The sequence below is a fragment of the Protobothrops mucrosquamatus genome, unplaced genomic scaffold (genome assembly GCF_001527695.2).
Source record: "Protobothrops mucrosquamatus isolate PMUCROS unplaced genomic scaffold, P.Mucros_1.0 scaffold212, whole genome shotgun sequence".
NCBI classification, from domain to species: Eukaryota; Metazoa; Chordata; class Lepidosauria; order Squamata; family Viperidae; genus Protobothrops; species Protobothrops mucrosquamatus.
In genome coordinates, this window is record NW_015386566.1 from 1,253,868 (window position 1) to 1,325,956 (window position 72,089).

Consider the following 72,089-nt stretch of genomic DNA (forward strand, 5'->3'; position numbering starts at 1 on the left):
ATGCAATTATGAACAAACTCCTCACGCTTCAGTCTAGAAACAAGCTGAGACTTTTTCAATGTATGGTTAAATGAAAGCATATTTCAAAGCGTGCGACGTCCTGCCCGAGCTTCGGCTAGGTCGCCCTCCGCCGCTGACGACGGCAGCTCTCCTTTTCACCTAAGGAGGGCGCGCGAGAGCGAGAGAACCCACCGCCGAGTTCTACATTGTAACTCCACAGACGTGGGCGTGAGCGACAAAGCATCTTCCGTTTTCCGGTCGCGCGCAGCCGCAAAGGCGGGTTGACTCTCGCGCAGGATGCCAGAGCGAGTCGTCGCCCGGCCGAGGATTTAGCCGCGGTGTGGAAGAGCGTGTCTGTCGCCGCTGCCTGGCCGGAGGGAGGAGGCTCCGGCGCCAGTGCCGAATTCGGTCCCGCTAGTCCCCGCCGCGCTTACTGGTTCCCCTCCCCCGGGCCCGCGTCCTGCTCGGTAGAAGGGAATGAGACCGAAGAGGTTCCCGGACCAGGCATGCGGTGGCGGTGATTGAATGAGTCTCTTGCCTCCCAACCGCCACCTCTGGGCCTCTCTGAAGGCCGGTTCCCAGCCAGTGTCTTCATCCGCTGCCTCCCGCGCCGCCTCTGCTGGCTCCGGATGAGCGCGGCCGGGCCGGATCGATCCCGGGCCTCTGGGATTTGGGGGTCTGCCGGCCTGGCGGAAGCCGCTGTGATGCCGGCTTCCCCGCGCGGGGCCAGGCTGCCTTGGTGAGGGCCGGTAGCCGTTCCCGGGTGTGAGCCAGCACTGTCATCTTCTCTGCCGCCGCCGCCGCCCCTCCCGCCTTCCCGGCGCGATGACAACCCCGGCTCTGCTGCCTCTTTCTGGGCGCCGGATCCCGCCTCGCAACTTGGGTCCGTCGTCCTCCTTCCCTCATCACAGGGCTACCTTGAGACTGTCCGAGAAGTTCATCCTGCTGCTGATTCTCAGTGCCTTCATCACGTTGTGTTTCGGGGCGTTCTTCTTTTTGCCGGACTCCTCGAAACACAAACGGTTCGACTTGGGCTTGGAAGATGTCTTGATTCCTCACGTGGATACCAGCGACGGTGGGAAAAACGCGGGTGGCTTCTTGATCCATGGGCAGGGCCACGACCAGCACAGACACAGGTAACTCTGTCGCCTTCAATTTGTGTGGGATGCGATACATTTCTGGGAAATACAATGCCTGTATGTGTTGAAATGCAGTGTTTTCCTGAAGAATTACGGTATGCTGATGGGTTTCTGTCTTGGCCGGAAGGTTGCCTAGGGTTGTCCAGAAGAAGCATCCCTCTGTTGTCATAGGCTTGATCTTTGAAATATCGCAGTTTTATCCCATTTTCTCTACTGTAGCAGCAATTCTTCTCTTTCAAGGTAAGTCACAAATGTGGTATTCTACAAACTCAACACTACCATTCAAGGACTGCAATACAGGAAAAATCCACAAAAGAGAAGACAAATGCCTCTTTTCTGGAACATGTCTGAGAGTCCAGGAATATAAAAGCTTTGGATAGTGGTACAGTGCCCTCTTATCTTCGCTAATTTGACATGTGATATAATATTAGCAAAATCTTTTTATATCTGGAATGTAGTCAGTTTTTTGAACAAAGAGCCGAGTCAGTTCTAAAATAATAATACTTAAAGATGTCAACAGATGTGGCAGTATGCATATATTTATCCTGCCTTTCATATACATTCAAAACCAGTTATAAGCAGGCTTGTAACATAATCTTAGCAAATGGAATTGGGAAGTTTTTAAATGCCCACGTTTTTAAATGCAATAGGATGAAAGACTGACAAAAATCAACGAGCAATATTATCAGTGAGATAATAAACTCTGAACTTAGTTTGTTTATAAATATATCAGTTTCTCTTTTTAAAAATGTATCAAATAGTGATTAAAACAATTCAGCTTATTTCAAGAGAAAAATGTAAGATACCAGACCTAATTGGGATATTACTGAATTTATGTAGTTCAGTTATTTCTTTAATACAAATGATAACAAAATTTGAAAAGGATCACACTCAGTTTTATTCAACATTAGAGACCGGATGACTTTACATTAGAGACTGACTTTATAAATCTAACTTTAATTATTATTATGTATTGTGTTATGTGTAAAGCACCTGAACTCTCCCAAAATGAATATATTTTTGTTTGTAGTTGCTTCCTCCTCTTGTCCAAGAACTCAAGGAGGCATATATACCATTCCTGCCTCAGTTTTTCTAACAACAAGCCCCCCTATGGAGGAATTTGAGCTGACAGAAAATGATTGGCCCAAAGTGACCTTCCAAAGCTGCGGATGAATTTGAATCTGGTCCAAGTCCAACACTTTTATAATAACATTACATTAACTCTATTGGAACCTTAATACTAAAAGAACTGGTTGAGACTGTCTCTCAGCAAGAGAGATGATGGGCAGTACTCTTTCTCTGTCTATTCTGTTCTGAAAAGATGAGGAATAGTTTGGAAATGTAGGAATAGAAATAATTTGGAAATGTAAATGACCATCAAATCCTTTCTCCCAATTTCACTGTCAGAGATCTGGAGGACAACAGTTGGATGCAGCCCTAGTTTCTAAAGACTTTAATCTATAAGCATGCTATTTTTTAATCTAATAGTTATGCTTGTAGGAAAAAATGTTGGAAAAAATGTTATCTTGTGTTCATAGAGTTTTCTTGTCTGCAATACTTTCCTGGTTCATTTCATTTAACAAAAAATGTGGAAGTATGTGTGTTTGTATATTTAAGTATTTTGATTATAAAAGTAAAATCTAATATAAAATAAATGAAGAAAATAGAGAGAAATAAAAAATGCAAGGAAAAAGTAAGAGAAAAGTAAGAATATAAGAATATAATTAAGAAAAATATAAAGAAGGTACTTCCAACCTTCATCACAACAAGTATAAACAAATTTAGTATCTTTTGTTCTCTAAAGTTATAAAGATTTATTTCTTCATCTCATATCTCTTATCTATAAAACAAATCCAGGTGTCAGCCTTCCCAGGCAGACCAGACAGGAAACACAACCAAATGAGCTAATCATATTTTATTGTAATACATTAACATACAAACTTTAACAGAATCTTGCAAATTTCCAAGTACAAATATCCTGCTGTCTCGTTTACATTCTGAGAGGATTCCTTGGCACTCTCTTTCTCTGCCCATTATGCAGTTGTGAACTATGCCTTTTCCTTTTTGATTGTTCCCTTAGGCGGCATTTCTTCCAAGGCTTTCCTATATGCCATTACATCAGGTCACTCTCTTGGTTTGTCATTTGTGTTGTTGGTTCCTTTTGTAGATCTAGTGAAACATCCTTTTCTAAGTCAGTCTCTTGGCCTGCCAGGTGTAAATCCACTTTTGGTACAATCTCTACCTTGTCAGATATACTATAGATATAGATATAATCTGTCCATAGAAACAAACTTCATTACTGACATTGTTGATATTGTATCGGTAGTTCCTATGTTCGGATTCTGTTCTTCAAAAGACTCCTTCAGTGTTTTTATTGTCAAAATGTTTTGTTCCATTTTGCAGGCCTGTATATTCTTTCTCACTTTTTGAAATCATGAAATTATTTCTGTTTCTTGTAAAAACCAAAACAGGATCTATTTCCCATGACAAGTTGTTAGCATTTTATAATTAATTTCAAAATTAATTCCAAAATCTGGACCTTTGTTCCATTTATAATTTTTTAAGATCAAAATCTTATGTAGCTTTTTGTTGTTTATTTCAGATTCTTTAAATTCTTAAGCTTATGATTAAAATTTTCTTTCATTAAACTCTGAAGACAGACTCACTTCTATTTTAAAATAATTGTTCCAAAGATGGCTAGTGGCTTACAAGTAGTTAATGGTGATTTCCAAAAGTGATTAGAAAATGAGGTTTGCGCTTTTAAGTCTCTGTGATGATTGTGAGCAAGATGGCTAATTCCTATTTTCATGGAAAACCATTGTCCTACAGTCTCCAGCTGTCTGGGGCACATGTGGGCAATCTCCCATCCCTCCTTTATCTAGAAAGGTTCCAGGGCACTAGTTTACTGATCGATTCCTTGATCTTTGCCAAGGTTGTCAGATCAACTTTTGCTGACCTCAGTCTAATATTCAAACAAACATTTTGTATGCACAATTCAGTTCTCATGCTTTTTATTTACTCTTTTTGTATATGTCTCTGATTACCTTCCAAGGGGATAATATTGATTGGAATTGGTTGCCAGATATTGGCTTATGTTAGCTATATTTTTTAAAGAAGAGGTGGGCATTCTTTTTGTACTGCAGAGTCTTACTTTCAAAACTCTTTTCCTGACCACTGAGTGCTATTGGGAGGGAGGGGCTTGACAGTAATCAGTAGCCTTTTCTCTAAAACTGTATAATTTATGATTTAGACAAAATAAACTTACAAAAATATAACTGGAGGTGAATTCTGAATATTAATTTTCACATTATTTTCTTTGCTGTATCCATAAAAGGTTAACTGTATAATTTAATAATTATTATTTTAATTTTTCTCTAAGAAATGTTATTAAATGTATTTTAAATAGGCATCTTTAAATATTTTGTGAGCTTTCATAAAATCTTTTTCAATCTGGATTATGAAAATTTTCCTCAACGTATCTGGAAAACTACACTGAAATTTTAAGTAAAATTTTACAGGCAGCCAGGATAAACTATGAAGTCCTTGGTGGACCCCACAGTTCAACCCTAGGCTACAAATATTCTCTTCTATTGGTGCCAGGATTAAGTTAGGATCCTAAGAATGGTAACTTCTGGCTGGTCTGTGACTGCAGTAAAATGAATTAAATTGAATGATAGCTTCTTATAAGTGATTTGAGAAATCCCAGTGTAATTTTATTAAGTAATTTTCTGCTTAGTCTGAGTACAAATGTATAACGAATATTTTAAAAAAGGCTCTGGGATCGTGTGAATTGTAGGTATACATAGGAAAGGCAGCAGGAGCCCAACTTATTTCACAGTTGTTTTTTTATGGAGGTAGCCTCATGTACACCTCCTTGAGCTCCTAAAGTGAAAAGTGAGTTACAAATCAAGTATTACAAAGATGTCATGTCATTACTCATACCATAATTTATATACTTGGATTGCATGGAATGCTAATATGTAATGGCAAGTTAGATGATGTCACGATATGCTATAACTTTGGGTTCTTTGTGCTTTACTGCTGATGCCACTTTCTCAGACACAATATTTAGTTTTAATTAAAATAAAATGTAATCTTGTAAAAATGCTAAAACTGCTATCTGAAATAGGAACTTCTTCAGCTGAAAAGGAGACTTACCTAGCACATATAAGATTTCTCACTACACCTTTTGCCTTCATGTTTAAGCTGGTCGTTTGGAATATATGAAGGTCACTTTTCTCTAGTTAAGTTGAACCAATATCAAGCTCTTTTCTCCACTCTTAATTTTAAAGATGCTCCAGTTAATGGCATAGATAAGATAGGGAGTATTACATTAAAATTTAAAAGCCTCTCTGGGCTTAGGCAATATATTTTTATTACTTGCCAGAGCAGAACAAATATGTTGCTTTAATTACCTTTGCAGTCTGATTTGTTGAAACCTGAAACTGTGAAGTTGTTTTCTCATCCTGTTTTTCCTTGAATCTGATAACCATGTTCAGATATATTATGAAATTATGGTTAATCAATTCAAAATATCTTTGATTGCTGAACCTAAGAAAGTTGCAAAAGGTTCTCTTGAGTCCAGAGTACTGGCACAAGATGTATGTATATTTCAGCTTAATAAACCTAGATACATTATGTCTAAGTTGATTCCTTTAGAACATCAATAGTTACAGTACTTTTTGATGAATGGGTAAGTTATAATGATAGCATCTGCCACCCACTGAAGATAGATGAGTATGAACCTGCATTTTTAGTTAATGAAGATTGTATACTTCCATGCTTAACTTGATCGCCCTCTGAGGATAAAAGTAATATTTGGCTTGCAGAAAACATTCTTTCCTATTCATAATATTAAATTGATGTACCTAAGTTCTAGACATTTGTATTATTTTACAAGAAAATTACATGAAGTAATGTAAAGAGCAGTATATTCTGTACTAAAGCTATGCACACTTTGAAAACTATTGAGAAATCCCATGCAAATTCAAGCACCATTCTGCTATTCATTAAAGGAGATTATTTTTTTCTGGCTTCTTGTCAGAATATGAAAAAAAGGCAATAAGAATAGCATTATCTGTAATGACTGAATTACTTAACTTACTTATACTCTTTCAAATTTATTTGGAAGCCTGAAAAAGTGGGTTTACAGTGTTTTAATGTAGATAGATATTATAGTCATTGACAAACTAACATAAAAACAGCAAAGCACATGGAATAAATGGTAGAACAATAAGGTAATACATACTTTGGCGTCAGCTGATTAATCTTTGCCAAATTTTACAAAGTATAAGATAAAATTTTGCAACATTGAGGGAAGGATGTATTTCTTTTGGAAAATAAGTAATTAATCTGAATGCCCTGAGAATTTTGTTATTACAGAGGTTACATCTAGGGCAGCAAATGTACTAAAAGTGGAATGATATTTTAATGAATAGCAGAGAGCTTGTGCTCATTTAAATTTTGAAGCACTTCTGCATCATATTTTAAATGAATGCAGCCCTACTATACTTTATAGTAATTGATAGCACCAAAGATACTTTATAAAAATAGCCTTGAACTAGATTCTAGAAGTAAAGGAAAACACATCCTTCCTCAGCTTACAGTATTTCTAGATCAGGGGTGTCAAACTCACAATGTCACGTGATGTGTCGCGACGTATGGGGTTGGCAGTTTGACACCTCTGTTCCAGATAGACTGCCTTGGTTGTCCTTAGTTATTTGGTTTGTACTAAAATTGCTTTTGATTGGTGCACTAACTGCTAAGAACACAGATGTCCTGCTTCATCATTTTCATTCTTACGGAAAAGATTTTATAGAGGTGTTTTTTTACACCAAAGATTGCAGTGGTTATAGTGTTACAATTTTCAGAATAATAAATGGAATCTAAACTATAGTACTGACAGGTTGGCAATAAGGACAGAATAATAAAAGTTGCAAAGGGTATAGCTTAATCCAGTTAAGTGTTAACTGCCAATTTGTTGAAAAGAATTATCTACTATTAAGCTAATCTTTTCACATTAAAATGGCTTTTCACAATAATGGCTTTTCACATTAAAAATAAGGCAGGTAGCCTTCAACTTATGATTGGAATTGGGAGCGGAATTTCTGTTGCTAAGCAATGAGGTCATAAAGTGAGACATTCCATGACTCTATCACTGGGCAATGGCATTCCTGGTTGTTGTCGTTAAGCAAATTCTACTGTCATTAACCAAGATCCATTCTCCAATCCAAGTCATTCCAGGCTTGGTGCCTCCCAACTCTGAGCCTCAGTAAGGTAAGGGGCTGCCTTCAATCCCCCATCCCCCCCCCTCATTTCTGCCCTTTTGGCTGCCCTGTACCCTGCTTTGCAGGGCAGCAAGCAGCCCCAGAACTGTATGGCTCTGGGGGGCACCTTGCCATGTCCCAGGAAGTTGCAGCTGCCCCAGCCGAGTCCCAGTGCAGTTGCCCGCGCCACCCTTTGCTCTGCCCTCCCCCTGCTTACCTTGTTGTCTTCCTGCTCTTGCTCCTGACAAGATGTGCGTGGTCTAGCTAGCCTAGCCCTTTGCTGCAAGAAGCCCTTTGCGTGAAGCCAGCAAAAGTAAGTCTCTAGGCTTTGTAGCTGGTCCTATGTCTGCTATGTGGCGCACTGGTAGTTTCACTCCATCAGTCTTAACTACCTCCCTTCTCTTTACTATTATCTGGCTACAGTTCTCTAGTCTGAATGATCTCCCAGTATCCTTACTGTAAATGTGGCTGAGCATGTCAATGATTCATTCACTCTTAGCATACAGCTTGATGCCATCCATGTAGAGGAGGTGGTTGATGGTAGTTACATTCTTGAACTTGTATCTGTATCCAGTCCTCGTGATTATCTGACTGAGAGGGAGTCACGCCTATGCAGAACAGTAGCAAGGACAATACATCACCTTGGTATATGCCACACATGATGGGCACTTATGTGAATTGTCTTGAGTTGATTTCCAGTGTTATCTTCCACAGTCCCAATGAGTACTCGATAAAGTTCTTTAGTGCTCTGTTGACTTTGTATAGTGCTAGACTTTCACAGGTCCATGAATTGTAGGCTTTCCTATAGTTAGTCCAGGCTATGCTCACATTAGTCTGTCTAGACTTAGTTTTGGGCAACTGCTCTGTCTATGAGCAACTGGTGTTTTGAACTTCTGGTATTGTTTCCAATATCTTTCTGAGCTGTGCTCATGTACTGGTGTACATGTAAAGGAGCACAGGTGGCCTAAGTGATCCCTAGTTTGGTGGCTATGATTCCTGATAGGACTTTTCATATTTGTTAGAAGAAAAGTTATTGGCTGGTAATTGGCTGATCTGCTCCCTTGCCTTTAATGATCAGCACTGTCCTTCCTTGTGATAGCCGGTCTGGATGGGAGCCTGCTGTTAACTGCTAGTTCATCTGTGCTACTAGGCATTCATGTAATGTTGTGAGTTTCTTAGCCAGTATATATGGATCATCTCCAGGTCAGATGCTATCCAGCTCTTTATGTTCTTGATCCACTGTTAGATGTCTGCTACTACTGTATGATGATGATTGGTTCCTGTTCTGAGAAATTACTATGGTCTGTTCTTAGATTCTGCAGTCACTTTGCATTGATGTTATATGTTTTTTCTTTCACCCATATATTCTTTCAATACTATTCAATTTTCTGATGTTGGTGAGTCTGTTGTTATTGTGTTGTTACACTGCAGTTGGGAATATATCTTGGTGGCTCTTTGGAGAACAAGGCTTCTCTAATGTATCTCCTTAGCCAGTGTGGTAAGCCTTTGTTTAGCAGTCTCTAGGGCAAGGGTGTCAAACTGCTGGCTGTGTCACTTGGAAACCGCCCCCACCCCATTGCCGGCAATGGGGGAAAAATCTGATATGTCGCGTGACATCACATGACGTCGTGAGTTTGACATGTCTGTGAGCTTCAGATAGAGTCAGGCCCTTGTATTTTTTTAATAGCCAAGTCTCATCCTTAATCTCTATACCCTTCTGTAATTCCACCAGTTGATTAACTTCTCTCTGAATAGCTTTGATCTTAGCCTTCAACTGATTTTCCATTTGGGGTATGTACTGCTGTTCTGATCATGTAGCAAACATCTCCAGGATTATAGTGGCTGTATTGTATACCACCAGTTTATTGGTTTGAGCTGTAGTAGGGATTGTTGTGAGGGCTCTATTAGCATCTTCTAGTTTACTGTCTGATGGTGTGTCTCCACTAAACTTTGGTAATTGGTCTCAAGAGTGTAGCTAGTTTATTTATGATTTTATGTCTCATAGCAGTTGCTATGCTTTGTAAATGGAGGGGGTGGCAATGATGTTCCAGCTTCAGATGTTGGCTGCATATCCAGTTTTTCTTCCGAGTCCAAGATGTAATGTCTGGTTGATCTATCTCAGTGATGGCGAACCTTTTAGAGATTGAGTGCCCAAACTGCAACCCAAACCCCACTTATACATCGTCGAGTGCCGGGTGGGTGTGGCCCATTGGGTGGGTGTGGCCCATTGGGTGGGCATGGCTGCAGTGGTAACGGCAGACTGGGTGGGACTAAAAAGTTCAATCAATCAATTCCAACTTTGCAAGATCTTTTTTTTTCCCGTGAGAAGTTGAAATTGACTGATTGAACCTTTTTTTTTTTTTTGCACACGGCGGCGGAGGCCTAAAGCGAAAAGGGTTTATAAAACCCAGCTGAAGGCCTAGGACTGGGGCGATGGCACACGTGCCCACAGAGAGGGCTCTGAGTGCCGCCTCTGGCACCCGTGCCATAGGTTCGCCACCACTGATCTATCTCAAGTGTAATAGCAGCTTCCTCTTCACTATGTGGATGCAGGTCTTCTGTTTGTCCACAGCTCCCTCATAAGTTTCACCTCTCATTATCTCTGCCGTTGTAGTAGCATTCTATCAAATCCAGGTTTTCTTGTCCTATCCATGTGTGGTTTGTTCCAGTAGCCACTTACTGTTAGATTGTCCTGCTTCCCCAACTTCCAGCACATATCCTGTTTTAATCCAAGTGATGTCTAAGCCAGCATGGCTCTTTTAGTTCATGTCACTCTCATATCTGAGGCAGACAGATGAAGCATTAGATGGTCTTTGCCCAAAAAACTTTTACCTACAGGTAAGGTAGGTACCAGCTGGGATTTAAAACCCAGTCTCCTATGTCAAAGGGCAATGCTCAGATCACATGAAGTATTAATACCGCTTTATAAAGCCCTTAGTAAGACCACACTTGTAGAGATGTAGAGACCCTGGAAAGAGTGCAGAAAAGAGCAACAAAGATGATTAGGGGCTGGAGGCTAAAACATGAAGAACAGTTGCAGGAATTGGGTTTGTCTAGTTTAGTGAAAAGAAGGAGTATGGGTGACATGATAGCAGTGTTCCAATATTTAAGGGGCTGCCACAAAGAAGAGGTTAATCTATTTTCCAAAACAGAATGCAAAACAAGAAACAATGGATGGAAACTAATCAAGGAGAACTAAGGAGAAATTTTCTGACAGTGAGAAAAATAAACCAATGGAGGCCTTTAGAAGTTGTGGGTGTTCCATCACTGGACGCTTTTAAGAAGAGACTGGACAACCACTTGTCTGGAATGATATAAGGTCTCCTGTTTGAGCAGAGAGTTGGACTAGAAGACCTCCAAGGTCCCTTTCAACTCTGTTCTGTTATCTGTTCTGTATCTCTGTCCCAGTTAGAGATAGAAGGATGAACAGCAAAAGCTGCTGCTCTGAATGTTTGCACAATATTTCCTGATTACTTTTCCGATAGTAACTACCTATGTTTGAATCTTGATCCTTCCCATATTTGAAGCAATGCCTGGGCAACACTTTGCTGTATTATTTAGGATTCCTTCTGGCCTGCAAACTTCAATGAAGTGAATAAAAAGCTCACTGATCTCAGTCATGGGTTAAATATTTTACTTTCCTGTCTCCTTTGGGTGGCTGGAATAAATGTGATATGCTTGGTCAGTGAGGTAATCGGTGCTTCTTAGAGGAAGGGGATGATGTCCGTGTCTTGAAGATAATCATGGTTTATTCCCCTCCTCAAAGTGGACATTTGTGTTGTGTCCATCTTCTTTCTCAGGGAAGGTTGTTGAAAATAGTAATTGCCAGTAACAAAGGGCTGAAAAGAAAGCAGATTATTTAGATCCCTTTCATTTTGAAGTCATGTTTATGACTGGTCCCTGGACCAGTACCGGGCCACGGTATGCCAGCAACCGGTCCACACAAACAAGTGAAGCCCATCCGCGAGATGTAGGCAGCACACAAAACTCTGGTTGTGTGGCTCTGGTTGTAACTCTGAATGGAATTACATGTCCTTGAAAGGAACTGGTCCATAACTTGAAGATTCTCCTGTACACATAACTACTGCTGGTTGCCAGGTAGAGGCTGTGGCAGGTTGCAGTTCTATTTGAAACAGAAAGTTTTGGCAACTTTCAGCAATTATTACCTAATTGCTGTAATACTACATGCATGCTTCATGGGGCTTCCTTTGAAGACCACTCAGAAATTATGGTTGGTACAAAATATTGCAACTTGTTAGTGCAAGTCGATATAGAAATATGACCCCTGTGTTGCACATGCTTTGTGGGTTATCAATACATTTCAAGAGTAGCTCAAAATGCTGGGTTTAATGTATAAGCTTGACTTATAGATATTTCGTTGCCTTTATATAGAATTAACCTATCTAGTACATGCTCTCCAATAAGACATGTTGCTGCTAGTCTTGCAATTCTGAGACAATTAAAAAACAGGGGGTTTTGTAGGGACTAGTTTTCAGCTGATTTCTATTTATTTAATTAAAAGTCACTTAATTGAAGTTAGATTAGTAAAAGTGAGGTGAAAATTGAGCATTCCCGAACAGTATTTGTAGGACAAAGAATTGGCCCTGTCTGGCATTATCATTATTGAATGGGTTTTATGTACTACTTTTATTGAAGTTAACTGCCAGAGGTCAGTGTAGATTGCAATGATACACTGAATACATAAATAAACATTGGGATTTTGCAGTGAAAAAAATTTCATCTTATAATGAGGGACACTAAAATATAGCTGTAGCCCTGGATACAGGAGTATATGGTATTGATATGTTTCAGAAAAATGTTGACAAAGGCCATTGCTTTGTACTAGTGAAAATGTTGTAAAAATAAGTTTAATATTACTTCAAGATAAAAAAAACTGAAGCTGATCACTTGGATCACTTGGTTAAGTGCCAATTTTGGTGGCTGTCACTAAAGAAAGACATAGCTACATAGCTAGCTGCTCTACCTGTGCCTCTCCCAAAAGGCGGCAAGGGAAGACACCAGGGCTCTTCAACCAGTGGCTGAGCCCAAAGCCACATGGAAAGATTTCAATGGACTTCATAGTGGAGCTACCTGAGAGTTCAGGAAATACTGTGATATGGGTGATAACTGATTTATTTTCTGAACAAGTACATCCCATCCGCTTGCACCTTAGCCAAGTTGTTCATACAGCATGTCTATAGACTGCACGGAGCCCCAGAGAGAATAATCTCAGATCAGGGAGTCCAGTTCACTTCACAGTTTTGGCAAGAGTTCTTAAAACCTTTGGGGACCACTTACCTCCTCACATCATCTGGAAACGAATGGAGGCTCTGAACATACGAATGAGATCCTGGAGCAGTACCTCAGGGGTTATATTTATTATCAACAGGACAATGGGCAGACATTCTTTCTTTCACTAAGATTGCCTACAACAACTCAGTGCACAATAGCACTGGATTCACCCTTTTTAAAGTGGTTACAGGGCAGGATTTTGTGTCTATCCCCGATTTGCTCCAGGTCATCCCATTGACGGCCTCTTTAAAGGAGTGGATAACCCAATTACAAAATACCTGACCAGTAGTAAGGAAAGCACGGGAGGAGGCAAGGGAAGCATATAAAAAAACAAGCAGACAAAAGGCGTGCAAAACCAAAAGACTTTAAAGTTGGGGATAAAGTCTATTTATCTACCAAGTACTTACAATCTAGACAACCTTCCAAGAAACTGGGTCCAAAGTATGTTGGCCCTTTCCCCATAAGAAGGATTATCAACCCAGTGACTGTTGAACTCAAATTATCAAAAACTCTTAGACGTGTGCATCCGTTATTCCACTGCAGCCTCCTAAAACCAGAAATCATGTCTTCCCTTTGCTCAAAATCACAGCTACCTCCCAATCCCATCATGATTGAAAGGGAGCAACAGTTTGACGTTAAGGACTCTAGCATGTATTGAGGAAAAACTCCGTATTTAGTGGCGTGGAAGGACTTTCCTCCCTCTGAAATTGAATGGGTGGATTCCAAACACATTAAAGCATCCAAACTGCTAAAAAAGTTTCATGAACAATACCCAGATAAGCCTTAATGACCAGCTAATTAACTCTGCATTTTCCTGTGTGTCTCCCCCTCATTTTTTGGAGTTGAGGGTCTTTCTTTCCTAAGGGACCGGACTCAGGCAGGTCTGACAGTTTGGGGATAAAACAGTTCATATAATCTGATAGTTAAAAGACTATTTCATAATAAACTACATATTTTATATTCAGTTGCTAGAATCATTTTCTAAATGATAGATGCTAAACAACATAGCCTGTTGTATATGGCACAATTAGAGTACTGATATCTCCTTACACACCCAACGCACACACTTTACATCAACATAATATGCAAGATTTCACAATCAAAATAAACAATAAAATATTTCTCAATCCCAAGGTTGAAAAGTTATATTAAAGACATCATGAAGGAGTTCAGGGTCCATTTTGTTTAAAATAGGACATGTTAGCATATAGTGCCTCAATATCCATGGTGACTGAAATTGTGGTGTTAGGGAGATTGCCAATAGAGTTCAGTATTCTTAGGAAGTCTGTGGCGTCTTGTATGCAGCTGGGAGTGCTGGTGGAATAGGGCAGGGGTATCCAGCCCTGGCAACCTTAAGATGTGGACTTCAACTCCCAGAATTTCTCAGGCAGCATGGCTGGCTGAGGAATTCTGGGAGTTGGAGTCCACAAGTCTTAAAGTTAAGTCCACAAGTCTTAACATATAGGAGTTGGAGTCTACAAGTCTAAGTACAGGACCTATGAAACTTGATAATACATGGAAAAAATGTACCAGTGTCCCCCACAACATATACTTCAAGCCATCATGAACATAATCACTCTGTACCAACACAGCATACCTTGCCACCAGACTATATGACTTTGTATTTACCCATAACTAATTCACCATTGGTTTGCATATACTTGCAAATCTGTGGTGCAGTCATGGGAATGGCTTATGCATGACTTCATAATATGCCAACATTTTCATTGGTGATTTTGAACATTTTCTCATATTTTTTTTAGTTGAAACTCTTCCTTTATTTGAGGTTCATTGATGACATCAATGTTGATACAATTTTACAGAGGAATTATTGAGTCTGTTATTTGTACTTTCATAACTGGTACAGGACAGGTACAGACTCCAATGGATAATTAAAACTGCAGAAAGAACAACTGCAACTATCTGCCTTCCATAAAAGACCTGTATATTGTGCAGGTCAGAAGGAGGGTCTGACAAGATATCTGTAGAGCTTTCACATCCTGGACATAAATTGTTTCAACTCCTTCCCTCAGGACAGTGCTTTAAAACATTCTATGCTGAAACATACACAGGGATAAGTAATGTGGCTATAGTATCATTATCTTCTTTACTTCCCCTTTTATTGGTATTATTATTACTATTATTATTACTATTATTATTATTATTATTATTATTACTGTATTATTATTGTATCATCACATAGTCAGATGTTCAGACTGAGTTTGGCATTTTTGTCTACCTATCGAGTCCTTACCAAGGACCTGGGATAGGCAGATATGGATGTTCGATGGTGTTACAGATATCATCGCAGGATGGAAGCTGTTCTGAGTAAAGCTGCCTTTTGCAATTGACTGATGGTGAATTTGTCAATGCCAGTGGTGTTCAAGTGGTGCTCCAATTGTTTTGGGATTGCACCCAAGGCGCCTATTACGATTGGTACTACCCTTGCTTGCTTTTGCCACAGTCGTTCTATTGCTATTTGTAGGTCTCTGTATTTTGTTATCTTCTCCAGTTCTTTCTCTTCAATTCTGCTGTCTCCAGGGACTGCCACATCCATTATCCAGACTTTTTTTTGTCTTTCTTATCGACAATATTATTATTATTAATAAATTATTATTAATAATAATTAATAATTATTATTATTAATAATAATATTTAAGATTTAATCTTCAATTCAATTCACAGTCTGGGACTGGTAAAAACTTAACAGTTCAAGCCCTAACCAAGGACCTAAGAGCTGTTAAAGTAGCGTCTGAGTATACGTAGTTCCGAGTAAGGTGGTTTTTTTTTTGCAAAGTCAGAATATTCAGGTCTAATAAGTTCAAATTTTCCATGTATCTAGGCAACCCTTTGAGTATTGCTCCAAGGGCTCCGATTAATAGTGGTATAACCATCGATTTCTTCCTCCACAATCCCTCAATTTTAATTTGCAGATTGTGTTATTTTGTTATTTTTTCTAGCTGTTTTTCTTCAATTCATGCATCACCTGGTATTGCAATATCAATGAACCAGACTATTCTTTTTCACAATAGTGATGTCAGGCGTGTTGTGGGCAGATGTCTCTCTTTTTGGATTTGAAAGTCCCACCTTGACCTGTTCATTTTCAAGACCTTTGTCAATTTGATGTTCCCAGTAATTTTTCTGCATTCGAACCCAAGCTTCTGGCAAAGATTTCAGTGTATGATTTTGGTAACTCGATCATGACGTTGTAGATAATCAGTTTGTGAGATTTTTTTTTTATTTTATTATTATTATTATTATTATTATTATTATTATTATTATTATTATTATTATTATAGTTGTTGTTGTTTTGCTTTGCATGTACACTGTGCTTCTGTACCAGAGACAAATTCCTTGTGTGTCTAATCACACTTGGCCAAATAAAGTATTCAGTTCAATTCAGTATCTCTTCAAATTCCATAATTACATCAACGACTTGCACCTCACCATCAATTTCAACCTTAATCTATCTACAAGTCTATTTCCTTGATGTCACAGTAAACTTACACAATGCACACATAAGTACATGATACAGAAAACCTATAAGTCATCATTAATAAGCTACAGTATGTACCGCACAATGGAACTGTACTTAGTCAGGTAGTAAGTAGCAGACCTGCATTTGTATACAGATAAACTGCCCAACTGAACTGATTACTGACAAAGAGCAAAAACAATAGAACAATGATGTTAACATAGGAACCAGATCCTACATCAGACTCATATTTTTTACTTTGCCTTCCTATGTATAACAAATCATAGGCACCAAACACAAGATTGGAAGTTCTTTCAAGTGTTTTTATCTAATGTGATGTATGCCTTCATATAGGGTAGTTTACACAATCTATTGCTAGTTATGAAAATGAAATGAAATTCTTGGATTATATAAAAAAAAGATTTAATTTTTTTTTTACTGGCAACTTTTTCATATAATTTTTTTGATGTAATTTCTTTAAATCCTCTAATACCAATAGATTAATAATTACCTAGCAAGTTCTCTTCATTTATGTTTGGGATATTTAGTAGATTCTTGGATAATAAAAGACAAAATTTGAATTATCTTTAAAAATTAGCGTTATTATTGTTTTTATATTTAGGGAAGAAGAAGAACGTTTGAGAAATAAAATTCGTGCAGATCATGAAAAAGCACTAGAGGAAGCGAAAGAGAAACTGAAGAAGTCAAGAGATGAGATCCAAGCAGAAATTCAGACTGAGAAAAACAACATTGTAAAAAATTTGAAAAGAAAAAGTAGCAATCCTCTGCCACCAGTCCCTGTGCCAAATCTTGTAGGAATAAACAGTGGAGATCCAGTGGATCCAGATATACGAGAAAAAAGGGATAAAATTAAAGAGGTAATGAGTTATGCCAATGGTTGTTACCTCCTTATCTTTATTGATGTGAGAAGCATTTCTATAAAGCTCTTGGAGACCTTACTGTAAGTGAGGCTAAATGATGTGGCTTTTGGATTTTTTGCTGTCTAAATGCTATCGGTTTTGCAATTTATTTATTTAATTAATTTATATAGCCTCCTACTTAGTACATGACTCAGCAGTGAGCACGCAACTCAGGATGCGAATGATTTGAAATAAATATAATGTTTGTGTAGGGCTTTTGTGGTGGGGTAGTTTCAAATTAGCCATGCTTTCCGGTGACTGCCTGAACAGGTTCTCTGCAGTTTATTGACAGCATTGTTTGGCTGTAGTTTGTATAGATTATCTTCTGTTATGTAAGTTAAATGTAATCATGCCTGTACTTAAGATACATTTTAATAAGATAGCTGCCAAAGTTTCTTACAATCATCAGAGAGAATATTGCCCAATCATTGTGCACTTTGAAGTGCACAATATTCAGAAGAATATTCTGAAGAAATGTAGGGAGGAGATTGTGAATACAGATAGTCCTCAAGATACAACTGGTCACTTAATGGCAGTTCGAACCCTCTGTACATACTACCCCGTTTCAAAGTTATGGTTGTTGCAGTACCCCTATAGTTATTCACCCTTACGACCTCTCCTGCCTCTCTCACACTGCCTCTCTCTCCCCATTCCACCCCACCAGGACCTCACAGTTCTTGGCCCTGATCCCCACACCCATCACACATTCCACACTCTGTGAAGATCTCTGGACCGAATGTTGCAGAAGAAAGGACAGACCACACGTCCCTAGGCCACATGGTGGTGCCCTGGAAATGGCCACCATTTCCCCCCATCTACTTGTGGGCAGGAATAAAATGGTGAGCACAAGACAAACCATTCCATTTTGTTGGCTTAATAAGGTTGCACAGTGCTGCAGAAAGTTCTGCAGCACTGTGCAAACCATGTTAAGTCACCAAAATGGAATGGTTTGTCCTGCAGCCACATAGTGCGATTCCAGAAGAGCGGCAATACTGGAAGACAAATTGGCTACTGGAAACACTGGAAACATTTGCGACCGCTTCTGGAATCATGCCATGCAACCGAGAGACAAAACAACTCATACAGCTTTATGAATATGGGTGACATTACGAATAAATACCTATGTGTACACACACACACACACACACACACACACACACACACACACACACACACACACGTGTGTGTGTGTTACATATACACCATATACATTATAATCATTATGAATATATTGATAGTGTTGATTATTGCCATGTTCCTGTTCAGTAGAGAGCATCTGCATTTTATTAGCTAGGAGTCCTTCCAGGCAGAAAACCTGGATTAGATCTAAACTATTACAATTTGAAATACATTACCATTTCCCGTTTTCAGATTTTTAAGTGCTATTTTGGGTTTATTTCATTGAATTAATTTATTAGCCACCACAATCACCAATGCAACTCTAGTAACCATGCAAAGATAAGACACAGACATAAACATAGGCAACAACGAGAAAAATATAAAGTGAAAGGAATCAGTGGATTTCAAGGATTAATAGAAGATCGATGCATATAAGATGGATGTGTAAAAATGTTTTTTGTTAAAACATTGACAGGTAATAGCGACATGCTACATGCTAACATTTGTATTTTATTTCTTTTCTTTTTTTTGTAGATGATGAAACATGCCTGGGATAATTATCGGCAGTATGGATGGGGGCATAATGAACTGAAACCTATTGCTAGGAAAGGACATTCCACAAACATATTTGGTAGGTAATTTATATTGAAAATTCTACATTACATTTTCTTCTTTATATTAGTGTATCATCAATAATGTATTTTGCTATGTGATTGACCAGCAGAAATTAAGGTAGAACTGTAGAATCTATAGAAAGGGACAAAATAGAATAGAAATAATATTAAGAACTGGTTTGGTCTAGTAGTTAAGGCACCAGGCTAGAAAGCAGGAGACCATGAGTTCAAGTTCCACCTTAGCCATGAAAGCCAGCTGGGTGATCTTGGGCCAGTCACTCTCTCTCAGCCCAATTCACATCACAGGGTTGTTGTGGGGAATATAGGAGGAGAAAAATGTGTTGGATATGTTTGCCACCTTGAGTTATTTGTAAAAATAATAAAGGCAGGATACAAATCAATACAAATTAAGACTTCATGCAAGATAATATGATTATTGGTTAATACACAAGAATGTTTAAATATTAGATTAATTGGCTTAATACAGGTAATCCTCGACTTACAACAGTTCATTTAGTGACATTCAAAGTTACAATGGGACTGAAAAAGTGACTTATGACTGTTTTTCACACTTACGACCATTGCAGCATGCCCATGGTCACGTGATCAAAATTCAGATGCTTGGCAACTGACTCATATTTATGATGGTTGCAGTGTCCCGGGGCCATGGGAATCACCTTTTGTGACCTTCTGACAAAGCAAAGTCAATGAGAAAGCCAGATTTGCTTAACAACTGGGTCACTAATTTAACAGGTGCAGTGATTCACTTAACCACTGTGACAAGATAGGATAAAATGGGCACAATTCACTTAACAAATGTCTCACTTAGCAACAGAAATGTTGGGTTCAATTGTGGTTGTAAGTCAAGGACTACCTGTAAAAGATATTAAGATGTCCTTTTATTATAAAATTTATATTAATACAGCAGAAAATTAGTGATTTTCTAGCACTAGTACTGATGATGTTATCTAGTTACCGGTAGGGTAATGAAATGTCTGCAAGAAAACAAGCAAGCTCAGAGAGCACCAAGGACCCCTCAATTGGTGATTTTCTATAACCATTTATATAAATGTGTGGATATGACTTTAATTAATCGAATTCTATTTATGGTCACAGACTAAAACAAATGGTAGCATGAGGATGAGGACCTTAACACAAGATGAGTTACAGTGCAGAAGTAAATCTACTCTTAAACTGTCTACAGCTTAACTAATTCCTCATGAATTGGGTATGCAATAATGCAAATTTAGCTACAGTGTTATTTTAGAATATCCAAGAAGAGTTATTGAATATAAAATTAATCAGAAGCCCTAAGAACATCTTAAGTAGCAGTTCTAAGAGAGAGTTTTATGACATCTATATCACTTATTGAAGTCATTAAAATAAATTTTAGATATAAGAAGGTTGACCCAAGATAAAAGCAGAGGTACAACTGAGAAGTTAAATATTTCTTTCTAAGTTTAAATGATAGCAGAACAAAGGTTGCAATCTGATGCTAATAGTTGGAAACACATCTGCAAAAAGGTAGTTTGCTTTGTGTCTTGATTTACTCATTATATGGGCTTTTTGTGATCTCTCATATGGCTGATGGGTCCTAGAAAAGCCTGGAAGGTTGGGAGAGGTGGAACCATTTTTAAAACAATAACAACACTTTTTTTTCTACAATTTATCACAAAATGCCTGAAAAAAGGAGAGTTTCCAGAGCTATCTTGCTTACCAGAGTAATAGAAAAAGCAGAAATGTTATCTCCAGCAAGTTGACTCAATGATATTTGCAGGGAAAGGTACACCTTGTAACTTAATTTCTGCGAACTATTTATCTTGGCATAGCTAGTAGAATCATCAGACAGCTCTCTATAGTGAGTCCTATCTTAATTTTCAGGATTTGACCCATATGTTTAGATCAGGTTTCCATTCAAGTGAAGAAAAATATCTTGTAAGAACCATTGTGGATATTTTAGCACTTTGGTGGCTGAGATGAAAAGATGAGCTTTGGTTAGAATCTGCACATGATTACTTATCTTATGCTCAACCATCAATCTAGATCTGGGGTAGGCAACGTTGGCTCTTTTATGACTGGCTCAGGAATTCTGGGAGTTGAAGTCTACGAGTCATAAAAGAGCCAAGGTTGCCTACCCCTGATCTAGATAATTGCAACTTAGTGTAGAGCCGCTCTTGGAAAATATTTGAAAAGTGTTGCTAGTACTAAATGCAGTAGTTAGATTGGGTTTTGATGCAGGCAGGTTTTGTGAATTTTACAGCTTTGTGAACAACTACTCTTGAATTTTAAAAAAATGCTTTGGGTTTGCTTTTAGGCCCAGTTTATATGTGTTTAAACAAGCTAACTGGTTAAAGGTCAAGATATGTGAAACTTGTTATTAACCTCGCTATCTCTTAAAATCTGCTTTAGAAGAAGTGCTTTTTTTCTAAAAAAAAAAAAAAAAAAAAAGGTGCCAGAACTCACATACGTTATACAACCCGCCTTGCCTACCCTACAAGGTTCCATCCAAAAAAGGTGCCGGAACTCCGTTCTGGGCGTTCTATGAGAAAAAAAGCCCTGTTTAGAAGGATTGAATGCTAAAAGGTTAAATTGATAGAGATATAAGCAAAATTTTATTTATGCTAGCATCTTGCCTTTGGAATCCCCTTTCTAAAGAAATAAGATTTAAGTCATCTTTGGTATTTTTAGATTGGCAGTAAAATCTGTTTTACATACGTTTTTGTAAATTTTGATTTTGATGGATTTTAAATGACTTTGCCCTTGTTGCTTTAAAGTTTATTTGTTCTGTTTAAATTGTGTTATGAGTTTGTTCATTGCTTTCAGCTGTTTTGGGTGAAGAGATAATTTATAAATATTTGAATAAATAGCAGAACAAGCTGTCAAGTTGATTAATAATCAGGATGCTGAAGGAAAAATAAAATTTTATTTTCTCAGACGGCTGGTGTAAAGACAGGAATTTTAACTTGTGGCACCGAAAAGCTAGGCTATGCCAAAAGGATTATAGGATTAAACAACAACTATTTGGGTTGAAGTCTGAATTATTATAAAGTGTCACCAAAGTTGTCAAGAGAAAGGAGAACCAAGTTCTCCATTTATAAACAGTTGTCAATAGTATGAGATTTTGTAACATGTTAGTTAGCACTGTGTAAAGTTTTGCAAGTATTTCTGCAGCAATGTGGGTTGAGCAAAATAAATTATTTGATAACATTTTTGGTTTTCAGTTTTCATTAAAAATACCTAGTGTTCTACAAATTATTGACAGAATTAAATTTAGAATAAAGAGAAAGAGTACTGTATATATTTACAAGCAAGTCCAAATATGCAGTATATTCGAGAATAAGATGAGGGATCTTCATTATGTTGAAAATGTTTTTTTAAAAAAACAACACTAGAAAGGCAGTTATAGGTACACAGGCACTGCATGTTACAGCCAGCATGCAGACTGATGATTCCTCATCACTATTCTAGCTTATGTATGGTACAAAAACGTTTCTGTTTTATTTTTCATTGAGAAATTTTTAAATTTCATTTAATTCTACAAAATGTATTCGTCCATAAAATAACTAGTAGTGTATTGAATTACACTGCAGTTCAAATACAGGGAGGTTTAAAAGCTGTAATTAAATCTTGTCAGATGACTGTGACAGTCTTTGAGTAACTAAATTTAACAAAATTTTCGTTGTCCTTTCCCCTCTGTTAATATTAACAATAACTTAGCATGTTTCAGTGTCAAACTGATAGGTACTCTGCTGCCTGTATGTACAGATGGAGTAAAACTTGATCATAGTATTATATGTGGGTTAGGGTTAGGGTTAGGGTTATACGTGGAAATAGACTTAATAGGAGTCTTTTAGCTGAAGATAAGATACAACTTGCATTTCTTTGTGTAGTTCCTACTCACGCAGAGTATAGCGATCACCACATCATGAATAGAGAACAGATTTTGCAGTAGTATCTGATTGAAAGCTCAGATGCACAGGCAATCTTGACTTCCAGAGACAAGACAAAAATTATTAAATATATGACTGGATAATAATATTAGCTACAATCAATTTTAAATGTAAACATAAGTTAAATGCAGTTTACATTTTGTCTTGGAGTTTGGCCCTGGCATGTCACTCAGAAGCCAACTATAATTGTTGCTTTTGGGGGGGGGGGGAAATCAAGCATTGTTTTTGTTCCTGATAACTCCAAATAATAACAGTCAACCCTGTTATTATCCCAGCTATCTGTGTAGCTGGGCCCTCTAGCCATGGAATTCTCTCAAGCTCTGTTTCTTGGTCATGTTAGTGACACTGGTAGTGGCTTCAGTAGATGTGTAGTGATTCAGAATTGCTGATTTTCACAATAAAAATGACAATGTAGTTATTTCTGCCCCAAAGGAAGTTTAATGGACTTGCATTTGATTAATCTGAATCATCCAGATTGTTGCAAATTTGTATAGGTGAGAGGTTGTTTTTTCCAATCAGACATTGCTGCTCAGCATCTCCAATCAGCTCTTGGTACTCCAGATGTTGATTGAGAAGTGATGCATGGCTTAATGTGCAGTACATCTTCTCTGTGCGTTTCTTTTGGTCAAATAATTGCTTTGTGAATATATTGGCACTATTAAGCTCTTCTAGGTGGAATGTGACGGTAATAATATCTTTTTCCTCTTCTAGTCCATGGGGCTGTTCCTCTGACTTTTTCAGTGTAATTGAATGTTTGATGATTTTTTGTGAAGAAGATTGAATAATCTCATTTTCAGAGCCTATACCTGTCCAAAACAGTACTATTTCTTTGCGAAAAGCAGCAACAGTCAGTGTAGTGATGAGTATACAAGGCACTAAATATAGAAGAGTTGACTGACTTGCCTGTAGGAATGTTGTTACCACAAAAGTCACCAACAGACCATAGCTGTATGCCAGAATAGAAGCTAGGAAATAGATCCCTGGAGACTCAACTTGAACATCAAATCTGTGGCAATAGGCTACCAAGAAACCAGGAAGTACAACATCCCCAAGGCCTATAGCAGTAAATGAAGCATTATCCAGAAAGGATGTTGATGGTAATATTGGTACTTTCAACAGAAAAGGGATCTCTTCTGAGTTAGATGACCCAAAAATCGTCATATCTGTAATGTCTCTACCTGTTTTAGTTAGAAATGGTGTGATTAACAGGCAAAGTATATCATAAAACAAATGAGTGAACAGAAACAAGCTGCAGTTCTTTAAGGTAGGCATGTGAACTGTTCTCAGAAGGTAAATGCCAATTGAAATTCCTAAAACATCTTGCAAAACCCAGCTCCACCAATTTTCATTTCGGAAAATAATCCAGGTTGCATTGACAGACAAACACAGCATTGCTAGAAGCAATGCTCTGATTTCTAGATCTTTATGGAAATATGGAAAATGGACTAAATGTTCTCCAAACGGGAGTTTGTTCACAAATGGAGTCAAACACCAGTATAGGCTAAAAGATGCATAGATACAGAAAATGCCAATCATTGCATGCATCATATAATCATAGAAGCAGTAGAGAGAAAGAAGCATGAAGGTGCCCATTACCATACAGGTACATGTGAAGCAGATATTGGTATCAATTGTTATCTCATCAAAATCTTGTGTTTGGCCCTGATTTTTTATATTGTCTTGTTTTTTCTTCTCCGTGCTTCCTGCCCAGTAGCTTCCTATGGTCACTATGCCCATTGCCATCAAGTAGATGATCCCAGTTTTGTATAACAAATTTCTAATCAGATTTTTGAATAGTAAATAAAGAATATCCACATCACTGAGCATAAATCCTGGGAGAGTAATCTCTTCACAGTGGCCCCAATTGTATCCAGATCTCAAGCTTTTCATTGGATATGGAGCGTCTCCACCAAGAATCAGAAACCCCTCCGTGCTATTAATCCGATGGACTCTTGCATTCTGAAAGAGATTGCAATTTCCCTGTCTGATAGAAGCAATTCTTGTACTAAATCCACCACCATCATTGTCGTCTTCCCCAAAGAATGAAGGCAAGCAACACATGGCTGAATAGGTGAAGTTCTGAGTAAATGACTCAAGGTCAAACCAGTGTTTCTTGTTGTCTCCCTGATACGATTTTATCCATTGAGAAGGGAAAAGGAAACAGTAATCACCTCCTTTTTCTGGCCTGATGTGGAAGACTCCAGGGTTCTGAGCTAGCACAGATGGAATCAAAGTAAGGAATAGTCTGATGAACAGCAGCATCATTCTCTTTGATGTTCTATCATTTATCTTCATCTTTGGTACAAACAGTAACTGGGTGTTGTTCCCCTCTTTTAGAAGAGGTTGGGCTCTTTTTGGTCTTCAGTAGAAAGCCCAGGTCCCTATGCTTGCTACATGATAAGCTCTTTCCTGATAACATTATCTTCTCACCATGGCTATAACCCCCAACCTTGTTTGTTACATAATAAGCCCACTTTTCTTACCATGGATACAGTTATCCACCTTTGTCTGCTGCATTGCAGTCTTCATCCTTTCTCATAGATATTTGGCCCTGCCTTTTGTAAAGACAAGCTCAATGAGATTATTACATATCAAATATGGAAGCAGAATTACAAAGCGGCAGTGGGATTTGGCTGCTGCTTAATTTGGTTATCTTTGTGAAGCAACTGTAATGTGAATATTTCAGTTTAGAGAGTGTCCTCAAAGGCTATCAAATGTGATGTTAAATGTTTCTTATATGGTGTCTCAGTGCTGTTTAAAGAAGCGTGAAGGATTATATTAGAGCACATGTCTTTCACGTCTTCAAAGCCATGCAGTAGATAATAAGATTGATGAGTTTCACAAGGAATTTTCTCCATAACTGGTAAATAGTGAAATGTTTTTTACTTTGCAGCTTTTGGGGAAGAACTAGTAACATGTTAGCAAACAGCTTGTTTATGAATAATCAGAATTCTTTTGAAGCCTGGCTTATGAGCTTCACACGATGGTGGCCACTGTTGATAATGCATTTATCAAAATAGACTGGAAAATATGACAAACTGTAGTTCAGAAGGGCAACATTAAAGAAATTGCATTACTTAATATTGAAATGAAAAATATTTACTATACTTATATTCCATCAAATAAGAAATGAAAATGTGAAGGCATGGACTAATTCCTTAAATGAAACAGTGAAAAGCCCCAAACAATAATTTTCTAGAAAATAGTTTAATACATAATAAGCAAAAAATAGAAAAAAACAAAGGAATAACTAAAGGGTTTAGGAAGATGAACAGAAAAAACAGCTGTGATTGTAAATAAAAAAGACAAATATTTAAATTTTGAATATCTTAATACAAATTAAATAAGGAAATATTTATGGTAGGGGTTTGTTTTTTTTACAGCCTGAGGTCCAGGCTCAAATTTGGTAAATTCTCAGAATTATATTCCAGTGCTGGGTTGGAGCAAATCCTGAATAGGCCTGAGAGTTATGGTATTTCTTTCTATGAGTTCTGTACAACTTTCAATTCTCTCTCCAGGTTTCCCATTCTCTAGTTCTGATGAATCTTCTAGAATGTTGATTATGTATGTAGTTAATATTACTTCCTGTTACTTCTTCAAATTGTTTTCAGTTAACCTGGCCTAAAGAAAGCTTTTGGTTCCACAAAGGTTTGAGAACTGTTTCAGCTGGTAAGCAATTGAAACAGAGATGTTTATTTTTGATATTCTAAAAATTCTTCATGGTTTACACATAACCATTTTTATCATTATACAAACCACGATGCTCATAACTGAGTCCTTCAATTTAAATCTCTCTGTCAACGACATTGCCCAAATGACATTAAACTTCAATTGACAGTTGCATTTTCAGCCTGTAATAGAAACAGTTCTACACATATTGAATATGAACTAAGATCCTGTACAGAAGTACTGGAGGAATAACAGGAGAGGCAGTTTGGTGTAGTCATTGAGGCATCAAATTAGAAACTGGGAGACTGAGTTCTAGTCTTAGATACAAAACCAGCTGAGTGCCTTGGGCCATTCCCTGTTTCTCAGCTCAGGGAAGAAGGCAACAGCAAAACACACTTTCGACAAACATTTCTAGGAAAACTGCTGGGACTAATCCAGACAGTCACCAGAAGTCAACACTAATTTGAAGGCAAACAAATACATACATACTTACTTACTTATTTTTTATTTTTTAACAGGCTATGGGGCTATGAAAGTAGTTTTCCATGTCACTATTCATTTTGCTAGTTTTTGGCCATAATAATTTTTTAAACAATTTGAATTGAATTTGAAGACAGCTCAAGCATTTCTGATCAGCATTGGGCAACCCATTACACTCATTAACTTTTCTATCAGGAAATGCTATAGAAATCATAGAAGGTGCAGGTAATCTTCGCTTAATGAACCTAACTGGGATTGGAATTTCTATCATTAAGTCAAGCGATTGCTAGGCAGAACTTCATATAATCGCATTGCTTAGCAAGGGCAGTTCCATTAGTCCCAGTTGCACTCATTAGGCCAGGACTGTGCCATCATTAGGCAAGCATCTCACATTTTTCTCACCTTGCCTGCCTCCACTTATCCTCCCCTATCTCTGCCTTTTTGGCTACCTCTCACTTTGCTGTCCCAGTTGAGCTTCGCCATCTTCTTCCTTACACTGTTGATGCACACATGGCTCATGTAGCTAGCAACTACCATATGGAGGACCAGCCAAGTTTCCCTGTCGGCAGCAGAAGGAAGAAGATGGCTAAGGTCAGCTCGGGGGCAAGGCAGTACATATTTTAGATGGCAGGGTGGCAGGGCAGCGGAGTACAGGACAAAAGAGCAGAGATGGGGGCAAGATAGATGAGTGGGGGGAGTTGAAGCACACTTTGCAGGCAGACTGCCAAACACCCAAATTTTGATCATGTAATGGTTGTAACTACAAGGACAAGTTTGAGAGCTAATTTGGTCTAATGGTTAAGGCACCAGGCTAGAAAGCAGGAGATCATGAATTCAAGTGCCACCGTAGCTATGAAAGCCAGTTAGATGACCTTGGGTCAGTCATACATTCTCAGCCGAACTCACCTCACAGGGTTGTTGTGGGAAAAATAGGAGAAAGGTGGTGTTGGATATGTTCACTACCTTGTAATATTTGTAAAAGTAATAAAAGCAGGATACAAATATTTTTTTCTTTTTATGACCCTGTAATCCCTTGATTCGGGATACAAATAAATAATGTTGTAAATTCCATTTGTTCAATGCTGTGGCAACACTGAATCGTTGCTGAGTGAATGGTTGTTAAGTGAGGAATACCTTTGGTAATTATTTGGTAATATCAGACCATAACTGCCCTAAAAAGAATCTGGACTCAACTGGTTGCAGCAGATAATTATCAGAAACAACTCTTTGCTCTGAGGTAAACATCCAGACTTTTGTAATCCAGAACTGGCAACCTTGAGACCAGCCCTGTATTGTAAATGTTGGTGAATGTTTATTTTCATAAAAGTGCTCTTTTAATTATTTCTGTATTCTTATTCTAATCTTTATTTGATTTCTAAATAAGGGCATTAAATGTTTATGAAGTATTGTTTCAATTGATAACTGGGTAATAGCTCTGGAAAGGGTATTTATAAATGATATATTTATCATGGAAATACTGGATTTTAATTGTAGGCAATTCCCAGCTGGGAGCAAGCATAGTAGATGCTTTGGATACCCTCTATATAATGGGCCTTCATGATGAATTCAGAGAAGGACAGGAATGGATTGAGAATCATCTTGATTTTAGTGTGGTAAGAAAATGTATCTTAGAACATTATTGTTTAGAGAAACTTAAAATTTCATTCTACCAGTGTTTAAAAATGATTTGTGATAATGGACATGAAAGCTTTGTAAAACTTCAAGAACACTTTTTATTGCAATTTTTTAAGAGTGAATTGGTGTTCCTGTTGATTTGCAAGCACTTACTGTATTTATGTTGTGCTAGTACTTTTTTCTTTTGCACTCATTTTTATGAGACTTCTTTTGAAATGTCCAGTGATATTTTGCATAATTAAGTATCATTGTTTTAGTCACATCAAGTATTAAAATGTAAATTTAGTTAGCTTGTACTGGTTTTGTTTCAGCTATGCTCATGTTTTTCAGAAATCATATTTTTTAAAAAACCAGAAATCACATAAGAGTTTTCTTAATCCCCAGTCTTTATATTTGATCCATTTAAAAGTTGTATTAAAAGTTTTCACATCCAATTTTAATTAATCCCAATTTAGCATTGCGTCCAAACTCAAGATAATTAATTTTCACTGTTACTAGTAGCAACAGTGGCTTACTATCCCAAAGAACTGCTATAAAGAGTAATTACTGTACAATTTGTCGAAGGTAGAAGCAGAAATCCTCCGTTTATTTGCTGTAAGGATGCACATGAAATGTAAATGCAGTGTATTAGTATTTAGTTTATACCTAAAGAATCTATCTTCTTATCTGTTTCAAGAACTCAGAGGTATCTGTCTTTGAAGTCAACATTCGTTTCATTGGTGGCTTGCTTGCAGCTTATTACCTCTCAGGACAGGAGGTAAGGGAGCCACTGTACATTTGTGTAAAAGTTTGAGGGTTGTTCTTAATTTTTTAAGGAAGCAAATGCTTGTTTTCTTCCCATTTCACAAGCTGTTTGGTAGGTAACCAGAACTGGTGAAGGCTGAGCCTCAATTTATGTCTAAATGGAAAAAAAACACTTCATATTGGTCTCAAAAAATAGTATACTGAAAAAATCTTAAATTGTATTTATTTTCCATAGTTAAAGGAAAGTCCTTTGGGTTCCCTAATGAACTTATTGATTTTTCCCTTTGGATAAAGTACTAGGGAAAATAATTATGAACTAGCTTATCTATTATGATGGTTGCAGAATTTAATTTTTTTTTTACATAAAATTTGAGTTACATGTTTGTGGTTGGAGAAAGTGGATCAGATTCAGGTATATACAGAGAATCAGTACTGATATGATATAGCCATATATAAATCCTAATTATTCATTTTATTCCTAATATGAGAAGAACTGCTGAGATGAAAAATTAATCACAGTCAGTGTCTAATAATAATTCTTTTTATTTTTAAGTTGCAAATATCAGTTTATTTTTATTGTGTAATACATTTTATATTGCACTTTAGCTTAAAGTAACTCTTAAAGCAGCTCCCAAATAGAACTACACGGCAGCCTTTGCCTCTTTATAAACTTCAAGACTTTTAAGAAAGGGGAAGGGAGGAGTAAAGAGCATTTTTTTAAAATTATACAATTGACTGATCACAAAATAATTTGATAAAAAAAGCTGAGAATGAGCTTTGTTAAAAGAATGCGTTTTTGAGTTTCTGGAAGACTGATTAAGGCAAATCTTTTAGAGACGACAATGGCTGTATCAAAAAATGCTTGCCTAATGAATGCAGAACAGAGGATAATTACATCATAGTAAAATTGGAGGGGGTAATATAGAACATTCAGGGTTGTTTGGGGTAAATTTTCCACTTTTACACACAACTATTCATATTCATTTTATTTTTGAAAATTAAGAATCATTCTATACCTTTTAGATCAGTGGTTCTCAACCTGTGGGTCGGGACCCCATTTGGGGTCGATCGACCATTTCACGGGGGTCGCCAAGCAAGGCTGTCCGCCATTTTTTTGTCCGCCATTTTTTCCCCTTTTCCGGCAGGTGCCTTACCTCCCTTGGGCTGGGCCAGCTGGTGGCCGGCCTGCTCCGTCTCTGCCACTTGCCAGCTACGCCTCGGCCGGCGCAGGGGGCGGAACCACGCATGCGCGGCGCTCCCGGGCAGGGAAAGTCCTCGACTTACGACTGGTTGGGTAGTTCTCGACTTACGACCGGTTTAGTCCTTGACTTACGACCGGTTTAGTCCTCGACGTACGACCGGTTGGGGTCGCGGCATTAAAAAGGTTGAGAACCACTGTTTTAGATAGTTTTCAATCAGATTTTACCTATGAAATTTTGATGATCTCTAAAAAATGTGGTTTGGGGACTAAAATGCAGCAGACTGTCAATGTTTGCACTTGGGAACTTATAGGAATCTGGTTATTACATTAGAGGTGCTTTTAATGATTTCCAGACACTTTTGTTTTGTTTTTTGTTTTGTTTTGTTTTTTTAAAAGAAAAATGGTGTTATAAGGCTATGCTCTTATATGAAGAAGATAGTACTAGCACCAATATTTTATATCTCCTCTGAGCTTTTCATTAACTGATTCAGCATTCACTTCATTTCGTTTGAATGATCACCTAGAATTTATGAACACCCCAGTTTTAATAATTACCTAAGAACCAGAGATCTATTCTGGAGCTTTAATGGTATAAATATTGTGCTCTCACCAGGAAGACTTTAAAACTGGTTCCTTTTCCTTCTTCAATGCTTCAACATTGTATTGATCTTTCTGGTTATTTTTTAGCTGGATCTTGGCTTCCTTTTAAAGGTGAGCTCCTCTTTTTTTAGGCCGCAGATAAGTGGAAAGTGTACAGTATATCCCTCATTGGACAAAAAAGGAAAACCAACCAACCCCCAAACCCTTTTGTCTTTTGTGCCACAAGATGAATACTTGTTCATCCAAATATGATGCTAGGCTAGTTCCGGTTTTGCATTAATTACGTTACGCAATTATTTTAACAGCATCTTAACTCCTGTAGCCTTCAGTTGTATGAAGAATTGTATAGCATTTACATGGGGAAAGTAGAGAACCTCTTAGGATTTTTGTCTCCAGTTTATATATTAATGCCATTATTCTTCAATATACATTTATGTACTGAGAAAATTATCTAGAAGACCTTTGCCATCCATTAAATAGATGATTAAGTCAAAATAAATCCACACAAGATGTAGAGATCACTGATAAGTTTGTTATAAAAATGGCTATTATATATTAAGTATGCAAAAATAAAATATTAAACCTGTAATGTTATTTTTATTCTACTGCACTAAATGCTTCCACCTTCCTTTTTCCCCTTCACCCCATATTTCTCTCTCTATCTTCTCCACTTACCCCACTTTCCTACCATTTTTATTTTTACTTATTTTACATTTTGTTAGGTTTAACAAAATTATTTTTAAAATGTATAGATCACTTTAAATCTATTCCTTCCTACTGACATAGTGGTGGAAAGAAAAATGCTGTGGAAGAATATTTACGTAGATGTGTTTCAGGTGGGATACTTAAAGGAGTCTTTCATATTGAACATGGCTTCCTTTTGAGTAGACATGTTTAGGTTTGGAATGTAAACAGCAAACCATGGTTCAGCTGTCTTTCTCCATCTGTTTCAGCTATTCAAGATAAAAGCAGTGCAACTAGCAGGAAAGCTCATCCCTGCCTTCAATACACCCACAGGAATTCCTTGGGCAATGGTGAATTTGAAAAGGTATGAGTGTGGGCACAGTGAAGAATAATGTAAAACTTCTGATTATTTTTTTCCCTCGTGTTGTTGAAGATTAAGTAAGCAGTTTAAGAATTTATATAGTGTGATGTTTTGGGTTTATTTGACTGCTCCAAAGTGTGCTTACTCTATGTTAACCACACAAACTTAAGGTGTATTACAATTTTATTTTTATTTGTTAAGTGTTATTTTCCTTTCCTTGCTTTTTGTTTCTTGTAAATACATTTTCTTAGCCTTTTCCTATCGTTTTCTGGTTAGTGGTGTAGGTCGCAATTGGGGCTGGGCTTCTGCTGGGAGCAGCATCCTCTCCGAATTCGGCACACTTCACATGGAATTTGTACACCTCAGCTATTTGACTGGCAACCCTGTCTACTATGAAAAGGTAGGTTTTGTGCCTCTTTCTGATATGGTCATACAGTTCAAGACTTGTGAAAATAGAGATAAGATGGAAAAATGCATGTGTATCTGTGTTTATGTGGATGTAAAACACATACTTACATCTTTTCTCAATATTTTTTTACATGTAATTTTAAGACAGGTTATTAGTTCAGCTAACATTCCTAATTCTTTAAAATACAACAAGGAGGCAATTTATAAAAGAAAATCTGATTTTTAAAAAATCAGAGGAATGTTGAGAGGAAACTCTGGTTACCTTTTTTTTCCTCATTAAGGTTATGCATATTCGTAAACTGCTTCAGAAAATGGACCGCCCTAATGGACTTTATCCAAACTACTTGAATCCAAGAACTGGGCGCTGGGGGCAGCGTAAGTATTTCTTTCATATAAATTGCAAATTGAATTTGTTTCTTGTATGAATGTACATATGTATTTGTCAATAAATTCACTTGAAACGTCTTCCAAAACTCAATTTAATGTCATGATTTTAGTTACTGAGTAATCTTTATGGCTGTAGGCTCAAAGGTCAACATTTTCAATGCTCTAATTTCTTACTTCATGGCTATGATAATTATGATTTGAGATGGATACCTGAACTGGACCTCCTGTGGATGCTTGAAATCATAATTTGCTTCCAAAAAAGAGTGAGCAATCTTGTTCAAATTATGGTTTTTAGGATTGTGTAGCTGCAGCAGAAGTTATTCTGCAAAAGCCAAATGATCCTGAAAAATGATTACTGCTGTTTTAATCATTAGAGTTTAGCTAGTTGCCAAAGTGTTGTTATGCCTATCTTTTTCTATTAGACATTGCAACACCAAAGCATGATCTAATTTTATTGTCTTGTTTTAAACCCAGCCTATTCATCCATCACAAGGTCTTCAGATTCAAGCCAATCAATTAGTTTCTCCTGATTAGCACATATTTTGCAGATCTGATTTAATAAATAGGTTAGGTAGTAGTTAGCTGGATCATCTAACTAAGGGGAATAAGGAGAGATAAATTGATATTAAAAGATTTAAGCCGAGTATCCAGAGGAATTTCTTGCCAGTAAGAACTATAGAGTGAAGTAGTATCTCTAGAAAGTGGAGTTCCCACAGGATGTTTTCAAATGGACTTTGAAACGTCACCTGTTGGGGACAGTTTAGAGCAGGGGTGCCAAACTTGCAATGTCATGTGACGTGTCGCGATGTATCGCGACTTTTTTTCCCATTGCCGGCAATGGGGTGAGCGCAGTTTTGGCATGACGCATCCGACCTCTAGGCCGGCAGTTTGACACCCCTGGTTTAGAGGATTTCTGTCCTGAACAAGGAATTGTACTAAATGACCATGAGATCACTTTCATCTCAATTGTATAATTGTATTGTTCTAACAAGACTCACCAAGCAAATCAACATTTTTCATAATTGTTACAGGAAACAATGGTAGACAACAAAATGCTTGTGGAAATACTGTACAATAATGCTGTGGGGATGAAATATATGTGCCTGTTAGACCAGATTTTATATGCACATGCACACACATTTTCTTGTAATCCTATGACATACATTTTAAGGATTTGAGATCAAAAATACGCTCTTTGAAAAATAAATACCATTGTCCTATATTTCGCTAATTGAGGAAAACAGTATTTCAAACATTATTCAATTTTCAGTAAACTTATTTTCCATTATTTGATGCTCTCTAAATTGTTTTAATGAAATGTTTTATTTCATTTTTGTTGCACCATTCAGATACCACTGGAGCACATCTTTTTACTAATGTAGTGTTGTAACAACTTTACAATTTTCAACTGACAACCAGCATGAGGTAGTGATTAAAGTATTGGAATACAGCTAGGGAAAACTTACATTCAAGTCCATGGAAACTTCCTGAGTGATTTTGGGCCTGTTGCTCTAGCTCAGAGAGTGCTTGGTTAGCTCCAAGTAAAGCACCTTTAACTCAGATCAACTATTGGATGATTTGACTTAAGATTTTGCTCAGAATGGTGGCTTATAAAAAGTTATTCTCTATGTAAGTTGAATTTTATCCAGTTACAGAGTCCTGACTATGTAGTTTCTGATCAAATTATTGAAAACCTGAGCATTACTATAACACTTATGAAAATAGATTCCAGGTAAATCTATCTATTACTAAAACCCTTGTGCCTATAGCTTTAACTGGACAAAATATGCATCGTTGGGTAAAACATTTTGAACCAAAGTACCTCAAATGGGCTAACTTACAGAATGCATCCAAAATCTAAGGCCCATGATTCCTATGGAATTGAAATTTGGCAAATTTTGTAAAAACATTTTATGACAAAAAATACCATAAAGCATTTTTATGACAAAATACAAGGCATTTATTGTGGTCAATTCCTTATGTTTGACTGTGCTATATAGTTCAACATGGGCTATTTCAAAGCAGATATGGCTCCCTGAATTTTTAAGAACTTTTCAAGTATATTAGAAGCTCTGCAATTGTTGGAGACATTAAGGTAAGAAAATATCTCTGAAATGATAGCCCAGATATCACAGTTTGTCTAGCTATAACATAAGGAGAGCTTCATTTCTTATATTGCTAGATGAAGTGTGAAAATATTTCTGAAACATTAGCTTTTTTAATCCAGGCTTGTGGATTTTGTAGTTGCAAATCTCAGTAATCTTTCATACTCACAGTTTTATATTTTATATGCTCCCTGTCTCTTTCTCTTGCAGATCACACATCCATGGGTGGTTTGGGAGATAGTTTTTATGAATACTTGTTGAAAGCTTGGTTGATGTCAGATAAGATGGACACAGAAGCAAGGAAAATGTATGATGATGCTATTGAGGTGATTATAGTGCATTGATTCCCCCTTTCCCCAAGCAATTACCAGTTGTATTTTTTCAAGAATCAGAATGAAAACAAAAATGCATCCTTAACTTAGCTCATCGGGTTCTCTTACTTGAAAATGTTGTTTGGGGATTGAATACATCATGAGCAGAAGAACTAAATATAAATAAAGACTCGACCCAACCACAATTGAACCCAAATTTCTGTTGTAAACTGAGACAGTTGTTAAGTGACTTTTGCCCCTTTTTACGGCCTTTCTTCGCTCACTGCCACTTGTGCTAGCCACGCCCACCCTCTGGCTTATTTTTGGGGTAGGGCTTATATTAGGCCCACCCAAAAAAATCAACACAGTATGAGTCAGCTGCCAAACATCTGAATTTTGATCACATGACCATGGGTATGCTGCAACTTTTTCAGTGCCACTGTAACTTCAAATAGTCACTAAATGAACAGTTGTAAGTTGAGGACTGCCTGAAGTCTAAACCAGTGGTCCCCAACCTTTCCAGCATGGTGGCCCGGCGCTGGGGGGAGGGAGGCATATAAGCAGCAAGTGTATGCATGCGTACACAGCTCCATTTGTGTGAGTAGCACATGCACACTCCCTCCACGTGTGCGAATGGAGCTTTGTGCATGAGTGAAGGATGCTTGCACTTGTGTACAAAACTCCACTCATGCGAGCGGAGAGCACTTGAGCAGAGGGCACTTGTGCTCCAGTGCAAAGCACTACTTGCATGAATGGAGAGCACTTGTACACGAAGCTCCATTTATGTGAATGGAACTTTGCACGCAAGCGCCCTCCACTCATGCACGCAAGCGCCCTCCACTTCACGTGCATGCACCTGCCCATTTATCAATAAATTGATGCCATGAGTCATTAAAATCACTATTGGTTGACTATATTAATCTTCTCTGCAAATAACTGAATATTGGTAGTCCTCGACTTACAACAGTTCATTTAGTGACTGTTCAAAGTTACAACGGCATTGAAAAAGTGACTTATGACCATTTTTCCCACTTATGAATGTTGCAGCATCCTCACGGTCACGTGATCAAAATTCAGACACTTGGCAACTGACTCAGATTTATGACGGTTACAGTGTCCCAGGTTCATTTGTGACCACCTGACAAGCAATAACAATTGGGAAACCAGATTCATTTAACAGCTGTGTTACTAACTTAACTCCATTTTCTTTGTCCAGAAGCCAATTCCCATATAATTGATGAAAACATCTAAAAATATTAAACCTTAAATTTGAGTTGACACATATTTTGCTTCTTACTGAGATGAAACAATATACTTAATTAAAACATTAATTTTACTGCATCTCCAACAACATATATGCGATAAGGTCATTTCTAAAATATTTCCTGTTGAAATAAGATCATTTCTAAAATATTATTTCTTGTTGAAAAAGATGTCATCTAAAATATTTGTTGTTGTTCAGTCGCAAAGTTGTGTCTGACTCTTCGCAACTTCATGTCAGGCTCCCCTGTCCTCCACTCTCTCCGAGAGTTTGCCCAAATTCATGTTCAATTCTAAAATATAGGATTCTTATTTATTTGTTAAATAAAACGTGCAAAGAAAATAAGGGGAAAAAAGTATATACAGTTTACTTTTATACACACACACATTTAAAGGGTTTTGAAAAAGTTAGAAAATTAGAAAAACAAAAATTGTAAACAGACATCCTGGTAACCCCTCTTTCCCCCCTCCAGCCAGCCACTAATTGCAACTTGGATATTTTTATAGTTTACTTTAGACATTATTACTCATTTCTGTTTGGATCGTTTTAATTATTTTTGTGACTTCTTCAAGTTTTTAACTTTTCTTGATACATGGGTTTTCTTCAAAACCCATAATCTAAGTGTCTTAGCTTGCCTTGCTATTCAAGCATTCCTGATTGAATTTGGTTAGATTTCAGCTGTGAATTTATATCAGTACTTTTTCCATTGCTGCATATGCTTCAATTTTAGCCTTCCAAAGTCGTATAGACAGCAAGGTTTCTCTTTTTCAATGTTGTGCTACATTGATTCTTGCTACTGTCACTATGAATATTAATAAATCATGATGCAAAAATTTCTTTAGATTTACATCTAATGAGAATATTTGTGATTTTAACTCATGATTTATTTTCTGAATTTTTGGCATATTTTGGTAGTTTGGTATAGTTCTCTCCAGTACTTTTTGATTATTTTTTTATGTAAAAACCACATATGATAAAACATTCCTTGTTTGTTGTGGCATTCCCAATGTTAATTATTATATGATATATTCATTTTGGCAACTGTTAATTAGTTAAAAAGCATCTGTAGAACATTTTGTACCAATTTTTACTTTTTATTTTTCCAGTTATGTGCAAGTACATTAACTGTGGTAGATTTCTTCTTTCATTAAAAAATTATTGTGTCTTTAGTTTGTTTTTTGTGTCCAGATGTATTATATTGGCATATGTAACCAGATCTTTCTTACTGTAGCTATCTTTGAAATAGAAAGCATTTGATTTTGATGACGTTTGGGGTGAAATTGTTAGGCTTTTCGGGAATTCTACATTTTTAACAAACTTTATCTTATAACTTCAGATTCTTGTCTTCTTTTGTTGCCTTATACCACAAGTATCTGTGAAGTCCCTTCTTTGGATAAACTTGCTTCTTCTGTAGTAGTTATTGTGTTATTGGAAATATTGCCCCATTCTGCTGTCTGTGATGGATAGCTTGCTCATAATATAATTTGCGATCGGAAAATGCTAATTCACGTTTCTTTTATGACTTGGATAATTTTGAATTTTACTGTTGGTTTTTTAATAATTAATACAAATGTATTAATTGTTCTTTGCCAATCCTACATTTTTTTTAAATCTGAGGTTTGAATTGCTGCCATTTTAATAAGTGTACCTTAAGTAATATATTCATTTTTAATTGATAACAGGAAAGTTTAAAACTTTTTCACCTGTTAACATTGTGTTTTATTTCTAGTGATAGCTTACTGTATTTCCTTTGAAATATACCCATATTTATATCCTCTTGAGAGGATGGTTGCATCCTCTCAAGAAAGGTTTAATTATTTAGCTGACTTTTTTGTTATCTCATAGCCAGTATCTTTTTTTTTTCTTCACAAAATTTTCTTTCTCAGAAATTAAGTGCCTTGCTATTCCTTTTCACTGATTTTGTATCTGGAAGAGTAATCAAAATCTTTGATAACTTTCATCAACTGTTGTGTGGAGTTTTGTGGTTGCATGATTATTAGTAATACATCGACTGCATGATATTTCACATTTTATTTCTGTTAAATTTTATACCAATTATCTATTTATCAGATTTTCTTGGCTGATTTTCTTGGCCAAGACTTTCTGACCAATTACATATACTGTAGTACAGGGGAGAGTAGACACCTTTGCCTTGTGTTTTTGCTAATTGAAAAGTTTACAAAGAGCAGTCCATTCACTGTAATATTTGCTGTTTGCCTTTTATATGTACTCTCCATCCAAATTTTGAATTCTTCTCTGGAATTCATTTTGTTTAAGACATTTTATTTAAAAAAATCCATTTCAAATTATCAAAGACTTTTTCCACATTAAAAATATTACTGATATTTTTTCTTAATTTTGATAAATTATAGTACTTTTATAATATATCTGCTACTACCTTTTTCTCATTTTGAAATGAAATCTATATGAATAATTTATCAAATGTACTTCCTCATATGTTCAGCTAGTGGAGTAGTTAACTGAATTTGCAGTAGTAAAGAAATTGGTCTATATTACGGCACTGAGATTTCTTTTAATTATTCCCAAGTTTTGGGAATTGTTTTTGTTATTTGAATTTCATTCATTGCTTTTAGCAGTGGTTCTGCTAGTTTTTTTTAGCTTTTTATCATACAGAGCTTTATTCATTTTAATTTTTTATTGTTTTTTCATATCTTGAATTGTTAGTAATTTGCTTAAAAATTCTCATTTTTAAGTAAAGTTTTAAGATCTGAATTTTCAGTATATATACTTCTAAATTACTTTTGTTCTTAAAATTTGTAAGTTCTTCTGTTATTTCTGACCTTATATCTAATAGTTTATTATGTTTGTTGCTGTTATCACCCTTTTTTTCTTTCTCTTTCCTAATTTGATTTACTTCTCTAGTGTACTTTCATTTTCAAAATAATTTTGTTTGGTACACTTTGTCTTCTTTTGGAGTTCTTCTGTTTCCAAAAAATCTAAATGTTGTTTCAATTTATTTAATACTTCCAATGTTTATTGATCTGGTTTGGTTTTATGAAACTGTTCAAATTTCTTTCTTTTCTTTTTTAATTGTGATTTTAATCTACTATTTTTGTTTCTGGTATGCCGCAAGCCTTATTAAGATTCTTATTATATAAACTTTAGTTGACTCCCATATAGTTGTTTCTATCATCCTTACAATCGTATTTATTTTTTTCTTTTTTGTAATATACTTTTTAAAAGTAACAACATTATTTATCCTCTAACAAGTAATTTTTCTTCTTGAAAGCAAGATATTAAAATCAGAGCATGTTTGTGCATATCACTGAACAAATTTGTTTTTTTTTATCGATAGAGGGTGTGAGAGCTTTAGCTGATATACCTCCTTGATCATTGTTTTTTCTACTTATCATTTTAACTTTTAGTCAAAAACCTTTTTGCAGTATCTTGAACTACAATATAATGTGATTATTTCTTCCCATAGTCTCACTACATTTACCTGTTCAACCAGCTCGCTCTTCTCTGTTAATATCAGCTCTAGAGAGCCATTCTTTTGGGGGGTTTTCTTTCACCTTCTGCATTACGAAACAGGCAGGCAGTAAGATCACTGAGGAATGTTTGGGACCTTACTATCTTGGCTGTCCATCCAACAGATGTCCAGGCAATGGAAGATTTCCATCATTACTACTGTAGCTCTTATCCCTGAAAATTTTCTATATTTCTGCCTGGCCTCACAGTCTATAATTTACTCCCACAATAAAAGCATTATTGCTTTCCCTTCTTTGTAGTTTTACCTGAACATTCTTACCTGGACTCATGCTAAAATTCCTAGAACCCAGTGCGTGTGTGCATATCCATCACATGTAATGCGAGAGAATGCAGAGAATAACTGTAGGCAGTCTCTCTTTTGCCTGATCCTTTCCCACAGCTATTGTGATTTCATTGCTTTTGATGTGTAGAAGACCAAACTTTCTTGAAATCTCTTCCTCTCCAGTCTCTCTGCTCTAGGTTTGATGGGGGGAGGCTCAGGCAAAGAAAAGATTGCCTATAGAAATCGCTTGCTCTCTGACTTTCTTTTGCCTTCTGAGAAACTTTTTAGTTCTATTTACTGTCCTCATACATGAATCCATTCTGAGAATTCCATATCTTCCATAATTAAGAACATTGGGTTTGTACCTCCTTTATCTTCCAAGAAGGCAGTTGGTCTTCATTTGCACCCATATCCCTGTAATCTTTAGGGAGAAAACGAAGATATGACAGTTCCCCATCCAAATTAAAAGAACTATTTAGATGATTACCATGTTGCTGAGATTAACGTGTTAGAAGAAAATCTGCTCTGTTCCATGGCCAGGTAAATGAGCACAGGATGCCTGCTTGAAGTGGAGGTAGAGTTTATTTGATAGCAAAGTAAATGCACAATTCAGCTGATGAAGGTGGCCAAAAGATCAGAACACAGACAGTAGTAGTATTTATAGTAATAATGACTTTGATTGTGCATTAGATGTGCAAATTGAGGTGTTCGTGCTCTAGAGAGGAATGTTTTTCGCCTATGTGTACATTTTAGATGTATAAATCTTTTCTTAAGTGTGGAATTTTATCAGGGGTTTGGCATTGGAGTTTTGGATGAGGAGTCTAGTGCCTGAGGAGTAATGTTGTGACAAAAGATTTCTCTTACCTTGAGGGGATTTTGTTTCATGAGTGTTTTGCCTATGATTTTCTGAAGGGACACGCTTAATCAATTGCAGCCCAAGTGTCAGTACTGCTGGAAAAGTTTAAGTGGCTGCTTTGTATCTTTATTTTGAGGTTGCTGGTGGATCAGGAATGGTTGAGATTGATGTCTGGTTTGGCTAGCAGAGATGTCATGGAGGTTCTTACTTCCAACAAACAGTAAAAAAAACCCACAAAATTGATGTCTACCCTTGACCTTTTCAGTTAATGAAGTCAAGGGGAGGTACTTTTTGAGTTTGTTTCTTTGTGTAAATCACAAAACTATTGTTTGCTTTCCCTTCTCACTTGCTCAGGGAACTAATATAAAAAAGTGTTATTTTATGGAATGTTTGGTCATAGCCAAGGAAGAAAAGACAGTTTGATAGTAATTTGTGCAGTTATTAACAATGTCTTACTAAATTGTTGCAAAAACACATGCCTTTGCAGAAATTTGAGGAAAAAATGGCAACAACTTCAGATTTCTCTTTGGCCATACTATAATGCTATAGCATAATGCTATAGCATTATAGCGCTATAAAGTGCTATAATGCAACTGAGGTTCTAACTTCAAGCTCCACAACTGCTCAACAATTCATTTTAATTGCATAAGAATCCAAAAGTCTGTCTTTAGTAAAACAAATATTCAGAGAAGTAGGAAAATTAGGCCAAGGTATGAACTGCCCAATCTAAGTGAATTATTCAGTCTGTTGCCATGTCTTAGTTATTAACTGACGTGAAGAAAAGTTGTTTCCAAAATTGTTCCAATTGACCTTAAACACACAGGACCCACACACATGCTTCAAAAAATGTCATTAATAGAAGAAGTGTAGTGAGGAATGGAGGAATGAGAGTAACACTTCCTAAGTAGTGGTCATCCATGTGGAAAGTATAAAAGGAGCTCAGTGCTTAACTCTGCTGTGAAAGTGTATTACAGTTTTTTTTTCTTTCCCCACTTCTCTTTCAATGGAGAGAGGGGAAATAGAGTAACTATATAGTTCTTGCCCTGTTCTGTAACTTTATGAGATCTGGTGTCTTGGAGGAGGAATATTAAGAGAGAATGAAAAGATGTTTTGACCTGTCATGGTAATTAAACTTGTGTATTTCCACTGCAGGCCATAGAGAAGCATCTTGTCAGAAAGTCTAGTGGAGGCCTAACTTTTATTGGGGAATGGAAAAATGGGCACCTTGAGAGAAAGATGGGCCATCTCACATGCTTTGCTGGGGGAATGTTTGCCCTTGGAGCTGATGGTTCCCGAGATGAGAAGGCTGGACATTACCTACAACTTGGAGCAGAAATTGCACATACATGCCATGAATCCTATGACAGGACAAGTAAGTATCCTTGCCTATCTTAGGTTTTGAATGTGTTTTCTTGAGACTTGCCTTTGCAGTTGCAATAAGGTACAATTGAAGCAGAATTCTTTGAAGAGGAGGTTTCAGCTCCTCAATTAGGTATTTTCGTTTAAAAAAGGAACATGCTGCTGGATGTATTGAATATACTGTCATCTCCCACAACCCCTCATAAAACATGCACCATTTCTCTTTTCAACTAACTGTGAGAAAGCTAACAGATGCTTTGAGAATAGCCAGCAATAATTTCCTGTAATAGGAGAAGCCAGAATAGTAGGAAATTTCTTCCTGTTAGTTTCAAATCATTTCCTTGGGTCATACTGCCTCTTCTTGCATTTACTGAACTCCTCTTCTGCCTGTTTCCCACAGCTTCACAAAAGCAGAGTGTAAATCTTAGTAATCTATATGCTTACTGCAATAGTCTAACATACAGGCTTTGCAATGAAATAACATTTTACACAACTTAGTAGCAAACTCATACTCTGTGGCCAAGCAATTTCTTTAAACACTAGAGACACCATCACCCCCCTTTTTTGGGGGGGGGGTCTTTTGCAAGATAGATTTTCTGAAGGTAAGATAAAATAAGATAAATTTGCTGACAATATTTTTATTTGCATTGGGATACATACAATATTTTTCAAAAAATAGTTTGATATACATTTAACGAATTTATTTGCACAAAAATCTTACATAAATATAGGGAGATGAACTTTAATTATCCATGAAAGACTTAATAGAACTTTTCTGCTCCATCTGAAAATAGAATGAATTTGTAAATTTAGGTAACAGTAAAAAAGTTGTAAGTTGTGTCTTACATCTTGTATCAAAAATGCATGACAGAGTTACATTATTATTTCGTGTAGGTTTTCTGTTTCCTATAGAAATTATTTAGGTAGGCAGAAAAACCTATAGTTCAAAAGGAATGGGAAAATTTTGTTTGAAGAAAGTTCTGGGTTCAAATCCATACTGGGTCATGTTAAAGAACACACAGGGCAAGTTGCATGGAGCAAAGGCAGAGTTTATTTTGACAGTATAATATGCTGTACGGTAATCAAAAGGTAAGCTACGAAATCAGAATGCTGAGAGTAGTGATATTTATACTAAGAGTGGGCTTTGTTCGTAAGGTGTGTAGTTGTATTAATTGAGGTGGTTTTGCCTGTGGAATGATTGGGGAGGAGGGATGACCAAGGTGGCACATGGGTATTTTCTTCCAACAGGTTCACTGTTACTATCTTGTCTGTGTCAGTAACTGTCAATAAAAAAAAACAGCCCCCCCCCTCCAGGATGTGCTGTTAAATCCACAACCTCACCAGGAGCAAAAGCTTGAGTTTAGGATCAGATAGTAAACATGGCCCCAACAGTATGACAGTAAGGATCTAGTTAGCTCCCTGCCCCTTGCCCTCATTCCCACCCACGCCCAGCTCTTTCAAAGATGAAAAGATCATTGCTAGCTTTGATACTGTGACACCTCTTTGTGAGAGTTGAATCATGATGATTGCCAGGAAAATATGCTACTAAAGAGAGCCAGTGGAACCTGTATTTCACTTCCCAAAATTTCAAATAGGAGAAGTTTCAGTATCTCCTTTAGCAGTTAAATCCTGTGCAGAGAAGGTGAGAAAAGTGAGGTTGACCTCTCCAACCCTGACAACTAAGGTAAGATTTTGCTTTTTTAAGTAGGAGAGAAGAAGGGGATAGTTAGGGTTCTACTCAGTGGGCCCAAATTTCAAAGATTGAAAGGAGCCATATAGTGAAACTGATATATTTTGGGAATAAGCAATGTGTTCCTCACTCCTCCATAGAAGTTCTGTAGACATAATCACTTTTTATACACTGCCATTTTTTTTAAGGTTGGGGCCACAAAACAGGCAATATATGAATATAAAACAGCAGCAAGTTCTCTATTCACTTGTTGTTCCTTAAGATATGAATCTTAGAGTAAGTTAAATACTTCTTAAATATTCTACAACCATGCAGACACTCAAAATTCTGAAATGAATTTCGATTTTTATCAAGTTTTTACAGACCTGACCAGATTCATAAGAACCATCACAACTATGTCTGGGATCATTAAAAACATATGTTAATGTTTCTTTTAGAGTGGCATTGTTGAACTTAGAAGTTATATAATAGAATGCTGGATTAATTTTCTTCATTTTCTTTTGCAGCTTTAAAACTCGGGCCTGAAGCTTTCAAATTTGATGGAGGTGTAGAAGCAGTAGCAGTGCGGCAAAATGAAAAATACTACATATTAAGACCGGAGGTGATTGAGACATACTGGTATATGTGGCGATTCACACATGATCCTAAGTACAGACAGTGGGGCTGGGAGGCAGCACAGGTAATTATTAACTAGCCTTCTAAAAAAAAAAACCTCAGAGAGTTTACCTGCCAACCTCCATATTGTTCATAGTAAGACATTTAAACCAGGATGTTCATTGTTTTTTTCCTAGATTGTTCCTTCTTTGCTTGTGGAGACCTAAGGAAAAATGGCTTAATAAATTCTGATGACTGAGAATACGAGGAAAAGACTTCTAATTTCCAGTTTCTAATATTGCCTACAGATTGTTTTTATCTTATATTTAGATTTTAAAAAAGGATTTAAAGTTTGCCTTACAATAATGCATTCAGTTGTAAAATGAGCATTGAAATGAAAATCTAATTAATAATTATATATTTTTTCATGGAGGCTTGTTCAGGATATAGCTTGGCAGCTGCACCACAAGAAAAGAGTCTCCTTCAAGGCTGCTCCAAGAAGGACAGCCAGGATCAAATTTCCCTCACAATAAGAAGTAGTGTGCCAGTAGAGGCTGCTTTGTAGAAAAAGGGTTTGCGTGTATTTTGGAACTTCCTAAAAAGGAATATTGAGATGACCTGAGTGCATTCTAATAGACCATGGTGGTTGGGACATTCTGAGAGTTGAAATCCACATGTCTTCAAGTTGCCGTGATTGAAAAACACTGTAACAGAGGGACTTTGAACCTCTCCTTATTATTGAAGAAACATCTCTGTTTATAAAAGGGCTGTTTTGAATACCAGTTAATCTTCAATCTAATAACTTTGGAAAGGAAATGCTTCAAGACATTTTGAAAAATATGAAATAATCAAGTTAGGGAAAGAAGTGTGCAGGGCACAACACCTGTTTTGTTTTTTTTTTTTTATTCACTTATAACATAAAATAGGAAAATACAAAAGCAAATAGTAAGGAACCAAGGGGAAGGGGAAAAAGAGAAGTGTGGAAAAGGGGGGAGAAAAAAAAGGCATTGACTTCCAACTCCCTCTGTTACAGTAGAATAAGGCATTAACATCAAATCTCAACTTTTTACGTTTCTATAATAGTATGAACTAGCCATTTCTATATCAACAAATCAGTCTAATCAGTAAAACCCAAAATCATTTTTTCCACCTCAAGCACAAAATCCAGAAGTCAGTTTAGCCATCTCTGTCATTCTATCAGCTTTTGTAGCCATTTGTCCATGGTGGGAATCGAAACACCTGGATTCTTATCCAATTCCAACCTCTTTTACAACAGCTCTGCTCTGGACCACACCAGAGGGAAAAGAAAAAAGAGGGAGGAGACTGGGAATGGAACAGTAGTCAACATTCCAGGGAATTATTTATCTTCCATGGGCATGCATTGGGGGATTTTTTTTCTCTATAGCTCGTAGCTGGATTTGGCCATTTTCAGATTTTTATAATCTTCATGCTTCTCCCTACATACCATATTTAATCTCAGTTCTGTTCTGTTATTGGACAAATTGTCAAAACTATTTTATTTAATTTCTTTCTAGAGTTATTAGTTGTCTAATATAAGGAATCAAACATACAAATATGGGAAAATAGAAATATTAATTTTGCTGATCTCATTTTATAAAGGAATAGTTATCTATTTCATCTTTCCAGCTATGGGTCATTCTGTTTCCATTTATTCTTAAGCTATACTGCTCTTAATATTTTTTCTCATATCTTACTTATATTCTTGCTGAGCAAGAACAAGGGAGAAGGACAGCTGATGCAACAAGTATCTCCATTCCGGAAAAAAGCCATTTGTTTTTGTTATTGTTTTTGAATGCTTTTTGTAGAGAAATTACAAGACTACTTTATAGTTATTTTTCACACAATTAATTGCAGAAATTTAAGGCACAGTTGTACATACTTTAAGTGATTTATTTCTATGTAGTCAGAGATTGTTAATTTTGCCTTTATTGTTGTCATTAACACAATACATACAGTCATGCTATTAAGTTGAAATTAAAATTTAAGATTAGGTAGAGAATTACTACTTATGTGTTTCTCAGCTTTCCTGAGGCACCATAAAGTAGGAATTTTGATATTGGCGAAGTCCCCGAAGTCAAGTTGGTTTGCATGTAACCTATACATCAACTTTGCAGTTTGCCCTAACTAGTCAGAGAAATTCATTGCTAAATGTTATTGGCAGTTTTGCTGTTGGCTCGTGAGGTTTGCTATATAATGAATCTCCTTTATTTTTATCTCAAATAAAAGTAGACAGAGCACTATCATTCCCCTTTTAGACATACTTCACGTAACAAATCTTTCAACAGTACTGTGGAAGCAATCAAATGCAAACATAATTGAAATGCTGATAAAATAATTCTAAGAGCAAGATGTTTTTTCATCTCTTAGAATAGACACTTAATGCATTGTTTCCATATTTATTGCTTAAAAATACAAAAACAGCCCTGTACAAAATTTGATACTTGTGTTCCAGGGTGCTATTGCTTTAGAGACACAGGTAGTCCTCAACTTATGAATTTTGGTTGCTTAAGCGATACAATAGTTAAACAAGTCATCATGTGACTGAACCCAATTTTATGATCATTTTTACCACCAGTGCTTTTTTTGTAAGAAAAAAGGTGCCAGAACTCACATCTTGTTAATCTTTTATTAAAAATATTATATATTCAGTTCTTAGCAGGACCAGTGGTTGTGAAGTAATTAGTAATGTTTTTCATTTTTAAATTTGGGGTCTCACTTTTATACTAAAAATTAAAAAAAGATTTTCAATTCAATGATTTTTTAAAATAAATTATTTACCTTTTGCACGTAATCAATCACTATACACACACCTACACATGTCAGTTGTGTAATGAAACATAACGGTCGCTGCCCACAGTAAACAGTCAGTGTGCGGCCACACAACCAATCACAAGCCGAGCAGTGCCACAAGCCGAGCAGCACCATCACAACGAGTGCGGACAAAGTATGCATGCATCGGACTAGACACACAAGCGCCCGCATGCACCATTTTAATGATTTTGCTGCCGACCTGCTACGCTCAACAGGGCAATTCAAGTCCACATGGACCAAACATAAAATTTTCAAAAGTTACTTTTAAAACTTGAAAACTCTGTTCCGGTGCATTCTATGACAAAAAAAGCACTGTTCACCACCAACATTAAGTGAATTGCATGGTTGTTGAGTGAATCACAAGATTGTTAAGCAAATTTGGCTTTCCCAATTGACTTAACTTTTAGCTGGGATCCCATTTCAACCATTGTAAATGCAAGCTGGTTGTGGGGGTGGGGGTGCAATGGCCATAACTTCAAGGATAGGTTGTAAGTCACCCTTTCCAAGGCCATTGTAACTTTGAACTATCATTAAACAGTCAAGGAATACCTATAGACATTTTGGCAATAATACTACATCCAATTTTGAATTGCTGGCTAATAAAGCATTCGTTCTGTTTGTTCTACTTAAGGCCATTGATAAGTACTGCCGAGTGAGTGGTGGATTTTCTGGGGTCAAGGATGTCTATTCCTCAGCTCCTACATATGATGATGTACAACAAAGCTTCTTTCTTGCTGAAACTCTAAAGTAAGTAGATTTTTCTCTTTGATATTTGTTTCAGCAACCTTGGAAATTGAGGTTCTTAGGAGAAATATCCAGCACTTATATATTAATATAAATATTATGGATATAGATTTTTATATTTATAAAATACATAATAATCATATACCTACTAGGAAAATGGCTGCATTAAACTGTTGGATATTACCACCCTTGGAGATATTATCCCACCAGGCTGCCAATGCACATAACTACAATTTTCTTTTTCTTTTTTACTTTTTCTCCCTCCCAAATAAAAGGAATATAATATATTCTGCAACACTTACACAAGGATGCCCTTTATCCTGTGTAATTTCTATGAGAATGCCATCAGCTCTTTTAGGGTGAGAATGAGATGGTATCAAATGTATTGGCTCTATCTTACAATATCACACATTGAAATTGCCTGGATGAATATAGTGAAAACACAGATATTGCAATTGTGCCAGAAGGGGGTGAAGTTGAAATTATACGTGTGCAGAATTTAGGAATTCTTGACATGTTATTTGGATTTTAGTATGTTGCAGAATGGGAGAATTGAAGAAAAAGCTTGACTCCACCAACAGAGAGTTTACGAAATATGACACAAGAATGGGATCTCACTGACAGATTGTAGATGTTCATTATAACTGAAGATCCTTTTTGGTAGTGTGGATCATGATTGTTTAGAACTTAGTGTACTATTACAAATGCTTTAAATCTTCATCAGTAGGAATTAGTGCAAAATTTAGAACATTTACAATACATGGGTGGTAATGCATCTCATTCAAAGGGGAAATGAATGTCTGTGTTTTAATTACGAGGGCAATTCGGAAATAAACCTCTGTTTGGTTATCAATAACAGACACTTGCAGATACAGAACTTTTATTATACACATTAGAAAACCAAGTCTGGTTTGTGTCACAGTGGAACGGGACACAGGAAAGCAGGGCTCTGCCTTCCACGTCCAATTTCGCCCTGCTGGCGGCCCTAAAAAGGGCCTAAAATCGCCCCAAAGAGGCAATTAAGAGGAGGGGTGCCGGAGAGATGGCAGTTTTTCCGTTCGATCCAAGGAAAGCCCTCCAAACTGGCAGGGGAAAGACTGGCTACATACCTGTGGCCGGCCATTAGTTACTGACAACCGATGAAGAAAAAAGCACTGCTTAATACATCGTAAACAGCATATTTGGAATTGAATTTCCTGGGAAAGGCTCCCAAGAAGCTAAAAACCTCTGAATGTAAACAGAAGTGGCATTTTAATTTTATGGGGGACAGAAACATACAATATTGAAGTGGAAGCTACAGTTTCAACAAATTTGAGAACTGAGAAAGCTCCCAGATAACGACTACAAAGTATGAACAAATAATCCAGAAATCGGAAGACAAAACAGAGGAAATGGATTTAGAGATGGAAGAGAGAAAAGAAGGCAAATATAAACGACTATATACAACAAAATACTGCAAGACTTAGCTATAACAACGAAATTGCGAAAGACCTTTTACACCCTAAGTGTGCAAAATATATCTGACGGGAAGGAAAAAGATTTTTAAAAAGAGAATATTGAGCTGTTAAGGGAAATGTCACAACTTGGGAGACAGGAAATGAAAAGAGAAATGGAGGGAGAAAGGAACTGGGAGTTGTTTAAAGAATATAAATGAGCGGAATCCCCCCCCCCCAAATAAAATACCCTCCCTAAATTGCCAAGCAATTTTTACAAAAATAGAAAGAAACTTCCTGGGCAATCTAATTTCCCTGGCTTGGAAAGCGACTTGGCAAAGAAAGAAAGTGAGAGTTAGATTTAAAAAACAGAAGATTTGACCTTTTAGAGGGAGCATTATATGTTTAAATACTTCTTTGAATAAGATTAAAAGAACGGAAGACTTTTAGATATAATTAGACTGTTATAATGAAATATATGATTTAGAATTAAGATAGCAGTTTTTTTTCTTTTTTGATACGGGAAATATGAAGATAAGAGGAGGATTGATTTGAATAAAACTTTCAGCTATATAAATGTAATTAATATTGAGAAAATCATAATTGATAAAGATATTTCAAATACTGATGGGAAATTAAAGTTTAACAAGAGCATGAAAAACAGGATATTGATTAATGAATTGATATTATTAATTTATGAATTGATATTATTATTTGTATGATATTAGTAAAATACAATAAAGATGCTTATATCTAACTGTGTATACATTAACAGTACCAAAAATTGTAATGGTATAATGAAGGGAAAATGGAAAAAAATATGGAGAAGAAAGGAGGACCAGGGAAAAAATACTGGATTGTGTAGTATTGAACAGATTTATATTGAAGAAGTTAATGTTAAATATTTGAACCCAGACAACATGTTGTTTACTAAGCACTAAAGACTATAATTTTAAAAAAATAATAAAACTTTTACAAAAAAAAAAAGAAAACCACAACATTACATTACTTTTTGACATAATCGTCATTCAAATTGAGGTACTTACAAGGTTTGAAATTCCTTAGTAGTAGTTGCTCGGCGCCAAATCTGGGCTATGGGGCAAGGTGCTCAAAAACATCCCAATGGAACTGCTTCAAAAGTTCTTGAGTGTGTCTAGTGGTGCATGGCCGAGCATTATCGTGAACCAACACCACACTGGAAGTGGTGCCATAGAAAATCCCGCCAAATGTGAAGATGCCAAAGGAGTACGGTTAGTGAAGTTCATGGAGCGTTGGTTCGACCATCAATTCAGAAGTCTATTGTGAAACATTACGAAAACTCAGATGAGCCATCCATAACACACACTAGATCTAATTTTTGTCTCTGGCCAGTGGCAGAATGATCTGGAAATGGGGGAGGTAGTTGTAGAGCCCCTGTCATGGTCAGATCATTCACTCCTTAGGATGGACTTCCGGACCGCTCCCCCCCGCCGCAGGGAGACGGAACCGCGTAGATGGTTCCGTCCCAGGCGCCTGATGGACCCTGAGAGGTTCCTGNGGGTGACTCTAGACATCTTACAAAACATAAAAAGATAAATAGAAAAGCAATTAAAATTTAAAACTGTACACATTAAAAGTTTAAAATTATACAAAGAAACCAAAACCAAGGATACGGATGGCACATACAGGATGAGGGATGAATTGTGCACGTGTGTGCTCGGGGGAGGGGGTATGTTGGGTGGATCCGGGCGCCTATCAGGGCAGTCTCCGATGGATATGTTCCTGCCTAGAAGTAAACAAATTAAGCAAGCAGAATTTGATAAATGCATTCGGGAAGTTGTATAGTTCCCCCTGCTTCCATTTTAGAAAAGGCATTTTGCCATCTTATCAATACAGTAGTATCATTATTGTCAAAAGAGAGATAATTAATCTCCAATTCAGAGATTAATTATCTCTCTTTTGACAATAATGATACTACTGTATTGATAAGATGGCAAAATGCCTTTTCTAAAATGTAGTCAGCTACTAAATTCCTTAAAAACTTAAAACAAGGATTCCAGGTCTTCTTTTTGGTATCTTCATTTTATATTTTCCCTCCGGATATTTGCATAGGATTGTCAGATCCCATGCTTGGTGTCTTTCCTATATAAAAATCTGAACATATGCTAATTCCTCTTCTGTTCCCCTAGAACCTATATTTTTGGCCACCCAAGAATCATAATTTGTTGCTTGATAATCCTGTTCCTTCCCTTTCTTTTCTGTCTCTTTCTCCCTCCCCATTCCCCCTCTCCAATCTGCACTCAATTTCAATCCCTTCCTGCCAGCCTCTTAGCTTATTTTATCTTCCCCTGTATTGAATGAAACCTCTTAATCTGTTCTTCTCTGGCTATTTCCCAACTGCCAGATTCATTTGTTTGTTTAGTCATGGGACAGGATGGCAGACAGCGTTTGCCTCCTGCAATATTTAAGTTCAATACATTTAAATCAGGCCTGCAAAACATATGGTCTGTGGGTTGCACAAAGCTGGTTGGCAGCCCACAATTATTTTTAATTTATCAATGTGATAATATTCCCCCTCTACCTCTAGAGCATACGCAGATGTTGTGCTGTTCTTTTGGAGGACATTGCAGAGGTGGTTGTAGAAATTCCTAAGACAGAAGACAGTGAGCAACAAGAAAGTTCTGGAAACAATGAGATGCAATAGGGAACGCATAGTGACTTCCTCTGACTCAGAATTTCTGCCTAAGCAGTGGCTAAGGGTAGAAACCAGGATTCCAGTTCGACTTTAGACATGAAAACTCTAAAGTGATTTTGGGCCAGTCACTCACTCCTTGCCCAACTCACCTCACCGGATTGTTGTTGAGGGGAAAATTATAGAAAGAAGGAGTATTAGATACGTTTGCTGCCTTGAGTTGTTTATAAAAACATAAAGATGGGATTTAAAAAAACCTAAAATCTAATAAATAAATTCAGTTCCAAAGTATTGCTGATGAAAATACTGTGGATATTTTATATTATACTTACACTAAAATAGTTCAGTTGGTAAGCTCAGGAGCTCCCGAATGTGATTAATTAATTTGAATTTATGTCACAGTTTCCTATCTTTTAGTTATTATTTATTTAGCGTATGGCATATCATGGAGTCAGTCATAATTTTTCTATGTTCTCTCACTAATGCATCTTGCCTTCGTAAAGCTGGCGGTGCTATATGGCTCAGAACAGGAAACCAGCAAACCATCTGCTTGTAATCCTCATGGTGTCATTGAGTCTGGTGTCTAACTTACTAGTATAGCAGCTGTTAAGCCATATAGGGGCACAGTATTCTGCTGCCGAGTAGCATGTTGATGACCTGTGGATGGCAGCTGAAGGTCCCCATTTAGTTCCACATAATTTCTGGAATATGTTGTATCTTATCTTTTAGTATTTCCATGCTACCAACTTATCCACATCAAACAATGTGAATATCAGTAACGATTTTAAGTGTGGCTTACTTACTTAGGAAACAGTTGAAACATCGTCAAAAACCCTTTCCCGCTGATGTAATGACTTTATAGGTGTAACTGCCCATGCCTTCCTATAAACAGTTTCCTTTTTTTTCTTCTCAAAAAGAAAACCATTTCTAATATTTCCTCTTTCTCTGAAACATGCATATCTTGCTGAAGAATTAATGAATATGTATGGAGAGTCACACCTCTACCCCAGACACAGATGTAGAAGTAATCCATATGAATAGCATAAAAAGCAATCAGGGTGTTGTATAAAATCATTCATCAAACACAATTGCATTATGATATTTCTTCTTCAGACAGCCAAATTAAGGGTAAATTGAGAATCAGCAGAAATGGTATTGACAGGCCATCTTGTAAGTTCCTTCTAATCTTTGTGGGGAGGAAAACCTAATCACATTTGACCTTTCACAGCTGAAATGATTTTTTGAAGCCTTCATATTTTTTGGAAGATGGATATTCACTCTTTCTCTTTTAAAGAAAAAAAATTGCCTGCATACTTCCTATGCACAGTACAAATTTCTCCATGTCCTCATAAATACTTATTGCATTTGTGCTGAGTATTAGAGCAGTGAATTGCAAAAAAATATTTATTATAATGTGGGGTTTGTGTGAATATATACATGTCCTTCAGAACAGTTCTGTTTTTAAGCCTTCTCTAAAGTTCAATAGTGAAGGAACTACCCAGATTTCTACTAGGAGGTTGTTTCCCAGAGGGACATTTTGTCACTAATGAAAAATAGGGGTTTCTTGCCTCCCTCCCAGATCTTAGGCCTTAATCACTCCTATCAGAGATCCACATACTGGATGGATAGTATTGACTCAAAGGAGACAGACAAACCTGAACATACCTACCAAGTAAGTCAAAATTAGCATTTTTGCTATGCCTTGGGTAACCATTTGTAATCTGTTGGTTACAATTAGTAATGTAACATTGGTATTACTTGTGAATATTAATTCTAATACTCCCAACAAGCAAACGGCTACATTTTGTTTTATCACATTTTATACCTGCGACTATCATAAGATTCTTGGTAACTTACAATAATTACAAGTCATTTAAATAAAATGTTCATGCATAAAATCAATATCAATAACTGAGAGCAAGGCCTTCAGCAACCCACACACCTGGACCCCATCATAAGGCTTCAAAGTTTTGCAGGTATCCCTAATAATTATTTAAAAGTAATAATCCCATTATCTTCCCATGGTTGTGTATGCCCATTTTTGAAAAACAGATTATTTCAAAGTGTTTCATGTGAACCTTGTGAACATTTTAATTTCCTACTCAATCATCCCCAAATCCCCGCCTGGACTATTGTAATGCTCTCTACATGGGGCTCCCCTTGAGGAGCACCCGGAGGCTTCAACTGGTCCAGAATGCGGCCACGCGGGCGGTGTTGGGAGGGACTCGTCGCTCCCATGTAACACCGCTGCTGCGCGAGCTGCACTGGTTGCCGGTGGCCTTCCGCGTGCGCTTCAAGGTGTTGGTTATCATCTTTAAAGTGCTCCATGGCATCGGACCTGGATATCTCCGAGACCGCCTTCTGCCGCAGGTTGCCTCCCATCGGCCGGTACACTCCCACAGAGTGGGTCTCCTCAGGGTGCCGTCAGCCAGACAGTGCCGGCTGGCGACCCCCAGGGGGAGGGCCTTCTCGATGGGAGCCCCCACCCTCTGGAACGAACTACCCCCAGAGATCCGGGTGATCCCGGATCTCCCCTCCTTCCGCCGCGCCCTAAAGACATGGCTTTTTCAACAAGCGGGTCTGCCCTAGGGAATTTTAGTGGGGTTTTTAAGGGTAATTTTAAGGGTAATTTTAACGATTGGCCTTTTCAAATATTTTCTTTTAATTTGGTTTTAATGGATATTTATTGTACTGTGGTTTTATAAGGCTGTTAGCCGCCCTGAGTCCGGTGAGGAGAAGGGCGGGGTACAAATTAAATTATTATTATTATTATTATTATTATANCTCCCACAGAGTGGGTCTCCTCAGGGTGCCGTCAGCCAGACAGTGCCGGCTGGCGACCCCCAGGGGGAGGGCCTTCTCGGTGGGAGCCCCCACCCTCTGGAACGAACTACCCCCAGAGATCCGGGTGATCCCGGATCTCCCCTCCTTCCGCCGCGCCCTAAAGACATGGCTTTTTCAACAAGCAGGTCTGGCCTAGGGAGTTTTAGTGGATTTTAAATTGGTTTTAATCAAATTTTTAGTAGAAGCGGCCAAATTTGAATATTTATTTTTAATCATTTTTAAATTTTGTATTGTATTGTATCATTGTTTTAAACTGGCTGTAAGCCGCCCTGAGTCCTCCGGGAGAAGGGCGGGGTATAAATTTAATAAAATGAAAAAATGAAATGAAATGAAATAACAAGCGTCGGGGCATGCTGACTTCCAGTGTGGTGTTGGTTCACAATAATGCTCGCCCACACACCGCTGGACGCACCCAGGAACTTTTGAAGCAGTTCCATTGGGATGGTTTTGATCACCCCCCCAATAGCCCAGATTTGGCATCAAGCGACTACTACTAAGGAATTTCAAACCTTGTAAGATGTTATGACAAATGCCTCAATTTGAATGGTGATTATGTCAAAAAATAACGTAATGTAGTTTTCTAATGTGTACAATAAAAGTTCTGTATCTGAGAGTGTCTTGTCATTGATAACCAAATGGAGGTTTATTTCCGAATTGCCCTTCTATAATACCTGTATCTAATCAGAGGATATGCCTTATTTTATACTCTGTAGTTTATGTATTTGAATAGTCAACAGTGGTGTCCTGATGCCAACAACAGAATTTTCTTGATTTGCCCTCTTGTACACATGTCTCCTCTCTTCTCAGATGGCTGATGGGAGGAGATAGTGAAGGCAAACAGAAAATAGCCCTGTTGCACAAGCAGACTTCTAGTCATGGAGTGTTCAATGTAGTCTCAGTGGTATTGTTTGTCTATTATGAATAGTGACAGATCTCGTTTCTCTTTCTTTGTAGGTATTTATATCTGCTCTTCTCCAATGATGATCTCTTACCTTTGGATCACTGGGTTTTTAACACAGAAGCTCACCCCCTGCCAGTTTTACATCTAGCCAATACGACACTTTCAGGAAATAATGCATATCGATAAAAACTATTCCAGGAAAAGGACAGGACAATCTACATTAGCTGTGTTTTGTTTACATGGACCACTTCAGATTTCAGGCTTGAGAGAAGACTTATGTGTGTTTAAATAAGACCTTCAGAATGACGAGAGAAGTACTGCACTCTTAAGCATGTAGATAATTGAAAAATTCCATTTTATATGACCAAAATAATTTGTGCAGTATATGGCAGAAAAAGACCTTGTATATTTGCAACAGAGAAGGTGGCGCATGATGTTTGAAGGATTCAAAGGCTGGGTTAATATCCCAGCCACAGGAACAAGCTGCAACTATTGAGATTGACCATTGTAGTAAACATTGTCCTGCCCAAATAATGTGGATTCCTGATAGTTTGTCATTTGCTTCCCCCCTCCCACTTGGTGGCATGAGCAAAGCAATGCAAGGCGACAAAAGTGCACTAATAGCACCCAGATTTCAAGTTCTTTGACTGCTCTTTTGAAATTTCTAAACATCTTCATCAGTCTGTTCAGACTGGCAACCATTCCCAGTGCCTCTGAGACCCTTGCCTCTTTTTATTATCAATAATACTGTGGATCAACCATTTGTTCTTGTTGTTCATGAGTAAATGGGTTAGGGAAAGGATCAGCAACTTCTTTCAGTCTGTCACTTTAGGATATGGAAATCTTCATTCAGTACAGAGTTGTTTTAAACACCCTCATGACAAAATTGCCCAATGATATTTATCATTTGGCCAAGATTTCTTTCAACTAAGTTGCAATAACTAACATTTGTCTATGAATCCTGGAGTTTCACAAGGATCTCACTCTTTATTTGTACAGTATTCAAAACGTGTAGAGTAATCCTGTAAAGAGACAGTCTTTACCAATTTTAATTCCTTTGATGAAGACTCACCTGGGTATAATGGTGCTTCTTTAGGGATCTTTTGTAAAAGCTGGAGTCGGCAGAGGAGCTTTTCAACCTTCACACCTATCTGTCTTTGAAAGTCTGAAATCTGGTCATTTGATCTTCAAGTATCTGGAAACAATGTCACCCAAGACAACAGAGAACAGATCAAATGGAATTTGAAAGTAAAATTTATTTTGCAATACATTTTTGTCACTACTAGATGTCACAGACAACATTTTGGGATAAAATAGCTTTTTCAAAACTTAAAAATGGATCTTTCAGTGAGCTCCCCACTTCTGTTAAAGAAAAACACTTGGGCATAATTTTTTTTGGGCAGGAAATATAAAATATGTGAATATTATTTATGTATATTGGAATCAAAATTCTTGATGAATACAGATAACACATCTTTATTATTATTGTCGGTGGTGGTATGATTCCTTTTTAAAAATACTAAAATTTAAAAGGCTGGTTGGAATAGCCTTTGTTGACCAAGTTTTCCTATTGGCGCTTTAAGGATATAACAATTCAATTACTGCGAAAGATAATTTAATGCATGTTGCATATTGCAGTCCCAGTGAGAAGATTGATGCAATGCTTACTGCAAAGTGTGGTGCCGGTGAGTCTAAGAATCTGCCCAGCCCAAATTGTGTTGCATTCCACTATGAAATCCATATTCTACATGTTTCTGGCCCATCTAGTTGCAGGGATAAATTTGTGGGCCAATCGCAATGAACATATCCAAGTTGAATTCCAGATATGAGGGCACTGAAATTCACCTGTCTTGGGTTCTGGCATACATTTTAATGTTCTTCATAATCATTTTTCACATGTTCATATCCAGGCTGTTTTCTCCTTTTCCTCTTCTCAAAATCAGTATTCTAAAATAAGTTTTTAAACCAAGGACATGTGCAGTTTGAGACAGTATTACAGGTTTATAGAATTTGAAATAAATTTTAGTACTGTTGAGTCTTGAATTGAATTGTAAGATGGCAACTGATGTTACTTATATTTATCCATATAAGACTATAGTATTTTTAGTGAAATCTGCGACAAATTTATACATATCAAAAATATTTATCTGCTGAAAAATATACCATCGGTGACTAAAAGTTCTCAACTCTCATAGAATGAAATTTGACTTAATTAAATTAAATGAAAATGTTCCAGCTACATTCTGTGTATGGAAATAATGGATCAAACATAATCATTGTGTTTGAAATATTACATTATTATTATTTTTCCTTTAAATACAAACTAAATATTTCTTTTTTTCACTTTTGATAGAACTATATGTTGTAAGCAGTGCAATATTGTCTTAGGAATTATTACACAGACTTCTTAAATCTCGTTGCATAATAGCATCATTAATAGACCCAATATTATTCTGATGGTCAGTTAATCTTTCCCTTGCTTTATTTCCAAAGTTGTTTTTACAGACCACTGTGCATTTATTGTACCAGTTTTCATGTTGCTTCTTTTCTCCTTCCCTTGCTGGTTATTAATGTGCAAGAATGCAGTGATTATAAAATGTGCAATTAAAAAGTGAATGTTATTTCTGGACCACTGCAGGAGAATGATAATTTTAAATGTATTACATTTCTACATTCTGTGTTAAGATTTTATACTTTCTTCTAAAGTCTTTTAAGTCTAAAAAGGCTTAGAAATTAATAAACAAAACTACAAGATATCATGGCTCCTGATAACCAGAAATAATAACCACAATGGGTTCAAAAAGCAGACACAGCTCTTTTTTAAAAAAGAAATTGCCTGAAGAAAAGACAGGAAACTAAAAAATGGATTATTGTTCACAATCTGCCTTCATTGGCAGGAAAGGTCACAAATTCCTAGTTCAACCTGCATCCTTGGAGATAAATTGTTCCTTAACTATAAGTAAATAGCCATCTTCCACAAGCATTATGTTGCACTGGATTATTCTTTCCAACCCAAACAAATGCGTGACAGAAATTCTGTGAAGAGTCTTGGGCTTCCCTCAACAGGATAACTTCCAAAACAGAACAGGACAATGACTCCAAACACTGGACTGAATGGAAGCAAATTTGGTGTTTGGGGCAGAATAGAAATATTGATCAAAAGTGGGCAAACCTTGTTGGGCTGTGAAAGAAAAAGAAAAATAAATCCCCTATTTTTGAAGAGGTAGTTAGCTAGTTGTTTGAAATGTAGTTAACTCCTCCATTCTAAGACCCCCTTTCCCTTCCCCGTGAGGCAGAGTTTCTGGATTGGAAAGAATTCTAGAAGCCACGGTCTGCATGCTTTCCCTACCTTTGTTAATTTTAGAAATCTGGTATATCCATCCTTTGTGCAATCAGCTTTGATTTCAGATCTGATTTCAAGATATAAATATATATACTATCATTAAGTCATTGTCAGAAAGGAATCCTGGAAAGATAATTTGAACACTTCAAGGTGTCTTTTTGCTTAGTTAATTAATCACTGTCTTTAGGTGCAAACACTGTGCAAGGAGGGGGGAAAAGATCCAAACTGAAAACTGCAGCTAAGCATTCATACACAAGCATCCAAAATCCAAAGTTCTCCAAGTTGTCAATGTCATATGGACCTCACCATCCTTTTTAGCAAAGTCAAAAAGACTTGTACATCTACTCAGGATTGGCATTGTTGGCCACTTTCTAAGACCCACAGTTATCCAGGGAATCCTCTGTCAACTTTCAGAACAAGGGGCTCTGCTGCAGCCCCTTGTTGCTTTTCCCAGTTCTGCCCTCTTGACCTGACAGAGCAATTGGGTCTAAAAGAGTGCAAGTGAATGGGTACAAGCTGTAATAAAGAAGTGGGCAACTCTAGGGCGGGAGCTGGTGCCTAGAGGTTCACCAGGTAGACACTATATTTGTTTATGCTTAAGTTTAATTTTGGCATGTGTTTCCCCACTCCATGAACAAAGACAATGGGGAAGGAAAATGGAGCTTATGATATAATGGAATACTGTATAAGCAGAATGTGGGTTGGCTGTAAGAGAAAATTGCTATTTTCAGCAGCATTCCAACATCTGTCATAATATATATTTTATCAGAAGATGACTTCTGTGTTAAATAAAAATAAATCTTTTGAGAGTTGGAGACTAATAGTAGAGGTGAATAATTCAATTATTCATAAGCAGGAAAGTTCAAAGTGATTAAGACTGTTGTTAATAGCCCTTCAATTTACTTATAATTTTATGGCTATGTTCTGAAAATCAGAAATGGGATAAATATATCTCTGATAATTATTAAAACAAATTTAATTGGTATTTAATTATTTAAAATACTTTTGTTCCATTGTGGGGAAAAAACCTTACTATTTTCTAATTGCTAGGAAGATGAGCTTTGCTCAGGTTATTCTATTTCCATCTGTTGGGGTTTTTTAATTCAGAAATATGGAGAAATACTATCATATTCTGGTTTCTCTTTTGCTGTGTTCAGAAGAATATGAAAAAACCTGGAGGAGAGAGATTACATGTTGTACGTCTGCAAATATCCCAGAATAAATGTATATACCATGGAGAAAGATTGGATAATTCAACCTCATTGATAATTTTTTCCCCTTTAATGTAATTAGAGTTATTAACCCACTTAGGTATATTTCTTCACATAAATGTGAAACATAATACACTACCACAAGTTTTATATTCTGTTTCAAAGTAAATGTAAAGCTATTTGATACAAGAGTTACATGTATTCACAGTTGGCTGAACGATTGCAAGGAGTGATTATTGGCTCCATTTCAGCTTAGAGGAAGTATTAAATAGGATGCCAACAGGCTCTGTGCTGGGCCTCCACAGTTCAACATTTTGATGAGGAAATTGAGGAGCTACTTACTCAGTTTGCAGGTGGCAGAAAGCTGGGTGAGGTTGATAATATTTTGGATGAAAGAGAAAATTCAACAAGATGTTAGAACACGAACTAAATGAACAAGATGAAATTTAATGAGAAATACAAAGTTCTGCATTAGAGTAGGAAAAATATAAGGCACAAGTATAGGATGGAGGAAACCTGGAGAGGCAATAGAGCATATAAAAGGAATTTTGGTCATCATAAATTAAATATGAGCCAGATGTGTGATTTAGTTGTGAAAAAGGCTGATGCTATATTCACATGCACTAACAGAAATACAGAGTTCAGGTCACCAGCCATAATTGTTTCTTTGTACTCAGCCCTGATCTGGTCTCATTCAGAGAACTGTGCCCAATATTGAGATTCCATGTTTTTTTTTTTTAGTAAATAAGAGTTTGTATTGTTCATGGCTACTGCTGCATTGACCCTAGCTTTGGTGGACTCATTTCTCACAACGTTTAAGAAATTAGGAGAAGTGAAGAAATTAAATTAATTAATACATTGGTTGTATTTGCCATTCAACAAGGTGAAAATACAAAATTATTAGCAACAGTCAGATTTGAGGCCATATATAAAATGAGAATAATATACTTTAAATAATTTACAGTGTATTGATATATTTGGTGCAGTCTAATTTTTCTAAGGATAGGCTACTGTTAAATTGTTAACTGTTAAAATTTTTGTTTTCAGAAAGAAAAAACATGTTAACAGAAATGAGATCCTGTGCCTCGCCCATAAAAGTCTGGTGATTTTTTAAAAAGTTGACCTACCCTAGAATGTAGCCAGAATACATAGTCTAATTCACTGCTTGTTCATATAGGGCAGGGGTGTCAAACTGACGGCCCATGGGCCAGTTGCATCATGTGGAGGCCGCGCCCACCCCAGCTCCAGCAATGCGAAAAAAGTTGCAATATGTCGCGACACGTCACGTGATGCAGTGAGTTTGACACCTGTGATATAGAGCCTCTGTTTTTTTCCTGCATGAAATTATTAATGACTGATAGCTGAATGTGTGACTTGATCACTTTGGAAAGTATATTCATTGTGGCCTTGGGTTTCTGGTGGGTTTTCATAGTTGCAATTCCCCAACTGGTGAATGTGCTAATGTGAATAAAAACTTAGAAACCAATACTATATAGTTTTGCTTGAAGAGTACTGTGCTTAGGATTGCTATCTTTGTGAGAATTGATGGACACCCTTTATTTTTCAATAGAACCCCCAGATCACAATGAATTTAATACTTTTTAAATTGAGCATTTTAATGTAGAATATTAAAGATTCCGTTTCTGAAAGACTAAAAGCATTAAGTCAGTTCAGTCGAGCATATTCCCAGGTAAGGATGAGTAGACGTGCAAGCTGGTAACCATTTTCTTCATCATTTGACTGAAGTCAAATCCTTCAGTCTTTCCTTTTAAAATGGTTTTTAAAAAATATTTACAGTAACAGAAAAAGGAAGAATGTAGCTGGAATTTTTCTTTTTTAAATTTGACTTGTCTTCTGAGAGCATACTGTAGGTGTTTAATAAAAGCATGATTCTTACTTTAATATCTGCAGATGAACAATTTCTACATGTTTACAATTATGTATTGGAAACAATCCTTTTAAGACAACCAAGTCCCCCACATTTTTTAAAAAATACTGCAGTTAGACTCCTAATGTGTACTCAGTATAAATACTCTCTGAATATCTTGCCCAGTTATTTTTCATACTCAGACACAGGACAACACACCAGTTTAAAAAACATTTCCTTTTCTCCAGTATGAATATTTTTTAATATTGTGCATTGGACATTTGACAACAAGCTACACAACCAGGAAGCCTGGCTCATTCTTGAGACAAATATAAAGCAGCAGTGGAAATATTGTTGATCAGTTCTGCTATTTGGTACCTTGTGTGATCCTCTGTGTGCATACCCAACCTGGGTAAATTATCCCAAATTATGTAGAAGTGTTTTTTCTTTGAGTAACAACAAAATACTACTCACTACAACAGAGACATTTAAATTGACATTTAAATACCACATGTACTAAAATATATTTGAAAATCTCCCAAAGTATTCCTATTAAGATGAAAAATGATGAAATTACCAGTGTTAATTTGTTGAAATGACATTATTTTTATAAAACAGGTAGACCTTGATTTATGACCATTTAGCAGTAGAGTGCTGAAGGAAAGGACTTCAAACTACTCTTCAGTGTGTGATAAGACTTTGATACCATGTTTTCCTGAAAGTAAGACCTACCCTGAAAATAAACCCCAGCTTGATTTTTGGGGGTGGGCCTAATATAAGCCCTACCCCCAAAATGAGCCCTAGTTTTGGGGCGAGGCACACACCTAAAAATCAACCTGGGATGGGAGTGTGGAGCTGCCCAACATGGCCCACACTCACTTACCTTGCAGCCAGTCCTCTCCTCGTCGGCCCACTTCTTCTGCAGCGTCCCCAGGCCTGCATTTCGCAGTCAGAGGCCTTTCTGGAAGGCCACTGCAGCTGAGAACTGAGCTATGGATTTAATTCATAGCTTGGTTCTGCAAGGCCTCTGTAGCCAAGAACCCAGCTATGGATTCAATAGCTGGATTCAATCCATAGCTTGGTTATTGGCTGCAGAGGCTTTTTGGAAAGGCCTCAGAGCGAAATGCAGGCCAGAGTTCCATTCTCAGCTGTAGAATGAAGCTGCTCCTTCAGCCGCAGAAGTGGGCCAATTGGGCAGGGCTGTTGGTGCTGGAGGTGAGTGGAAAAGACCCCCCCCCCCAAAAAAAGACCTGGTGCCTCTTGGAGGCAAAAGAAATTAAAATAAGACCAGGTCTTATTTTCAGGAAAACACGGTAAGTGCTTTTGGGCAATAAAGGAAAAAGTTTGGGAAGCTTTGAGTTCAGTTGAGCTCCCTCTCTCCACAAATAAATTTCAAATTGCTACCTTCAGTGGTGGAAATCATAATGAAAGCTAGCTGATTAGCCTGCCTATTTCTCTTCCCCAAAGTCCCTATTTTTCTTGTGAACTAGTTAAAGATGCAAGAGTCAGCTTTGTTATCTGGGAAACCTTGGGCTGTTTCTAAGTTGGCATTCTATGTGTATAATGTGTAAGGATTTAAAAAGGAATGTATATTAAATTGGTTTTACAATAATTATTATTATTATTTATTATTATTAATTTAATTTATATACCGCCCTTCTCCCTGTTTGATATGACCTTATTTGGCAGAAGGGAGAGCACAGGAAATATAGGAGATTGATTTCATTTAATTAGTGAAGGAATCCTGTTTCTTTTTCTACTAAACCCAGATTCCTTAAAAAAAAAAAATGAAGAAACTCTCAAAGTTCCTTTGACATAAGCGTTTCTCCTGGCTGCTTTTTGATAATCCCTAAACTAATTACTATTGTACTCTTATCACAGAAGAATCGTTATTTCATATGAGGCAGTCAGCCTTAGTTTATTCAGGCTTGAATAATCTGAAAAAAAACCCTCAGAAAAAAATTCTAGTTTCTCCCCCCAATTCCTTTAAAAAAAAGCACTGGCGGATTGTGGGGAGAATATTGGAGGAGAAGCGCGTCGTTTTCTCAGTTGCAACCCAATCCAGTCCGCCTTTGGCGTGTCCGACCACTGCTACAGCTGAAACAGGCTTCGAAGCCGCTGGCTAAGGAGCCATAGGCTGGCTAGCACGATCGAAGAGTCTTCAAGAAAACTTTGGACAGCCATTTATCCGGGATGCAATAAATCTCCTGCCTTGGCAAGGGGTTGGGCTAGAAGACCTCCAAGGTCCCTTCCAGCCCTTTGATGCTGGGAGACTCGAGAAGCTCGTACCTCCTCGGATTACCTCTGCAGTGCTGAAAGAGAGCGCGGGAGGAAAGGTTGAGGGCGGGCCGCTTCCTTTGTCCCGCCTCTGGGCCTGCTGCGGCAGGGCGGAGCCAAGGAGCAAGAGGTAGCGGGAGGGTGGAAGGACTTGCTTGCCGCCGGAGACTCGCTTCCCTTGGAGCTGGTTGGTCGTGCCGAAGGTCCGAAGGGAAAGGCCGTAGCGCGATTGATCCGGGGGGACCGAATAGGGAGCCTCGCGGCACGATTGGGTCCTGGCGGTGGGAGGATTGGAAAGTACGACCTAGCGGGCGCGGATTCCCTCCGCTGGCCAGAGGTGGTCAGGGCGACAAATGCGTGTGTCCGGAGGGAGGAGAAGAAAGAGCCTCTGTGCTGCTCGCTAGTACTCCCGTCCGGACGCGCGTTACTTTTCTGGCGGCCCGCTTGCATCAACCGGCGTGAGCTGGGGAGATGTGCGATTCAACACAAGGGGACCGTCATTTGGCTCTCAAATTTTTATCTCTTGCCCAATCAGGAAAAAATACTTTGTTCATTCCGACCCACACCAAACCTGAGCTATTTTATGTGGCCCTTATCTAAAAGAGCAAGGCAAAAATAGTTCGATTATTCTTACCGTTTTCTTAATGTTGGCTTGCAGAAACAGTTCAGTTTGTTTGTTACAGCTTGGCTTGTTTGTTACAGTTTAAGCTTTGTGAACCAGAAGCCATTTAATCTGGGACAGTGACTGTTGTTCAGCCTTGGGAGGTAGAAGGAAGATCCTGGAAAAGATAATAAAAAACCAGATCTGCAACAAGTAGAAGCAAACAAAGTTATAACCACTAGCCAGCACGGGTTTGTCAAAAACAGATCATGCTAAACCAGTGGTTCTCAACCTGTGGGTCGGGACCCCATTTGGGGTCGATCGACCATTTCACGGGGTCGCCAAGCAAGGCTGTCTGCCATTTTTCCCCCTTTTCCGGTGGGTGCCTTACCTTCCTTGGGCTGGGCCAGCTGGTGGTCGGCCTGCTCCGTCTCTGCCCTTGCCAGCTACGCCTCGGTCGGCGCAGGGGACAGAACCATGCATGCGCGGCGTTCCCGGGCAGGGAAAGTCCTCGACTTACGACGGGTTGGGTAGTCCTCGACTTACGACTGGTTTAGTCCTCAACGTATGACTGGTTTAGTCCTCGACTTACGACCGGTTTAGTCCTCGACTTACGACCGGTTAGAGTCGCGGCATTAAAAAGGTTGAGAACCACTGTGCTAAACCAATCTTATTTCATTCTTTGATAAAGTGACTAAGTTAGCAGATCAGCAAAACGCTATGGACATAGTATACTTAGATTTCAGTAAGGCATTTGACAAAATAGACCACAACCTGCTGCTTAATAAGCTAGAAAAAAGTGGGATAGACAACATCACCACCTGATGGATCCATAGCTGGTTGACAAATCGTACTCAGCGAGTAGTCCTCAATGGCACTACATCCACATGGAAGAAGTAAGCAGGTGGGTACCACAAGGTTCCATCTTAGGCCGAGTACTCTTTAATATCTTCATAAATGACTTAGATGAGGGAATAGAAGGGGAATTCATCAAATTTGCAGATGATACTAAACTGGCAGGAATGGCCAACATTCCAGGAGACAAGCTCAGGATCCAAAAAGATCTTGATAGACTTGAACAATGGGCCCTATCCAACAAAATAAATTTTAATGTGGAGAAAAGCAAAGATTTGCACCTAGGCAGGAAAAATCAAAGGTATAAGTACAGATCAGGCGAGACCTGGCTCAAAAACAGTAACTGTGAGAGGGACCTTGACTATGAGCCAGCAGTTTGCAGCAGCAGCCAAAAAACCTAATACAGTCCTGGGTTATATAAACAGAGGCATAGAATCAAGATCACACGAAGTATTAGTACCGCTTTATAAAACCCTAGTAAGACCACACCTGGGATACTGCAACCAATTTTGGTCACCATATTACAAAAAAGATGTTGAGACTTTGGGAAAAAGTTCAGAGAACTAAAATGATCAAAGGCCTGGAGACTAAAATGATCAAAGGCCTGGAGACTAAAACATGAAGAATGGCTGCAGGTCTTGGGTTTGGCTACTCTAAAGAAAAAAAGAAATGGGTGACATGATAGCAGTATTCCAGTATTTGAGGGGCTGCCACAAAGAAGAGGGAGTCAGATTATTCTCCAAAGCACCAGAGGGCAGGATAAGAAACAATGGTTGGAAACTAAGCAAAGAAAGAAGTAACCTGGAATTAAGTAGATACTTCTTAACAGTGAGAACAATTAACCAGTGGAACAGCTTGCCTTCAGAAATCGTGGGCGCTCCATCACTGGAGGTTTTTAAGAAACTAGACTGTCACTTGTCTGAAATGGTATAGGTTCTCCTGTTTGAGCAGGGAGCTGGACTAGAAGACCTCCAAGGTCCTTTCCAGATTCTATTCTATTCTATTCTATTCAGAAAAATACAAACATTGCAGCCAAAAGAATGTACCCCTTGTGATCATTATGTAAATATTAAATATTCAGATAGTTCAAATATTAAATTCAGTGATCTTCATAGATCACACTTGATGTAACAGTACGTTAGTATGAAGGAAAAAATGAGTAATGGCTTCTACACCAATTTTATTCAGATTATATTCAGCCATACTTTTTCCTTACAAGTTTATTGTGTTTGAAGATGGACAGATGACAGAATCAAAACGTATCATTTTCCCAATGTTGCCTCAGGATCTTCATTAAAAAGGGTTGATGCTGAAACCCAAGATTTTCTTACTGAAAAATGAGCCAATCATTGCCCTCCTTAACCATCCCACCACAATCACTTCAATAGTCAAGCTGATTTTTGCCAAGGTAGCCTCCTTTTCTTTTTTTAATATAACCAGTTCCCCCACTTTTTCTCTGGAACATATGTTTCTTATTATTAGCCTGTGTTTTTGTAAGTATTGGACAAATGTAAGCTTATGTTCATTATTATTTTGGCTGGACGTGTGCTTAGTTTAGTTTAGTTTTAGTTTTATTAAATTTATACCCCGCCCTTCTCCTGGCGGACTCAGGGCGGCTTACAGCAAGTTAAAAAACAGACAAACCATACAAAATACTAAGTTTAAAATACAATTAAAATGAAATATTGATTTTTTTGCCGTTTCTTTTTAAAATTATGTTAAAAACCAAATTAAAATCGAATTAAAATCAAATTAAAATATCCCTTAGGCCAGTCCCGCTAGCTGGAATAGCCATGTCTTGAGGGCGCGGCGGAAGGAGGGAAGATCCGGAATGACCCGGATCTCTGGGGGTAATTCGTTCCATAGGGAGGGGGCTCCAACAGAGAAGGCCCTCTCCCTGGGGGTTGCCAGCCGGCACTGTCTGACTGAATTATCTAGTAGTGTGAAAATAATCCAGAGACAAATATTCCTCAGTCAAAAGAGTCAAAATTCCAGCTTTTTTTCTAATACACACAAGATGGCAAATAAATGTTGTAATACAGTAGTTCTCAACGACCAGAATTACAACCAACCTGAAAAAAGGCACTTATGATCCAGATTCACATGATCATATTTCGGGTGCTCAGAAACTCGGTCACATTTATGGTTATTTACAGCATGGTGAACAATGAGTCTGCTTAACAACTGTGGCATTTGTTTGATGACCATGGTTTCTACATTTATGACAGCTGCAAAAATCATCATAAAATCAGCCATAACAATGGATAACTATGAGTAGGCTCCATTATGATCATAACTCAAAGACGGCTATAGTGGGACCTCTGTAAGCAGGTTTGTCCTCTTCATCATAAAGTAGATAACCAAGAATTCAGTTTCATTCCTTTCTGTGCTCCTAAGTGACCATTCTGTAAGTTAAATGAATGGCAACAACAAACATCTTGTGTTTTGGCCTCGAGGGAAAAAATCAGTATGAAATGGAAATGTTAATATTCACTTATTTATAAAATTGACTTTTACTATATTCGGAAGGATATGAACCTGATTTTTTTCTTTTTTTTCTTTTTTAAACAAGTTTTATTGGTTTTTTCATTTTACAAACGTGTGCTTAAGAAACAACATGGTGGCAGGGCAATCAATTGTCCACAAAACAAAGTCATATTCATAAAGTTCAAATTAAATCATTAAAAACCTCTCTTTTCCCTCTAATGCATATTATATTCAAATTGATATATTACAATACAACTAAATCAGTCATAGCAATCCTCAATAATCTTTCGTCTAAATAAATCTACAAATCCAAATCCTGTGTTGAGTTTAACTATTTCACTTACTGTGTTCCATATTTCTAATCTAAATACCTAGTTAACACTTCGGGGGTCTCCCCATAACCTTTTTCCTTAACATATTCAATAAGCATTTATTAATATCATTTCTTCCTTTTTCTTATTCCTCTTCCATTACAAATGACTGTCAATTCTAATAAGAAAAGAAAATATTAATTCAAATCAGAAAGGGGAAAAAAAAGAACAAAGAAAAAAAACAGACAAAACCAAAAAAAAGAAAAGAGAAAATATACATTTCTATTTCTATTATTCTTTTTAATCTAACAATCAATCCCTCAGTATCTGTATCAAATTTCTTTAACGTCCTCCCAAAGTTACTGTATCCAAAACATATTAATACATAGACAAAACAAGTTATTAAGTTCAAACCTTAATTTTTATTCAATCTAACCTCTTATTTAACTGTCTTAAGCCATAAATCAATCCATATCTAATAAGCCTTTTAAACCCATTACCTAAAACCTTAAGTCACATTCTTAAATCTTATTCTGGCTTTCCTTTTATGCCAAACTGGTTTCCATAACAAGGTTTCTATATCAATGAACAAGTCACTCTTTATGCCTTGTAGAACCCTTTGAATCAAAAGAGATGTCCTCTTTTCTGTTTTAGAGACCTAGCTCCTTTGTAAGTAGTCCCTTGTTGTTTTGAAAAGTCAAATCTCCACATTTGAAACTGTTGAATAGCCGGCTCAGTTATGTCCAACTTTGTAGATGATAGTTGTTTATCCAGGCTACCATAGTTCTCAGCTCGTTGTATTTGTCTGTCCATTTCTATTGGTTTTAAAGTTGTAAGTGGTTTACTTGCAATCCTTTTTGATTCCTCAGAGATCTCATCCGCATGCATATGAAATAGGATGGAATCTTCTTTACCTTTAGTTAGTCCGGCTTCTGTTGTTTTTTTGGTCTATAGAGTGCTCAGATAAGGTCTGGGAGTCAATTTGTAGATTCAAAGCAGAGTTTCTGTTTTTTATTTCCATAGTAAATTCTTTTATTTGCAAACATATTTCATCAGTAGCTTCGTAAAGTTTTTCCAGTATAAGTTTATAATCAAGTTGAACCAAGGGTTGCTCCATTTCAAAAAATAATTAGAAACAGTCTGTATCATTTAGTAGAGGCTATGTTCAGAAAACATTTAATCAATGTCCACCCCCACCAGTACAGCTGTTAATTTTCTTTGTATTTTTCCTTTTGTGGTAATCTGAAAGTCAAGGTCAATCTGAGTCATCAGAAAAAAGGGAAAGTTGCAATTTTAACTTTTCCCACAAGGTGTCCTCAGTACAATGTAAAATCTTCTCCCATAGACCAGGAATCTCATAAACAAGTCAGGAAACACAGAGAAAAAAAGAATTCAAGTCCAATAGCAGATTCAATATTAAAAAGTTTTCCAAGACCCCAAAGTGAAAAAAAAGAAGAAAAATAGAGAGAGAAAAAGTCACTTTAAATTAATTCAATCCATAAGCTTCTTTTTCCCACACTCACCAACGCCGCCTTCTCAGAGCAGGGAAATAATTTCAAAGGTGCTTTTTACAGGGACAAAAAAAAGAAAAACCAAGAGAGGGAATTTAAAAAGTCTCACCTGGCTCAGCCACGGTGGTTCCTGTGCTTAGATGTTCTTCTGACTTCTGGTTTCAGCGGCAAGGTGAACGGCCATTTTACTGGCCGTTCTTTCCACCGTCGGCCCAAAGGAGCAATCTCGGTCCTTGGAAGAAGCTGCCGCTCTCCCAAGGACGACGAGGACCTCCTCACTGGTAGCCGCCCCTCCAATTGGCTTTTCGACCCGATTAAGGGTCTACTGGCAGCGGAGAATCAGCTGGCAAAGAGAACAGTCTCCTTGCGCAGCTGCGAGCACCGCAATCCGGAACCGGAAGTCCCTGATTTTTTTTTTCTTTACTGAAAATTCTTTAAATCTATGTCATACTGTACGCAACCCACTGAAAACCAGTAGATTGTTTCCTGGTTTAGTTAAGCCTTACAGTTGTGACAATGTTAATATAATATTAAAGCAAGAATTTTTGAACTCTTCACCTGGATTTCTTCCAGTATGGTTACCTTTTAATGTATTCTTTGGTTATTATTGTTTATTGTTTCTACCCCATAAGATGCTCAAAGTTGTTTGGTGAGTGAGAGGCTTTAGAAAATTACTAGGTAAGTAAAATAAATTACTTGATGCCCCACATTAAGGTCCTAAATTATTGATCCTCAAATGAAGCAAATCCCTGCAAGCTGATGGGCTTTTAAGAGAATTTGACAAATTTTACAGTGGTATTGCATACATGAAATCTTTTTTCAATAGTAGGTTAGCATTTTAATATGCCAAAAATCTAGATGTATGCTATCTTTATCACTATTAATCATTAATCACATTTATCACTATTTTTAAAAACTCTTTATAGTAGACATAGGTATGTCTTCTTAATAAAGGCATGAAATTATTTATTCGTGTTCTGACAAAGAACATAGAGGTATTTTAGAAATTATACATCAAATGATCAGTTAAACATTTGGCTTGATGACCTAATAATGGATTCTGTAGGGCCATGGTGGCGAACCTATGGCACGCGTGTCACAGGTGGCATGCAGAGCCCTCTCTGTGGGCACACGCAGTGTTGTCCTAGGCCAGGGGTCGGCAACCTGCGACAGTGAAAGAGCCACTTGGACCCGTTTCCCTCGCAAAATAAAAAAATGGGAGCTGCAAAATGTGCGCGCGCATGCGCACAGAACACAGGGCTTGATTAAAGAGTGGAGCTTAAGGCGAGACATGCGCCGGCCCTGCCCC

The 72,089-nt window shown here is 37.3% G+C and overlaps 1 protein-coding gene across 1 annotated transcript; it reads left to right on the forward strand.

Moving 5' to 3' along the window:
- Nucleotides 1-801: 801 nt before the first annotated feature.
- Nucleotides 802-59,071, forward strand: MAN1A2 (mannosidase alpha class 1A member 2). Its single transcript, XM_015814034.1, has 13 exons — nt 802-1,136; nt 16,795-17,050; nt 18,746-18,842; nt 28,419-28,537; nt 29,236-29,316; nt 32,058-32,152; nt 32,426-32,549; nt 32,839-32,932; nt 35,260-35,375; nt 42,402-42,621; nt 44,805-44,977; nt 48,356-48,471; nt 56,371-59,071. Exons 1-13 carry the CDS (start codon nt 826-828, stop codon nt 56,501-56,503), a joined length of 1,935 nt encoding a protein of 644 aa, XP_015669520.1. The 5' UTR covers nt 802-825; the 3' UTR covers nt 56,504-59,071.
- Nucleotides 59,072-72,089: the final 13,018 nt, after the last annotated feature.

What these genes read in the sequence shown, in the direction of transcription:
- MAN1A2 (XM_015814034.1), top strand. Translation starts at nt 826, where the DNA reads ATGACAACCCCGGCTCTGCTGCCTCTTTCTGGGCGCCGGATCCCGCCT. An exon ending in ATTACCTCTCAGGACAGGAG is followed by an intron (nt 29,317 to 32,057) that starts GTAAGGGAGCCA and finishes CATCTGTTTCAG; the next exon opens with CTATTCAAGATAAAAGCAGT. An exon ending in GCAATGGTGAATTTGAAAAG is followed by an intron (nt 32,153 to 32,425) that starts GTATGAGTGTGG and finishes TTTTCTGGTTAG; the next exon opens with TGGTGTAGGTCGCAATTGGG.